At 34.1% G+C, this 72,089-nt stretch overlaps 3 protein-coding genes across 3 annotated transcripts; 2 read left to right on the forward strand and 1 right to left on the reverse strand.

The window, feature by feature from the left end:
• The first annotated feature begins 28,075 nt into the window (after positions 1 to 28,075).
• On the forward strand, positions 28,076 to 31,284 carry LOC139857119 (uncharacterized). The gene is made up of 3 exons (XM_071845844.1): positions 28,076 to 28,137; positions 28,442 to 28,495; positions 29,067 to 31,284. Exon 3 carries the CDS (start codon positions 29,371 to 29,373, stop codon positions 31,114 to 31,116), a length of 1,746 nt encoding a protein of 581 aa, XP_071701945.1. The 5' UTR covers positions 28,076 to 28,137; positions 28,442 to 28,495; positions 29,067 to 29,370; the 3' UTR covers positions 31,117 to 31,284.
• Positions 31,285 to 37,098: 5,814 nt separating this feature from the next.
• Positions 37,099 to 39,589, reverse strand: LOC139857230 (reticulon-like protein B2). Its single transcript, XM_071845966.1, has 5 exons — positions 39,280 to 39,589; positions 38,317 to 38,497; positions 37,833 to 37,974; positions 37,633 to 37,702; positions 37,099 to 37,550 (listed from the first exon to the last, which is right to left on the reverse strand). Exons 1-5 carry the CDS (start codon positions 39,476 to 39,478, stop codon positions 37,375 to 37,377), a joined length of 768 nt encoding a protein of 255 aa, XP_071702067.1. The 5' UTR covers positions 39,479 to 39,589; the 3' UTR covers positions 37,099 to 37,374.
• Positions 39,590 to 43,676: 4,087 nt separating this feature from the next.
• LOC139860477 (uncharacterized) lies at positions 43,677 to 44,393 on the forward strand. The gene is made up of 2 exons (XM_071849229.1): positions 43,677 to 43,958; positions 44,079 to 44,393. The coding sequence occupies exons 1-2, from the start codon at positions 43,677 to 43,679 to the stop codon at positions 44,391 to 44,393; spliced, it is 597 nt and encodes a 198-aa protein (XP_071705330.1).
• The last annotated feature ends 27,696 nt before the right edge of the window (positions 44,394 to 72,089 follow it).

Raw genomic sequence — 72,089 nt, forward strand, 5'->3', positions numbered from 1 at the left:
TTTGCTCTCTTGGCAATAATGGTCCCTCTAGTTCGGTTGCGGGTGCGTGAATTACCTAAACGATATATTTTAAAACGCGTATTAACGAGGGATGTCATAATCATATAACGGACTTTAAATAGTTAAACGGAAAAAAGCGAGATGTTACATGTTGTAAGGTGATCGTGATCATTCAGTTTACATATCACTTAATAATCTGTTTATGTACAACTCTTAATTCAGTAAGTAAAATTGTTGTTTATTGTTACTTAATTTGAAATTTGGTCTGTTTTCAGAAGACATGAAATCAGGCAGCCTTCAGAATAAGAGACAAATAAAATCAAAGACAAATTTCAAAAAACAGTAAACAACCCCTTAAAAAAAGTCTATATATATAACATCTGTGATTTTTGGATCATTTTAATTCTACTTTATATTATTTTTTTTTGGGCAAAAAACAAAGTTAGTACGTAATGACCATGCTAATGTTGAAAAACTAAATGAGATTTATGATAAAAATATTAAAGATTTTTTTATAGTAGTTTGATAAGTTAACAAATTATATAAAAATATACTCCGTAATAAATAACTTTCATTAATATATTTTTTCAATCTTTTATAATTCATAGGACCTTTCATCATTAATGAATGACCATTAATGGGTTTGCTCAAGTGACTGCTAGAACTTCTAATGAAACTATAAGTCTCGGGTTCAATTCTTGACAATGTCCTCTTAACCTAATTGGAGATTTATAGTAGAAGGTCTTTACCCAGTGTTGTAAAAGTCGGCTGAGTCGGCCGACGCATCGGCCGACGCGTCGTTTTTTAGGCATGACCGACGCGTCGTTGCTAAAAAGTCGGTCAAAGGTAAAAAGTCGGTCAAAGTCGGAAAAAGTCGGTCTAATTCGGAAAAAGTCGGTCAAAGTCAGTCAAAGTCGGTCAAAGTCGGTCAATTTTTTTTTTTTGTAATATTGTTAATAATTGTTAATTGTTCATGTTTATTGTAAATATAGTTTATATTTAAAGATTTGATCTATATAATATCATATATAAATATATATTTAATAAAACTATTTTAAAAAGTCAACGTTAGTCAACGCCCGTTGCGTCGCCGTTGCATCACCGTTGCGTCCGACGCGTCGTTTTTTAGGCATGACCGATGCGTCCCCGACTCGCGTCTTTTACAACCTTGTCTTTACCTGACATCAAGGTGACGTCGGAATTCCCGAAGTCGGAGTTTTAACTGGGAAAGTCAATGTGCTTGTCATAATAGGGTTCCCATTTACCAAAAAAGACCATTCATGAGAACACATTACAAATCCAACTCAGGAAAAAGCCTTGCAACTAGACAATAACCAACAAACTAACCTAAAACTCAAACAAGCAACGAAAAACTTGAGTGAGCCAAGAAATAAATAACAGCTAATAACCAACCAAATTTTAAGCACACACTAAAAACCAGAATGTCAACCCGAAAGCGCATGTGTGCGTGGAAAATGATCGGGTGGGTGGTTTCTATCCCCGTCCGTGATTCTGAACCTTGCCTTTCAAAACTAGAAACACATAAGCTGAACTTCAAGCTTTTGTACCGCCTTAGATCACTTTTCTTCTTCCATTTCCGGGCTTGGTCAACTTACATTTGACTTGTTTGAACGTTACTTTTTAGAAAAATATTACACGTGACACTTAAATATATTCTCTCCTCTCATAATTGATTTTTTAAATGTTTTATCAAGTGTCAATAATTATTGAAGTATAGGATAATAATACCCTCAATAATAATAATAATAATAATAATAATAATAATAATAATAATAATAATAATAATAATAATAATAATAATAATAATAATAATAATAATAAAAAATAATAATAATAATAATAATAATAATAATATTAATAATAATAATAATAATAATAATATTAATAATAATAATAACAATAATAATAACAATAATAATAATAATAGTAATAATAATTCTTACAGATTAGTATTTGATGTTCCAAAAAATACTACATCTCTTATAGAGTAGTATTGTTTTTAAAAAAGGGGATAATATATTCACTTACCATTTTTAATATATTCTTCGTCAATGTACATTATTTATTTGTAGGATATAACCATGTAAAATACATATTGTTGGTGGATGTTTTCAAAAATGATATTAGATACATCATTACACTTTAGAAAAACACTAGTAGAATATCTTAGTAATGCATTTTCGGGAGGGGCCTCTACCTCCAAGGGTTCGATTGGAAGGGTTGACATTTTGAATACTATTTCCCCCTCTGACGCAACCCCTGCTTTGGGTTCGGTTGGTTTTGAGGGCGTCAAAAAGAAGTTGGTTGTAAGACCCGTGTATTTATTGTAAATAGTGTATATATGTTAACAAAGTGACGGGGTACGTTTTATATTTAAAAAGGAGCAAGGAATCAGAATTTGCACAGGTGCGCGCCGCGCGGCCTGGGGGCGCGCCGCGCAAGTACGCGCAGACAGCTGCTTTTGTTTTATTTAATTATAAATGAGGGCATTTTGGTAAAAACACATTAAGGCCGGATTTAATGCTTGGGATCTGATATTGGAGTGTCATTTACTCCAAAATCCACCAACCTTATCCCTCCAATTCAGTTTTAGAGAGAGAGTGATTGTAGAGTGAGAAAGCTCACTTTGAAGGAGAAGAAGTTGTTCTCGGGTTTTATCGCAAGTTTTAAAGTTGTTCATCTCGTCATTTGCTACGTTTTGATAGTTGTGGTATGTCCTAACTTTAATTTCTTACTTTGATTTTATGTATGGGTTAGGGTTTATGTTGAAGATGAACACTAAGACCCATTTGTAGGTAAATTGGGTGTTCTTGAGTAAATTGGGTCATGTAAACTCAATAATGGGTTAGCTAGGGTTTTAAAAGTGATAATTGTTGTTAATGAACCCTAATTGGCTAATAAATGGTTAGAACACTTTAATGATGTGTAAATGGGTGTTATTTGGGTGTAGATGACCCAAATGGGTGTATTGACTTTTAATTAGGTCAAATGGGTCAAAATAGACCAAGGTTGGTTAAGGTTAGTGATTAGTGTTAAAACCTAGTGATTTAATATGTATGAAGGCCTTGAGTGCCAAGGGTTAGGGTTTTTGGTGAAGATGACCCAATTTAGGGTTAAGTGTCCAAATGGGTCGAGATGACCTAGGAATGGTGTGTAATGTGGGTTTGGATCAAATTGATTGATTTATCATATGCTTGTGATATAGGTACGTTACCTTGGAGTTCAAGCTTGGTCTAATAATCACCAAAGGCGTAAGGTGAGTGGAATAATTATGCGTTCATGTATATGGCGTATTTATTTGTAAATGTTATGGTATGAACCACGTGCCGGTAGTACCATAACATGTGTGTGATGTGGATTGTGAGTGTGAACCACGTGCCGGTAGCACTATGATGATAATGATGTGAACCACGTGTCGGTAGCATCGAGTGTGAACCACGTGCCGATAGCACTATAAAATGAGGCGTGAACCACGTGCCGGTAGCGTCGAAGTGTGAACCATGTGCCGGTAGCACTATAAACGAGTGAGACTCAAATGCGTATGGTGTGAACCACGTGCTGGTAGCACCATAGCGTTATGGTTAACCATATTGTGTTGTGATTGTATAGCATGTTATATATATATATATATATATATATATATATATATATATATATATATATATATATATATATATATATATATATATATATATATATATATATATATATATATTGTGATGAGTACATGCTAATGTGGTTTTGGGATGGTGTACGACTTGTTAGTATTTACGAGTATGTTGATATACTAATTGTGTTACAAGTTCGTATGAGGTATTTGGTATTGTGAATGCGGATAGATAGGTTATATATATGTATGTATAATTATTGCATTCACTAAGCTTTGCTTACCCTCTCGTTGTTTACCATTTTATAGGTTCCGGTGTGGATAAAGGTAAGGGCATTGCTTTGGTTTAGAGATCCCGTCGTTGACTAGGGATGCTTTTGGGACGCGTTGAGTTTTGGAGTTTGACCGATAGATAGGTAGTTTAATCCCAAACGCCATGCTCGTAGTGTAGTTTGGAACTTAAACTTTTGTGGTCGAAACTCTTGTAATTTGTATTAACTTGGTATTTTGGGTCGTGTGGGCCCCACTTATGAAACTTCATTTTTATGTTTGAAACGTACTAGTTTTACTTATATGAACGCGTGACTAAAAGCATTTTGGCTAAAAATGCCGGGAACCACTCGATCTTTTTCGCATTTAAAGACTTTTGGGACAGACCACTTCGGCGCGCCGCGCGGCCTTCCTGGCGCGCCGCGCCAGTTGCTGGACAGTTAATTTTTTTTATATTTTGTATTTTCATGTGGTTTGTTCGCGGGTTGGTTTGGGATGTTACAAGTGGTATCAGAGCATGGTCTAAGGGATTTAGGTGACTTGAGATAGGCGCCTAGACTTAGACTTTTTGTATGCGCATTTTGTGCGGGACTTGTAGGACTTTGGGTCGGACCGGGACTTGGTTAGTGCATAGGTTTATGTGAACTAATCATGCGTTATTTGTTTGTGTTGTGTAGCAATCATCAAGCGAGATGGACGTTGTACTAGCGAGTTAACGCGACGTGCTCGCGTAGTAATGACTAGCTACCATTACTACGGGTGCAAATCGTGTCAAACAAGCAATGTACGATGATTGTTGAGCAAGATGGGGTAGTGTGGGGCGTGTGTATATTTATGTGTTGTGTGTTTTTGTTTCGACGTTTAATCTCTTCCGTTTTATAGAATGAAGATGCGAAACGGACATGACACCGAACATGATAATGGGGTACAAGTGAGGACCCCGAGTTCACGGCCAAGGTTGAGGCCATATTTAAACGCTAAAAGGCGGAGTTTCTCGTAGATGTTAAGAAGATGTTTCTAGACACGATTGACGAACAAGTCGTCGATATGGTTAAGGAACAAATTAAGATTGTTCTTCAAGAAGAAAATGTGGGGAGACGAGACTTTTTCTTTAAGAACTTCAAGGATGCTCAACCTCCTACCTTTGAGGGCGAACGAGACCCACTCAAGAGTGCCCGATTCATCTCCGATATGGAGGGGGCTTTTCGTACTTGTGAGTGCCCTCCCGATAAAAAGACTAGGTATGGTTGTAGCATGTTAAGGGGTGATGCGAAATTGTGGTGGGATGCAAAGATCCAGCTTTATGGTGAAGAACAATGTATGGACTTCACTTGGGATGAATTTAAAGCGGAGTTCTTCGATGAGTACCGAACTTTGGCCGATCTTACAAGGCTTAAGGACGAGCTACGTACCTTGAGGCAAGGGTCGATGGACTTGAACACTCTCAAATCCGTGTTTTTGTCCAAGACTCAATTTTGCCCGGAGTATGTCGGGAATGACAAGATGTTGAAGGAAGATTTCTATCTAACTTTGAATGATAGTTATCAAGAAAAGATTAGTGTGAATGTGGTGAAGAGCTTCGATGAATTGTTTAATATGGCGAAGGGTTTTGAAGCACTTGTGTTGAGAAAGAGAAAGTTTGAAGGTTCAAGTCATTCGAATTTTTCAAACAAGAAGTCAAAGAAAGGCACCGAAAGCGTGAAAAGTGTAAAGAAGAGTATTCCGGGAATTTCGGGCCCACGTGTTTCAATTGTAAACAAAGGGGACACATGGCCCGTGAATGTACCAATGGCCCGAACAAATTTACTTGCTATAATTGTGGTAAGGAAGGACACAAGAAGACGGAGTGTCCCGACTTGAATAATGATAATGTTAAGCGGATCGAGAAGGCGGCGGGTACGGCTAGGGGTCGTAATTATTTGATGACCAATGAAGAGGCTAAATAATCCAATGAAGTCGTTTCAGGTACTTTCATGGTTAATTCTAATCCGGCTCGGATACTTTTTGATAGTGGTGCTAATTTGTCTTTCGTATCTCCAAGATTTGTGCCTAAGTTAAATAGACCGCTAGTAAAGTTGAGTCGTCCGGTAGAAGTTGAAATAGCGGATGGCAAGATGGCGCTAGTGGTTGATGTGTGTAAAAGTTGTAATGTTGTGTTTGGTGCCGAAAGTTTTGAAATTGATCTTATCCCGATTGCCTTGGGTGATTTTGATGTTGTCGTTGGTATGGATTGGCTCGATCGTTATAGAGCTGATATCGCATGCCACGATAAGTTTATTTGTGTGAAGACCCCAAGTGGGGGAGAGATGATTATTCATGGTGATAAGCGAAGGAGACAGGTGCCGATATGCACTTTTGCACGGGCATGTCGTCACATTGTTACCGGTGGTGTGGCTTTCCTTGCTCATGTTGCCGATACTCGTAATGAGCCACCACCTATTCGTGAAATTCCGGTGGTTAATGAGTTTGAAGATGTTTTTCCAGATGAGTTACCGGGTGTTCCGGCGGAAAGACAAGTTGAGTTTCGCATTGAGTTGGTTCCGGGGGCTACACCCATTGCTAAAACTCCTTATCGTTTAGCACCAACGGAAATGCAAGAGTTGTTGAATCAAATTCAAGAGTTGCTTGAGAAAGGTTTTATTCGACCGAGTGCTTCACCATGGGGCGCTCCAGTTTTATTTGTGAAGAAGAAAGATGGTAGTATGCGTATGTGCATCGATTACCATGAGTTGAATAAAGTGATGATCAAGAATCGTTATCCGTTACCTAGGATTGACGATTTGTTTGATCAACTTCAAGGTGCAACATATTTCTCTAAGATCGACCTACGGTCCGGCAATCATCAAATGCGGGTCCGTGAGGAAGACATTGAGAAAACGGTTTTACGAACGCGTTATGGGCATTTTGAGTTTGTGGTGATGCCTTTTGGACTTACGAATGCACCGGCGGCATTCATGGATCTTATGAACCGAGTATGCCAACCTATGTTGGACAAGTCGGTTATTGTGTTCATTGACGACATACTAGTCTACTCAAAAAGTATGCACGAACATGAACGTCACTTGCGTGAAGTTTTGAAGACGCTAAGAAAAGAGAAGTTGTATGCAAAGTTCTCTAAATGTGAATTTTGGATAAGGGAGGTTCAATTCCTTGGTCATATTGTGAACGGAAGCGGTATCCAAGTAGATCCGGGGAAGATCGAGACGGTGAAAAGTTGGGGACGACCGACTATGCCTACGGAAATCCAAAGTTTTCTCGGATTGGCCGGTTATTATCGTCGGTTTATCCAAGACTTTTCTAAGATTGCTTCTTCGTTAACGAAATTGACAAGAAAGAGTGCTAAGTTTAATTGGGAGAACGAGCAAGAAATTGCTTTTCAATTGTTGAAAGAGAAGTTGTGTCAAGCTCCGGTGTTAGTGTTGCCGGAAGGTGTTGAAGATATGGTGGTTTATTGTGATGCTTCCTTAAATGGGCTCGGGTGTGTTCTTATGCAAAGGGGTAAAGTCATCGCTTAGGCCTCTCGTCAATTAAAGGAACACGAAACGAGATACCCAACTCATGATCTCGAGATGGCGGCGGTCGTGCATGCATTGAAAATTTGGCGCCATTACTTGTATGGTGTCAAGTGTACGATATATTCGGATCATAAGAATTTGAAACATCTTTTCACTCAAAGAGATTTGAATTATCGTCAACGTAGATGGATGGATGGATGTGGTGAAAGACTATGATTGTGAGATACTTTATCATCTGGGTAAGGCTAATGTGGTTGCGGACGCGTTAAGTCGAAAGACTCAACATCCGGCGATACGTGTAGCATCGTTACGTTTGATTATTACAAATGATTTTCTTGAGAAGCTTGGTGAGATTCAAATCGAGGCTTATGTTCACAATAAACATGCGGAACGAATTGTGGGCCAATCGGAGTTCATTACCATGGGCCCGCGGGGTTTATTGTCTTTCCAAGGAAGGGTGTGGGTGCCTAAGATGGGTGATTATCGACGGGTGCTACTTGATGAAGCACATAAGTCAAGATATTCCATTCATCCGGGCGCGACGAAAATGTATCATGACTTGAAGAAAGATTATTGGTGGCCGGGCATGAAGCGCGATGTTGTAAAATATGTTGAACAATGTGTTACTTGTTTGCAAGTAAAGGCCGAGCACCAAAAGCCGTATGGTAAGTTGCAACCGTTAGAAATCCCGAAATGGAAATGGGAGCACATTACCATGGATTTCATAACAAAATTACCTAAGACGGCGAGAACTCAATATGATACGATTTGGGTGATTGTGGACCGGTTGACGAAAAGTGCTTTGTTTCTTCCCATTAAAGAAGTAATATCGTCGGAGGCCTTGGCTAAGTTGTTTATCAAGGAAGTGGTCTTGCGACATGGCGTTCCTATATCTATTATTTCGGATCGAGATACCCGTTTTACATCTCAGTTTTGGGAGAAGTTTCATGAAGATATGGGTACACAATTAAAGTTGAGCACGGCGTACCATCCTCAAACGGACGGTCAAACCGAACGTACGAACCAAACTTTGGAAGATATGCTACGGGCGTGCATTATTGACTTCGGTGGTAGTTGGGATGAGCACTTGCCTTTGGTGAAATTCTCGTACAATAATAGTTATCATACTAGTATTGGAATGCCACCATATGAGATGCTTTATGGGCGTAGGTGTCGAACTCCCGTTTGTTGGGGAGAAGTGGGTCAAAGGGAAATCGGGAGTACCGATTTGGTTTTGGAGACGAATAACAAGATCGATATTATTCGGGAACATTTGAAAAAGGCTCAATATAGACAAAAGTCGTATGCCGACAAACGTAGACGAACGATCGAATTTCAAGAAGGCGACATGGTAATGCTTAAGGTTTCGCCATGGAAGGGTATTATTCGATTTCGAAAACGAGGAAAGTTGGCTCCTCGGTTTATTGGGCCGTTCAAGGTTTTAGCTCGTGTTGGTAAAGTTGCATATCGATTGGAATTACCCGAAGAGCTTGCGGGGATCCATAACACGTTTCATGTTTCCCATCTTCGTAAGTGTCTTGCGGATGATTCTTCATGGATGCCATTAGACGAAATTGAGCTAAACAATAAGTTGGAGTATGTGGAAGAGCCGATTGCCATACTCGATGAGAAGGTCAAAAGGTTGAGGCATAAAGAGGTTAGGACCTATAAGGTTCAATGGCGACGGAATAAGGGTTCCGAGTTTACATGGGAACCCGAAGAGTTTGTGTTGGTTTATCTTCCCGCTTGTCATGCGGCTTGGATTGCGAGGACGCAATCTGAATAAGTGGGGGAGAGTTGTAAGACCCGTGTATTTATTGTAAATAGTGTATATATGTTAACAAAGTGACGGGGTACGTTTTATATTTAAAAGGAGCAAGGAATCAGAATTTGCCCAGGTGCGCGCCGCGCGGCCTGGGGGCGCGCCGCGCAAGTACGCGCAGACAGCTCCTTTTGTTTTATTTAATTATAAATGAGGGCATTTTGGTAAAAACACATTAAGGCCGGATTTAATGCTTGGGATCTGATATTGGAGTGTCATTTACTCCAAAATCCACCAACCTTATCCCTCCAATTCAATTTTAGAGAGAGAGTGATTGTAGAGTGAGAAAGCTCACTTTGAAGGACAAGAAGTTGCTCTCGGGTTTTATCGCAAGTTTTAAAGTTGTTCATCTCGTCATTTGCTACGTTTTGATAGTTGTGGTATGTCCTAACTTTAATTTCTTACTTTGATTTTGTGTATGGGTTAGGGTTTGTGTTGAAGATGAACACTAAGACCCATTTGTAGGTAAATTGGGTGTTCTTGAGTAAATTGGGTCATGTAGACTCAATAATGGGTTAGCTAGGGTTTTAAAAGTGATAATTGTTGTTAATGAACCCTAATTGGCTAATAAATGGTTAGAACACTTTAATGATGTGTAAATGGGTGTTATTTGGGTGTAGATGACCCAAATGGGTGTATTGACTTTTAATTGGGTCAAATGGGTCAAAATAGACCAAGGTTGGTTAAGGTTAGTGATTAGTGTTAAAACCTAGTGATTTAATGTGTATGAAGGCCTTGAGTGACAAGGGTTAGGGTTTTTGGTGAAGATGACCCAATTTAGGGTTAAGTGTCCAAATGGGTCGAGATGACCTAGGAATGGTGTGTAATGTGGGTTTGGATCAAATTGATTGATTTATCATATGCTTGTGAAATAGGTACGTTACCTTGGAGTTCAAGCTTGGTCTAATAATCACCAAAGGCGTAAGGTGAGTGGAATAATTATGCGTTCATGTATATGGCGTATTTATTTGTAAATGTTATGGTATGAACCACGTGCCGGTAGTGTAGTGACCCGAACTTTTCCATGTTTATATATATTAATTGAGACTGATATTTACATGATTAAATGTTTCCAACATGTTAAGCAATCAAACTTGTTAAGACTTGATTAATTGAAATATGTTTCATATAGACAATTGACCACCCAAGTTGACCGGTTATTCACGAACGTTAAAACTTGTAAAAATGACATGACGATATATATATGGATATACATATGGTTAACATGAGATTATGATAAGTAAGTATCTCCATAAGTATATTAACAATGAGTTATATACATATAAACAAGACTACTAACTTAAGGATTTCGAAACGAGACATATATGTAACGATTATCGTTGTAACGACATTTAAATGTATATATATCATATTAAGATATATTAATATATCATAATATCATGATAATATAATAATTTAACATCTCATTAGATATAATAAACAATGGGTTAACAACATTAATTGAGATTGTTAACTTAAAGGTTTCAAAACAACACTTACATGTAACGACTAACGATGACTTAACGACTCAGTTAAAATGTATATACATGTAGTGTATTTAGATGTATTAAAATACTTTTGGAAGACTTCAAGACATATATCAAAACACTCATACTTAACGAAAATGGTTACAGTTACTTTTCCATTCTTTTCTTTCATCAAGAATTCTAGTCGTATTCTTACCCGTATTATACACAGCTTCAAAACGTACTTACTATGAGTATATACCAATAGGAACTAGCATGGGATTCCACTCTTGATTATGTCATGTATGACTAATCAATTTTAAGTTCTACCATGAGCTAGTCAACTAACTAGAACTCCTTTTAACCCCACTCACCACTCACCAATTACCACTCATCATTCACTCCATTTCACTTCCAATTCTCTTTCTAATTCTCTCTCAACACACACACACTATTATGAACGTATTTTTCCAGTAGTTAATCATCATCTTCATCAAAAATCACTTCAAGAATCAAGCTATAATCATCATAGGAAGAACACTTCAAGAACACTTCAAAAATCCCTTCAAGTTTACTAATTTACTTCCAAGCTTTCTAATCCATTCCAAGTAATCATCTAAGATCAAGAAACCTTTGTTATATACGGTAGGTTATCTTTCTTATTCAAGGTAATATTCATATTCAAACTTTGATTCAATTTCTATAACTATAAACTATCTTAATTCGAGTAAAAATCTTACTTGAACTTGTTTTTGTGTCATGATCCTATTTCAAGAACTTTCAAGTCATCCAAGATCCTTTGAAGCTAGATCATTTCTTGTCACTTCCAGTAGTTTTACCTACTAAACTTGAGGTAGTAATGATGTTCATAACATCATTTGATTCATATATATAAAACTATCTTATTCGAAGGTTTAAACTCGTAATCACTAGAACATAGTTTAGTTAATTCTAAACTTGTTCGCAAACAAAAGTTAATCCTTCTAACTTGACTTTTAAAATTAACTACACACATGTTCTATATCTATATGATATGCTAACTTAATGATTTAAAACCTGGAAACACGAAAAACATCGTAAAACCAGATTTACGCCGTCGTAGTAACACCGCGGGCTGTTTTGGGTTAGTTAATTAAAAACTATGATAAACTTTGATTTAAAAGTTGTTATTCTGAGAAAATGATTTTTATTATGAACATGAAACTATATCCAAAAATTATGGTTAAACTCAAAGTGGAAGTATGTTTTCTAAAATGGTCATCTAGACGTCGTTCTTTCGACTGAAATGACTACCTTTACAAAAACGACTTGTAACTTATTTTTCCGACTATAAACCTATACTTTTTCTGTTTAGATTCATAAAATAGAGTTCAATATGAAATCATAGCAATTTGATTCACTCAAAACGGATTTAAAATGAAGAAGTTATGGGTAAAACAAGATTGGATAATTTTTCTCATTTTAGCTACGTGAAAATTGGTAACAAATCTATTCCAACCATAACTTAATCAACTTGTATTGTATATTATGTAATCTTGAGATACCATAGACACGTATACAATGTTTCGACCTATCATGTCGACACATCTATATATATTTCGGAACAACCATAGACACTCTATATGTGAATGTTGGAGTTAGCTATACAGGGTTGAGGTTGATTCCAAAATATATATAGTTTGAGTTGTGATCAATACTGAGATACGTATACACTGGGTCGTGGATTGATTCAAGATAATATTTATCGATTTATTTCTGTACATCTAACTGTGGACAACTAGTTGTAGGTTACTAACGAGGACAGCTGACTTAATAAACTTAAAACATCAAAATATATTAAAAGTGTTGTAAATATATTTTAAACATACTTTGATATATATGTATATATTGTTATAGGTTCGTGAATCAACCAGTGGCCAAGTCCTACTTCCCGACGAAGTAAAAATCTGTGAAAGTGAGTTATAGTCCCACTTTTAAAATCTAATATTTTTGGGATGAGAATACATGCAGGTTTTATAAATGATTTACAAAATAGACACAAGTACGTGAAACTACATTCTATGGTTGAATGATCGAAATCGAATATGCCCCTTTTTATTAAGTCTGGTAATCTAAGAATTAGGGAACAGACACCCTAATTGACGCGAATCCTAAAGATAGATCTATTGGGCCTAACAAACCCCATCCAAAGTACCGGATGCTTTAGTACTTCGAAATTTATATCATATCCGAAGGGTGTCCCAGAATGATGGGGATATTCTTATATATATGCATCTTGTTAATGTCGGTTACCAGGTGTTCACCATATGAATGATTTTTATCTCTATGTATGGGATGTGTATTGAAATATGAAATCTTGTGGTCTATTGTTACGATTTGATATATATAGGTTAAACCTATAACTCACCAACATTTTTGTTGACGTTTAAAGCATGTTTATTCTCAGGTGAATACTAAGAGCTTCCGCTGTTGCATACTAAAATAAGGACAAGATTTGGAGTCCATGTTTGTATGATATTGTGTAAAAACTGCATTCAAGAAACTAATTTCGATGTAACATATTTGTATTGTAAACCATTATGTAATGGTCGTGTGTAAACAGGATATTTTAGATTATCATTATTTGATAATCTACGTAAAGCTTTTTAAACCTTTATTTATGAAATAAAGGTTATGGTTTGTTTTAAAAATGAATGCAGTCTTTGAAAAACGTCTCATATAGAGGTCAAAACATCGCAACGAAATCAATTAATATGGAACGTTTTTAATCAATAAGAACGGGACATTTCAGTTGGTATCAGAGCGTTGGTCTTAGAGAACCAGAAAATTTGCATTAGTGTGTCTTATCGAGTTTGTTAGGATGCATTAGTGAGTCTGGACTTCGACCGTTTTTTCTTTAAAAATGATTGCTTAACATTTTTGTTGGAAACTATATATTTTTATCATATGAATATTATGTGATATATTAATCTCTTAACGTGTTTGATATTATGTGATAGATGTCTACCTCTAGAACAAGTCCCATTGACTCATCTAATAATAATGAAGAGTCAAATGTAAATTGGAATGATTCGTGGACTGATTCACAAGTTCCCGAAGAGGAACCGGAAGAAGAGTCGGAACCGGAAGAAGAATCAGAACCGGAAGAAGAATCAGAACCGGAAGAAGAAATAGAACCGGTGGGGAAAATAATAAAACGGTTAAGTAAAAGAGAATCCTCAACCAACCGACCAAGGTTAATTATGGTCAATGGTATTTCCGCCAAGGAAGCAAAATATTGGGAGGATTACCAATTCTCCGATGAATCGGATTCCGACGAGAATTCCGATGATGTTATAGAAATTACCCCAACTAAATTTAAAAAGGCAAAAGAAAATAATAAGGGAAAGGGCATAAAAATAGAGAAATCTAATTCCAACCCCGATGAACTTTATATGCATCGTCAACCCCCGAAGTCCTTAAGTTGTAACAATGACCCGGGAACCTCTAAACCACCAGGTTTTTCTAAACCAGTGTGGACTACGACGGCTCGTATTAGGGGAACATCATATATCCCTAGAAACTTGGCAAAACGAACCAAAATCGAACAAGAAGAAATGAGCGAGTTGGAATAAGATAGTTGTATTCGTGTGGTGTAATATATGTAATATAGTGTGCTTATGCTTTATGATATATGTAAAAATTGCTTGTATTAATAAGTATTTTTTTATGAATCTAACTCTTGTCTATTTTACAGTATAAAAACACAAAATGGATAGACAACCCAATATTTTAAGAGACCTACCCGGAGACATGATTGATGAAATCTTGTCTAGAGTCGGTCAGAATTCCTCGGCACAACTATTTAAGGCGAGATCAGTTTGTAAGACATTCGAAGAACGTTCCAAGAATGCCTTGGTTTATAAAAGGCTTTCGTTCGAAAGATGGGGGATATCACATTGGGAAATCCATAAGTTACGATGTGTTTACTTTGACGCATATATTGCGGGAAACCCAAATGCTATTTTACGCAACGGGTTAAGAAATTATTTTGACTCAGTATATCCGAATATAGGACTTCGTGATTTATAAAAAGCGGCTAACATGCAACATAAAGAGGCATGTTATGTTTACGGGTTAGTAATGTTCGCTTCTCACCAAAGTGAGAACAAGAACATCGGGCTACAACTATTAAACAAAACGTTCCCACAAGTGACGGAGTCGGTAATTGGGGTAAGAAATGAGGTTTTTAGGTTATTACGAGACTGTTGGTCATTACGTAACCCTCGTCCCTTTGACGACGTTACAACACGCTGTCTTATCAACGGCCATAACGGTTATGTTCCACAAGACCAAGGATGGGAAGTAGTCTTAGTAAAACCAAAATGCATGACTTGTTTCTGGACGTATGAATTACGTGTCTTTATTGCCTTTGCTGAACAACTTGTGTACTAGCTAGAATTATCTTCACAACTATCTTGTATCAAAGTTATTGTGTGCTATATTTCATGCTTTATGTAAAATAAGCGGTATTGTAAGTTTGTAAAATATTGTATAAAAGTTTGAACGCGAAATATTATTACAATCAGTTTTTCATATAGAATTGTAGTAGTTGAATTGTATATTAGCTACTAAATATGAACTTAACGGGTAGGTACTACCCGAATTTAAACTTATAAAACGCTAATATGAAGAAAAAGCTTTTATAAATAAGTTCATATTATGCTACGAAATACTATTAACTACTCTTAATATTCTGTATGATTAACTTGTTCCATTTGACTATTTTGAAGGAAATGTCACCGACTACTCGACACACTGTGAATATGAATGAAGAGGAATTCCGTACTTTTCTAGCTTCAAACATAGCCGCAGTACAGGCTGCGCTACATACCAACAATAACCTTGGATCTAGCAGTACAGGAAATCGTGTAGGATGCACCTACAAAGAATTCACTGCCTGCAAACCTTTGGAATTTGATGGAACCGAAGGACCGATCGGATTGAAACGGTGGACCGAGAAGGTCGAATCGGTGTTTGCCATAAGTAAGTGTACTGAAGAAGACAAAGTGATGTACGCTACGCATACCTTCACAGGTTCTGCGTTAACATGGTGGAATACCTATCTAGAGCAAGTGGGACAAGATGATGCGTATGCACTACCGTGGTCAGCATTCAAGCACTTGATGAACGAGAAGTACCGTCCCAGAACCGAGGTCAATAAGCTCAAGACAGAACTTAGAGGGTTACGAACTCAAGGATTTGATATTACCACGTACGAAAGACGATTCACAGAATTGTGCCTATTGTGTCCGGGAGCATTCAAAGATGAGGAAGAGAAGATCGACGCGTTTGTGAAAGGATTACCGGAAAGAATCCAAGAAGATATAAGTTCACACGAGCCCGCCTCCATACAACAGGCATGTAGAATGGCTCACAAACTAGTGAACCAGATTGAAGAAAGAATTAAAGAACAGACTGCTGAAGAGGCCAATGTGAAGCAAGTCAAAAGAAAGTGGGAGGAAAACGGTGATAAGAATCACCAATACAACAACAACAACAATTACAACAATAATCGCAACAATTATCCCAACAATCGTAACATCAATCGCAACTACAACAAACGGCCCAACAATAACAACAACAACAACAGCAACTACAACAATCATCCCAACAATAATAATAACCGCAACAACAACAACAATAATCAGAAGCAGCTATGCTAAAGGTGTGAAAAGTATCACTCGGGGTTCTGCACCAAATTTTGCAACAAGTGTAAAAGAAATGGTCATAGCGCGGCGAAGTGTGAGGTCTATGGACCAGGGGTTAATAGAACGAAAGGAACAAATGGTGTCGGAACGAGTAATGGCGGAGCAAGTAGTGTCGGAGCAAGTTATGCCAATGTAGTTTGTTATAAATGTGGAAAACCGGGCCACATTATTAGAAATTGCCCGAACCAGAAGAACACGAATGGACAAGGCCGCGGAAGAGTTTTCAATATTAATGCGGCAGAGGCACAGGAAGACCCGGAGCTTGTTACGGGTACGTTTCTTATTGACAATAAATCTGCTTACGTTTTATTTGATTCGGGTGCGGATAGAAGCTATATGAGTAGAGATTTTTGTGCTAAATTAAGTTGTCCATTGACGCCTTTGGATAGTAAATTTTTACTCGAATTAGCAAATGGTAAATTAATTTCAGCAGATAATATATGTCGGAATCGAGAAATTAAACTGGTTAGCGAAACATTTAAGATTGATTTGATACCAGTAGAGTTAGGGAGTTTTGATGTGATAATCAGTATAGACTGGTTGAAAGAAGTGAAAGCAGAGATCGTTTTTTACAAAAATGCAATTCGCATTATACGAGGAAAAGGAAAACCCTTAATGGTGTACGGAGAAAAGGGCAACACGAAGCTACATATTATTAGTAATTTGAAGGCACAAAAACTAATAAGAAAAGGTTGCTATGCTGTTCTAGCACACGTCGAGAAAGTACAAACTGAAGAAAAGAGCATCAATGATGTTCCCATTGCAAAAGAATTTCCCGATGTATTTCCGAAAGAATTACCGGGATTACCCCCACAGCGATCCATTGAATTTCAAATAGATCTTGTACCAGGAGCTGCACCAATAGCTCGTGCTCCTTACAGACTCGCACCCAGCGAGATGAAAGAACTGCAAAGCCAATTACAAGAACTTTTAGAGCGTAGTTTCATTCGACCAAGCACATCACCGTGGGGAGCTCCTGTTTTGTTTGTCAAGAAGAAAGATGGTACATTCAGGTTGTGTATCGACTACCGAGAGTTGAACAAACTTACCATCAAGAACCGCTACCCACTACCGAGAATCAACGACTTATTTGATCAACTACAAGGCTTGTCTATTTATTCAAAGATTGACTTACGTTCCGGGTATCATCAAATGCGAGTGAAAGAAGATGATATTCCAAAGACTGCTTTCAGAACACGTTACGGTCATTATGAGTTTATGGTCATGTCGTTTGGTTTAACTAATGCACCAGCTGTGTTCATGGACCTTATGAACCGAGTGTGTGGACCATACCTTGACAAGTTTGTCATTGTTTTCATTGATGACATACTTATTTACTCAAAGAATGACCAAGAACACGGTGAACATTTGAGAAAGGTGTTAGAAGTATTGAGGAAGGAAGAATTGTACGCTAAGTTTTCAAAGTGTGCATTTTGGTTGGAAGAAGTTCAATTCCTCGGTCACATAGTGAACAAAGAAGGTATTAAGGTGGATCCGGCAAAGATAGAAACTGTTGAAAAGTGGGAAACCCCGAAAACTCCGAAACACATACGCCAGTTTTTAGGACTAGCTGGTTACTACAGAAGGTTCATCCAAGACTTTTCCAGAATAGCAAAACCCTTGACTGCATTAACGCATAAAGGGAAGAAATTTGAATGGAATGATGAACAAGAGAAAGCGTTTCAGTTATTGAAGAAAAAGCTAACTACAGCACCTATATTGTCATTGCCTGAAGGGAATGATGATTTTGTGATTTATTGTGACGCATCAAAGCAAGGTCTCGGTTGTGTATTAATGCAACGAACGAAGGTGATTGCTTATGCGTCTAGACAATTGAAGATTCACGAACAAAATTATACGACGCATGATTTGGAATTAGGCGCGGTTGTTTTTGCATTAAATACTTGGAGGCACTACTTATATGGGGTCAAAAGTATTATATATACCGACCACAAAAGTCTTCAACACATATTTAATCAGAAACAACTGAATATGAGGCAGCGTAGGTGGATTGAATTATTGAATGATTACGACTTTGAGATTCGTTACCACCCGGGGAAGGCAAATGTGGTAGCCGATGCCTTGAGCAGGAAGGACAGAGAACCCATTCGAGTAAAATCTATGAATATAATGATTCATAATAACCTTACTACTCAAATAAAGGAGGCGCAACAAGGAGTTTTAAAACAGGGAAATTTAAAGGATGAAATACCCAAAGGATAGGAGAAACATCTTAATATTCGGGAAGACGGAACCCGGTATAGGGCTGAAAGGATTTGGGTACCAAAATTTGGAGATATGAGAGAAATGGTACTTAGAGAAGCTCATAAAACCAGATACTCAATACATCCTGGAACGGGGAAGATGTACAAGGATCTCAGGAAATATTTTTGGTGGCCGGGTATGAAAGCCGATGTTGCTAAATACGTAGGAGAATGTTTGACGTGTTCTAAGGTCAAAGCTGAGCATCAGAAACCATCAGGTCTACTTCAACAACCCGAAATCCCGGAATGGAAATGGGAAAACATTACCATGGATTTCATCACTAAATTGCCAAGGACTGCAAGTGGTTTTGATACTATTTGGGTAATAGTTGATCGTCTCACCAAATCAGCACATTTCCTGCCAATAAGAGAAGATGACAAGATGGAGAAGTTAGCACGACTGTATTTGAAGGAAGTCGTCTCCAGACATGGAATACCAATCTCTATTATCTCTGATAGGGATGGCAGATTTATTTCAAGATTCTGGCAGACATTACAGCAAGCATTAGGAACTCGTCTAGACATGAGTACTGCCTATCATCCACAAACTGATGGGCAGAGCGAAAGGACGATATAAATGCTTGAAGACATGCTACAAGCATGTGTTATTGATTTCGAAAATAGTTGGGATCGACATCTACCATTAGCAGAATTTTTCTACAACAACAGCTACCATTCAAGCATTGAGATGGCGCCGTTTGAAGCACTTTATGGTAGAAAGTGCAGGTCTCCGATTTTTTGGAGTGAAGTGGGGGATAGACAGATTACGGGTCCGGAGATTATACAAGAAATTACCGAGAAGATCATCCAAATTCAACAACGGTTGAAAACCGCCCAAAGTCGACAAAAGAGCTACGCTGACATTAAAAGAAAAGATATAGAATTTGAAATTGGAGAGATGGTCATGCTTAAAGTTGCACCTTGGAAAGGCGTTGTTCGATTTGGTAAACGAGGGAAATTAAATCCAAGGTATATTGGACCATTCAAGATTATTGATTGTGTCGGACCAGTAGCTTACCGACTTGAGTTACCTCAACAACTCGCGGCTGTACATAACACTTTCCACGTCTCGAATTTGAAGAAATATTTTGCTAAAGAAGATCTCACTATTTCGTTAGATGAAATCCAAATCAACGAAAAACTCCAATTCATCGAAGAACCCGTCGAAATAATGGATCGTGAGGTTAAAAGACTTAAGCAAAACAAGATACCAATTGTTAAAGTTTGATGAGATGCTAGTAGAGGATCCGAGTTCACCTGGGAGCGTGAAGATCAGATGAAGAAGAAATACCCGCATCTATTTCCAGAAGATTCGTCAACACCTTCAACAGCTTAAAATTTCGGGACGAAATTTATTTAACGGGTAGGTACTGTAGTGACCCGAACTTTTCCATGTTTATATATATTAATTGAGATTTATATTTACATGATTAAATGTTTCCAACATGTTAAGCAATCAAACTTGTTAAGACTTGATTAATTGAAATATGTTTCATATAGACAATTGACCACCCAAGTTGACTGGTTATTCACGAACGTTAAAACTTGTAAAAACGACATGACGATATATATATATGGATATACATATGGTTAACATGAGATTATGATAAGTAAGTATCTCCATAAGTATATTAACAATGAGTTATATACATATAAACAAGACTACTAACTTAAGGATTTCGAAACGAGACATATATGTAACGATTATCGTTGTAACGACATTTAAATGTATATATATCATATTAAGATATATTAATATATCATAATATCATGATAATATAATAATTTAACATCTCATTAGATATAATAAACAATGGGTTAACAACATTAATTGAGATCGTTAACTTAAAGGTTTCAAAACAACACTTACATGTAACGACTAACGATGACTTAACGACTCAGTTAAAATGTATATACATGTAGTGTATTTAGATGTATTAAAATACTTTTGGAAGACTTCAAGACATATATCAAAACACTCATACTTAACGAAAATGGTTACAATTACTTTTCCATTCTTTTCTTTCATCAAGAATTCTAGTCGTATTCTTACCCGTATTATACACAGCTTTAAAACGTACTTACTATGAGTATATACCAATAGGAACTAGCATGGGATTCCACTCTTGATTATGTCATGTATGACTAATCAATTTTAACTTCTACCATGAGCTAGTCAACTAACTAGAACTCCTTTTAACCCCACTCACCACTCACCAATTACCACTCATCATTCACTCCATTTCACTTCCAATTCTCTTTCTAATTCTCTATCAACACACACACACTATTATGAACGTATTTTTCCAGTAGTTAATCATCATCTTCATCAAAAATCACTTCAAGAATCAAGCTATAATCATCATAGGAAGAACACTTCAAGAACACTTCAAAAATCCCTTCAAGTTTACTAATTTACTTCCAAGCTTTCTAATCCATTCCAAGTAATCATCTAAGATCAAGAAACCTTTGTTATATACAGTAGGTTATCTTTCTTATTCAAGGTAATATTCATATTCAAACTTTGATTCAATTTCTATAACTATAAACTATCTTAATTCGAGTAAAAATCTTACTTGAACTTGTTTTTGTGTCATGATCCTACTTCAAGAATTTTCAAGTCATCCAAGATCCTTTGAAGCTAGATCATTTCTTGTCACTTCCAGTAGTTTTACCTACTAAACTTGAGGTAGTAATGATGTTCATAACATCATTCGATTCATATATATAAAACTATCTTATTCGAAGGTTTAAACTCGTAATCACTAGAACATAGTTTAGTTAATTCTAAACTTGTTCGCAAACAAAAGTTAATCCTTCTAACTTGACTTTTAAAATTAACTACACACATGTTCTATATCTATATGATATGCTAACTTAATGATTTAAAACCTGGAAACACGAAAAACACCGTAAAACCGGATTTACGCCGTCGTAGTAACACCGCGGGCTGTTTTGGGTTAGTTAATTAAAAACTATGATAAAATTTGATTTAAAAGTTGTTATTCTGAGAAAATGATTTTTATTATGAACATGAAACTATATCCAAAAATTATGGTTAAACTCAAAGTGGAAGTATGTTTTCTAAAATGGTCATCTAGACGTCGTTCTTTCGACTGAAATGACTACCTTTACAAAAATGAATTGTAACTTATTTTTCCGACTATAAACCTATACTTTTTCTGTTTAGATTCATAAAATAGAGTTCAATATGAAACCATAGCAATTTGATTCACTCAAAACGGATTTAAAATGAAGAAGTTATGGGTAAAACAAGATTGGATAATTTTTCTCATTTTAGCTACGTGAAAATTGGTAACAAATCTATTCCAACCATAACTTAATCAACTTGTATTGTATATTATGTAATCTTGAGATACCATAGACACGTATACAATGTTTCGACCTATCATGTCGACACATCTATATATATTTCGGAACAACCATAGACACTCTATATGTGAATGTTGGAGTTAGCTATACAGGGTTGAGGTTGATTCCAAAATATATATAGTTTGAGTTGTGATCAATACTGAGATACGTATACACTGGGTCGTGGATTGATTCAAGATAATATTTATCGATTTATTTCTGTACATCTAACTGTGGACAACTAGTTGTAGGTTACTAACGAGGACAGCTGACTTAATAAACTTAAAACATCAAAATATATTAAAAGTGTTGTAAATATATTTTAAACATACTTTGATATATATGTATATATTGTTATAGGTTCGTGAATTAACCAGTGGCCAAGTCCTACTTCCCGACGAAGTAAAAATCTGTGAAAGTGAGTTATAGTCCCACTTTTAAAATCTAATATTTTTGGGATGAGAATACATGCAGGTTTTATAAATGATTTACAAAATAGACACAAGTACGTGAAACTACATTCTATGGTTGAATGATCGAAATCGAATATGCCCCTTTTTATTAAGTCTGGTAATCTAAGAATTAGGGAACAGACACCCTAATTGACGCGAATCCTAAAGATAGATCTATTGGGCCTAACAAACCCCATCCAAAGTACCGGATGCTTTAGTACTTCGAAATTTATATCATATCCGAAGGGTGTCCCGGAATGATGGGGATATTCTTATATATATGCATCTTGTTAATGTCGGTTACCAGGTGTTCACCATATGAATGATTTTTATCTCTATGTATGGGATGTGTATTGAAATATGAAATCTTGTGGTCTATTGTTACGATTTGATATATATAGGTTAAACCTATAACTCACCAACATTTTTGTTGACGTTTAAAGCATGTTTATTCTCAGGTGAATACTAAGAGCTTCCGCAGTTGCATACTAAAATAAGGACAAGATTTGGAGTCCATGTTTGTATGATATTGTGTAAAAACTGCATTCAAGAAACTGATTTCGATGTAACATATTTGTATTGTAAACCATTATGTAATGGTCGTGTGTAAACAGGATATTTTAGATTATCATTATTTGATAATCTACGTAAAGCTTTTTAAACCTTTATTTATGAAATAAAGGTTATGGTTTGTTTTAAAAATGAATGTAGTCTTTGAAAAACGTCTCATATAGAGGTCAAAACCTCGCAACGAAATCAATTAATATGGAACGTTTTTAATCAATAAGAACGGGACATTTCAGGTAGTACCATAACATGTGTGTGATGTGGATTGTGAGTGTGAACCACGTGCCGGTAGCACTATGATGATAATGATGTGAACCACGTGCCGGTAGCATCGAGTGTGAACCACGTGCCGGTAGCACTATAAAATGAGGCCTGAACCACGTGCCGGTAGCGTCGAAGTGTAAACCATGTGCCGGTAGCACTATAAACGAGTGAGACTCAAATGCGTATGGTGTGAACCACGTGCCGGTAGCACCATAGCGTTATGGTTAACCATATTGTGTTGTAATTGTATAGCATGTTATATATATATATATATATATATATATATATATATATATATATATATATATATATATATATATATATATATATATATATATATATATATATATATATATATTGTGATGAGTACATGCTAATGTGGTTTTGGGATGGTGTACGACTTGTTAGTATTTACGAGTATGTTGATATACTAATTGTGTTACAAGTTCGTATGAGGTATTTGGTATTGTGAATGCGGATAGATAGGTTATATATATGTATGTATAATTATTGTATTCACTAAGCTTTGCTTACCTTCTCGTTGTTTACCATTTTATAGGTTCCGATGTGGATAAAGGTAAGGGCATTGCTTTGGTTTAGAGATCCCGTCGTTCACTAGGGATGCTTTTGGGACGCGTTGAGTTTTGGAGTTTGACCGATAGATGGGTAGTTTAATCCCAAACGCCATGCTCGTAGTGTAGTTTGGAACTTAAACTTTTGTGGTCGAAACTCTTGTAATTTGTATTAACTTGGTATTTTGGGTCGTGTGGGCCCCACTTGTGAAACTTCATTTTTATGTTTGAAACGTACTAGTTTTACTTATATGAACGCGTGACTAAAAGCGTTTTGGCTAAAAATGTCGGGAACCACTCGATCTTTTTCGCATTTAAAGACTTTTGGGACAGACCACTTCGGCGCGCCGCGCGGCCTTCCTGGCGCGCCGCGCCAGTTGCTGGACAGTTAAATTTTTTTTTTTATTTTGTATTTTCACGTGGTTTGTTCGCGGGTTGGTTTGGGATGTTACATTGGTTAGAAACAAACACAAGGCGAGAGTTGAGGAGGTTATGGTTCGAGATGAAGACGTTGCGAAAGAGGGTGAAGTGCTTATGAATGGTGTTGGGTATTTTGACAGGCTTGTGAAATGGGGCGTGATACCTCTCTCTTCGGCAATTTTAGTTGGTTTCGATTCGTCTAACGTTTTATCGTATATATATGAAAATCGATCGCGTAAAAAGGTTCGACGTGACACGACCAGTGCTAAGATGTATAATCCGAGGTCCTAGAATCGTTAGCCCTCACTTTGTTGTTTTCCTCTTTATAGTTGGCTTAGTCGTACTTGTGGTTAGTATTGTACTGGATTTTCTTGTTTGGTCCTGTTGTTTAGGTTGTCAATAATTTTGTTGGCTTTTTGGTTCGACTTTTTTCGTTTGTTATGTTTGAGAAGCTTGTGTATTCGGTGCGGTAGGCACGGGTGTAGATATCATTTAGGCTTTCGTTTTTTTTTTTTTTTTGTTTCGTGCCTTCCGTGTTCTACATTGTATTTTTATTCTGTTTGTTCATCTTTTGATGAATTAATCTTCGTTTTTATAGTATTCGTTATTTTGACCAAATAAAATATCTTAGTAATTCCTCTACGGCTCTACCCTTTATGGAAAGAATTAAAAAGGCATTCGTTATAGTGTGGCCTTCAAACCCCAACTACCCTATTTTGGTCGGAACATGTATATAGACTGGTTATTGAGCTAGGTACCTTCATAAATCACACTTTTTTTAGTTTGTACAAAACAAGTGAACAGCTGACGAACACCACGTAATACTTCATGATATGCATCTAATTTTAAAAATTGATAACATGGAGGTACAACCCACTAAAAAGTCAAGCAAGAAACGAGTAAATAAAACAGCTGAGGTGACAAATTACATATCTTTACAAAGAAAACGCCAAACAAAATTCAAAAAAGACAACAACGATCAAATTAAACACTCCCTGAACCATCTCTAGTCCTCTACGATTTGAGCACCAATCGATCAATCTTAAGAGAACTTTGAAAACGAAGGAGTTCATAAATGCGATAGAGCTCGAGCACTTACAAAATGATATCTTTTACTTCATGATATCGACATAGACGACACTTTTATATATTGCTACGTTTTTTTGTAAGATGCTTTATTATTATATACTCTGTAATTGATACATATACATATACTATAATACATATGTGACTTAACATAGTTTTTGAGCACATGAAAAAGTAATACAGTATTAATTAAAGGTGTATAATAGTAGTAACTAGTCCGGACCGGCCCGCGCGTCGCGGCATGGGCTTTCGGCCTGCGTATTCATATTTAATGTAACGTTGTGTATTTACAGAGGGGAACACGGCCCATGTGTTAAGCGCCATTTTAGATGTCGTTGTGTTAAGCGTTTTTTTAAAAGTATCCGTGTCGAACGTAGTTAGTTTTGTTTTGTTCAATAAAAATTTTCGAGTGTAACGGTACTGTCGGAAAAATTTAACTCCCGGCGAACAGAAAGATACGGGTTGTCGTTGTGTTTAGCGTTTTTTAAAAAGTGTCTGTTTCAAACGTGGTTAGTTTTTTTTTGTTCATAAAATTATTTCGAGTCTGACGCTGCCGTTGGGAAAATTTAACTCGTGGCGAGCGGGAAGATACCGGTTGTCGCTGTGTTTAGCGTTTTTTTAGAAGTGTCCGTTTCGCGTATAGTTAGTCCCGTTGGGTTCGTAAGATTTTTTCGAGTTGAACGGTAGTCTTTGAAAAATTTAACTCTCACCGAGCAAAAAGATATGGTCTGTTATAAATTCGGGTGGAATTAGTTTCTTTTATTTTAATAAAATTATATATTTAAACTTTTTACCCTTGAAAAAGTGTAAACTTGAGGAGCCGTTGTGTAAATATAGTCGAAGTTGAGGGACCGTTTGTAGTATGAACGCAAACTCAAAACGACAATCCGATATAACTGAAACGACGACATTTGCCACCACTTTTAGTATGTAAGTGTCCGATAAAACTGAAACGACGACATTTGCCACCACTTTTAGTATGCAAGTGTTAGTTAGGGGTGTTCATAGTTTTGGTTATGACCATTTAATTAAAGGTTTATAACAGTAGTAATTAGGGGTGTTCATAGTTTTGGTTATGACCATTTAAACCGAAAACCAAATCGAAACTAAGTCGAAAAAATTCAATCCGAATATTTATACATGTAGCAATTCTAATCGACTTTCTCTTATTATTGATTTTGTTTATTTTCTTGTTATAATATGTATTGTATTATGATATTTTATAAGCTTATATAAGCTTATTGTATCTTTTAAATTTGTATATATACGTTCAATTATACTCCATCCGTCTCATTTTAAGTGTCAACTGCTAACTTTTCAAAGTCTTTCTTTGTCAACTTTGATCGTAAATTATTTATTTGTGTTATATAATATTTAATGGAAATTATATGAATGAATTGGGTGTTAAATGTGTTTTCATTCCATATAATTTTTATCAAATATTATATAACATGAATAGAAATATTTACGGTTAAAGTTGACAAAGAAAGACTTTGAAAAGTCAACAGTGGACACTTAAGATGAGACGGAGGGAGTATATATTAGTTTAGAATGATATATTATAAAGTTAATACGATAATGTTTGTTCTTCTCGTAGGAAAAAAAGTAAAAAATTGATTTTCAAAGTTAAGTTCGGTTTTAACCGAAACCAAACCGAATTCAAATTCGATTTTCGATTTGGTTTCGGTTTCAGTTTTGATATTTGAATTTGGTTTCGATTTGGTTTTCGGTTTCAAAACCGAAAAAATCGAACTGATAATCTGAAAAACCGAAAACCGGACCGATAAACACCCTAATAGTAATATAATGTATGCAAGGCTAATGTTGTCATTTATTTGTTTCTTATGAATAATGTAAAGTTGTTATTGTTATTGCCTGCCATTAAAGAATGTGATTAAAAGTATAGAAAAGACAAATAAATATAATGGGAACTATAAGACTATTTTTATTGTGCATGTCTTCACAATTACACTGTGTCATATTAGTATCACTTCAGCACTTCATTCTTATCACTTACCCATTACACCACACTAGTATCGATGACATATGTTTTTACAACCACATTGACTCCACTTCTATTGTTTTACTCTATTTATTATACCTATTTTTATTTTAAATACAATAATTAAATAAAATAACATTTTACAAAATAAAAGTAACATTACAATTACATTAAATAAATAAAAAAAACTACGAGTAAATTTAAGTAAATAAAAAACAATACGATTACATAAAGTATGTAAAAAAATATTACGTAAATATACATTACGATTACATAAGTATATAAAAATATGATTACATAATTGAAACCTACTATTGTGTGAAGAGTTTCCTTTTAACACGTGTATGAATGACAAATGAAAATATTCGATATCAATATTGCCGATAAAAAAATATGAAAAAAAAAAATTGTGAACATAAAAACATGCTGTTAACCAACGCCCTTCATGTCTATTGTGCGCCACTCTTTCTTTAAAAAAAAAGAAATTTAATACTCCAAATAAAATATAAAATAAAATAATAATTTAATTTAATGATTATGATGATGATGTGTTAAATTTCCACACGCACTTTCTCTCTGTGTATATATAAACGTACAAATCTCATTTTTGCCCTGTATCGTTACCCCGCACCTCAAAAGCCCTAAAATCTCTCTCTCTCTCTCTGCCGAAATCAATCTGATTTCGAAGTAAATTATCTATTTCCGTGCGCTAATTTGCTTGTTTCTCGTTTTTTATGATTCAATTTTACGTTCTCATAGTTGTTAAATTGTTATCATGATCAATTGTTCCGTTAATTGAATTGATTTGGCTCAAAGGCCGTCGATTTGTTTGTTTTGTATGTTATATTGGGTTAATTATCGTGATTGGATTGATATCAATTATTTAAAATTGAATTTTTATGTTTTTTATTGTTTATTTCGTTAAAATTGAGTTTATATCATCAATCATCTGATTTTTTTTTTGTTATTTTTTGTTATTTTTTGTTGTTAGGTTAATTTCTGCAATTCGTTTCATCGGAGAAGAAGATCGAAAAGCGAATTTGCGGTAATTATGTTATTTTGAGCTTAAATTAATAATCTTTAAATTAATTTTGATGAAATATTATTTATTGTATACTATATATGTATAAGTTGCCTTTTGTGCTGTGTACAGGTCATGAATCATTTGCTTATACCATTAGTTACCTCTGCTATAGAATTTTTTTTTTTTTTTAATTTGATGGTTTTATTATATTAATTATCCAGTTTGAAAGATAGTGATGTGGTTTCGTAGAACAGGTCTTCATGGATTGCTTATATTATATCGATTTTTATTGATGATTTCGATTTCGTTTTCTTGCCCTGTTTGTCAATAAAGTTTGATTTTTTTCTACTTTCTGCTTCCATTCTCTGATCCAAAATTACTCTATCTAGGTGTTCTTTATATGTTTGCATAATTCTTTATATGTTTCCATCACAATTTAATTATTAATTATTAAAATAAAATTTTACAATATTTTGACCTTAAAACAGTATTCATCTAGGTTATATAGTGTTTGTATACTACAAAAGTTTTCTGATTTGTATTTTATTTGTAATTTCATTTGCTAAATCTGTTTATGACTTGAATGATGCAGGATGAACAGATTAAGAAGCTGCAGCAGAGCATTCTTGTGGAGCTTAAATCAGTTACAATAGTTGATTGATATCGTTCGGGATTAAAATATTATCAAATGGATCGACGTGATACTTCAGGTTTTGTCAGCGGGGGGTGCGACGTACATGTCGACTGACCCTAGTATTGTAGCTGAGAAATACCTAACCGTAGTTCTGTAGTTTAGGAGTACCTTAGTCTTGTTTGTAGATATCATTTATATTACCCGTTCTTTTGCTAATAAGGTTTGATTCAAATCAAAATAAGAGACTTGCGTATAACTTTCAATGGATTCCCGGTTTTATAATATGGGTTTTGCTGCAAATCATGTGCCGGATGCGTTTAGAAACCTGAGCAACACCGCTGACACCACTTTGCGATTGGATTTTCCTGGTTGTGTCGCCCCTTTGCAACCCACTACGAAAGGTATTAAAAGGAAATGGAGCTCGGTTAACGGGTCAACGGATCTGCAATCTGGGTTGCCATTGAACCTATGGCTAGGTCACTCTCCAAGCTCGTCGGATAGTAAGGCGAGTTCAGCCACTGGTTGCACCACCATGTCTTCTGCTAAAGAAACCGATGAAGAATCAACAATGGATCTAGATTTGGAATTTAGTCTTAATCTTGGTGGTGAAAAAACACCCGTCAAGAAAAAAGTTACCACCTTTAATAATAATAAACCATCAATGGTTGATCTTGAGTTAAGTCTTTTCTCTGTGCCAGCTGAGTCTGATGTCACCACTGCTCACCTGGGCCCACCAGTTGACCTTCATATGGACGATGGAAATTCGTCTCCCGTTTTTCAGAACTCACTGAACAAAATCAACCCGTCATCAAGTGTTATTACTATGCCACATCAGCCGCCACATCAGCAAAGAACTGGTAGTACAAAGATATGCCAATTTGAGGGATGTGGAAAGGGAGCTAGAGGGGCTTCTCGACTTTGCATTGCACATGGTGGTGGTCGTAGATGTCAAAAACTCGGCTGCCATAAAGGAGCCGAGGGTCGAACCGCTTTCTGTAAAGCTCATGGTGGAGGTCGAAGATGTGAGTTTTTGGGTTGCACCAAGAGTTCGGAAGGTCGAACCGATTACTGTATAGCGCACGGTGGTGGTCGTAGGTGCAGTTACGAAAGTTGCACCCGTGCAGCACGAGGGAAATCGGGGTTATGCATACGTCATGGTGGCGGTAAACGATGTCAGATGGAGAATTGTACCAAAAGTGCAGAAGGTCTCTCGGGTTTATGCATCTCTCATGGTGGTGGCCGGAGATGTCAGTTTATGGGATGCACGAAAGGTGCTCAAGGCAGCACCATGTTCTGCAAGGCGCATGGCGGCGGCAAAAGGTGCACGTTTGAAGGGTGTACGAAAGGTGCAGAAGGTAGTACCCCGTTTTGCAAAGGTCACGGTGGTGGTAAACGGTGTGCGTATGAAGGTGGTGGTGTTTGTCCGAAAAGTGTCCATGGTGGAACCCTGTTCTGTGTGGCGCATGGTGGTGGTAAACGATGTGTCGTCCCGGGTTGTACGCGAAGTGCGAGGGGACGTACCGATTGTTGTGTTCGACATGGTGGTGGTAAACGGTGTCAATTTGAAGGGTGCGGGAAAAGCGCGCAGGGTAGTACTGATTTCTGCAAGGCCCATGGTGGTGGAAAGAGATGCGCGTGGGGCCAGCCCGGTTCGGAGTTTGGTGTTAATGATGGTATATGTAATGCGTTCGCTAGGGGTAAGTCTGGGTTGTGTACGTCACACGGTGCTTTGGTTCAGGATAAACGGGTCCATGGTGGTGCTACTTTGGGGACCCTGGTTCATGAAACTGTTCCCACCCAACCTCAGAAAATGAAAGAATTGTTGTTCCCTGCGCGTGCTATTACCGGGTTTACTGAATCGGGTTTCAAACCTTTTGGGGTCCAGGGTCAGAATGGGGATATGGTGGGTGGGTCAAGGCGGTCAACTACTGCAGAAGGACGGGTTCATGGTGGGAGTCTGATTGCTCTGCTAGCGGCAGGAAGATCTGGTGGTGGTTCATCGAGTTAACGCAATGCCTCAGAAATGGATTTAAAAGGGTTCATATGATTATGAATCTTGTAGATTGTTATTTGTTTTGAAAGTTTGTTTAAGCAAAAGAACTATGAGATTAAAAGAACTATGAGATTGTTGTTATGTATTATGAATAAGTGAAAATTTGCTAAGCAGTTAGTTTTCTGAGTGTGGGTAATTTCCAATTTCCTTGTTATGATGTCATCATTGCACAAGGTTCTTTGTGAATGTGTTCTCTGTTATGTTCTTACAGTATTTTTTATATGAAAATCCTTTATTTAGCAAGTATTGTTATAGTATCAGTCACATTGAATGTAACACATACTCATTTTGTGGTGTACCGAAATTGTGCTCAACATAAATGAGCAATAATTCACATTCATTGTATCAAATAGTACTAGCAATCCTTTTTAAGTCTTCTACTTTGATTGTTTCCATTATTTTGTTTATACATTTTTGTGTATACAAGTACAAATATAACTTTAACCGTTTTTTAGTAACTTCTACTTTGATTTTTTTCAATTATATTGTGTATACATTTTTGTATAAGACATCTACGGAGCACAATATAACTGAACTCAAAGAAATTATTTTATCGATCATTAGTAAAACGTCCATCAATTTGCAAATAGCCTTTGCTATGATTCTTGGGCCGGTTCCTTGACCCGACTTGGTTTTACTTCCTACGTGATGTATGACGTCAACATATTATGGAGTAATTAATAAATTATGCGAGTTGATCCATACACATCATTATTTGATCTATGTACACTTAATTATCTATTTTACTCTTAATTATAATTACAATAATAAATAATAATATAAGTTCAACTCCCTAAATTAATCTAGAGACATAATTGTAAATTTATAAGACAAAAGTGTACATATAACAAAAAATGGTGCGTGATAATCAACTCTCATAACTTATACATTTATTTTTGTTAGTGAAAAATTATTGTTATTATTATTTGTATCTAATATGGATAATAATATGCGACCTTAACTCATTTTGTCAACTACAAATTCGAAATTAGCGACCTTTTTATTCCAATTGTTTAACCATAATTGTTAACCCTTAACTCATGACTCAAAATCTACAATTTTAACACGTCACTCGTCTCTCGGCTAGTGAGTGTCACTATTTTTTGACAATAAATATTTATATAATAATATTGTGCAACTTCTTTTCATTAAAATATCAAGGAACTTTATGAAGGCGTTGACCGGCAATCAACATTAAAACTTAATTTTAAAATACAATCATAGTCATATTTGTCGGGTAATTTTTTTTTTCTTACATCACACTTATATTTTATCTAATTTTTTTAACTCGTAAGAGTCACACAAGATTCATAGTATCAACTATCAAGAGTCTCGTCATTTAAAATTGAGATCCAAGACGCATATTTTTTGAATTTTTAACTCAACTCGTAAAAGAATAATTAATGTGTATTTAACTTTGTACACCTTATATTACACCTTAATTATCATTTTCTCCCGCACTTTACATTCGATGAATAATTTGACGGATGTTATGGCTTATTACTATCCATATCCAGTAAAAAAATAGTTGCAGTAAAACAAAATTGTATTAACACCTCTTAGTAAAGATAAATATATGCGACAAGTAACATGTACTGTTGATTATTTGGATAGCATCCTGTAATATAATTATAGACTTTGGACGGCTAGATTAAAAATTCAAAGTGACTTGGCTCCAACTACGTAGATATAACTATAACAAGGAAATTACGTACGCACTTCCCTGCGCTGGTTGTGACTGTATCGATATTCTAACAGAAGTTGACGTATAAAAAACATTGCGACCAAGTAAAAATATAGTAATTAATATAATCAAACATGTATCTTTTTACATCTAAAAGTCACCCAAAAACGATTCACCAACCTTTCGCATTTAGTATATAGGATAATTAAGGATTTCGCGTCTAAAAGTCACCCAAATATTATCATTTCATATTTTATATTTTTCAACTATTAATTGCTAGGCTACCCTCACATTTTTCGCGTATTTCAAATCCATTTAAAACTCGTCAAACTTTCTTTTAAAAAAAATTTCAAATAACCATTTATATATTGATTAACACTATTTAAATTTACTCAATTATATAGTAAATGTGTTTTAAGAACGGTTAAAATTTATAAAGCAAAGAAACTTTATAGGAAGAAGCTGGACGAGCCAAAACAAAGTTACAACGGATTAGATAAATAACCCTCAAACTCATACTAACTATACCACCACTTGCACTTGTGCCCGAGTGGCATCCCAATACTTTGTATCGGGCGGGGAGTAAGTGGTCGCAAGTTTAAACATTCTTCAAGGGTGTTTTTTTCCAGATCTATTGAGGATTCAAACTCAGTCCACATGGCCGTATGGTTCCTGTTGTTGTGGATCATGTGAAGAATACATAATTATGATTACAAATTAGAATAGAAATAGTCAAAACACAATCTTGCTAGATATTATCGATTTTTCACTATTAAGGTATAGAGCGAATATTGAGGTTCCTCAAATCAAAATTCAAAATGTTGTTAGCGGACTATTGGTATGATTAGTTAGGCCCATAAACTAATGTCTTGGCCCATCTATCTTCCCATATTAAGTCTATACATAATACTTGTAACCTATTAACTGGACCAAGCCCAATCAGTAACTTTAATTATGGACCTAACTAATCATAGTAATAGTCCGCTAAAACTAATAAGTTACATTTCGGTCCGACATGCCCCACCCAAGACAACGTTACTCTATCACTCATTTGATACTCATCATACATTCATACATAAACATTAGTATCAAGAGGCTAATGTTATGAATTTGCACCAAAAATGTGGGTCAGCTTGAAGAAGCATGTGTGTTTTGTAGTATTATATGAGTGGCACTGGCCCCTCTTTATTTAACGGTGATTATATACCCCTCTTTTATTGAACGGTGATTATATCGTTCCCTTTGTTGTTTTTGTCATCAAATTACATAAAAGTTTTAGCGACGTCAAGTTGGTGTACACTAAATCATGAATGGTCTTGTTTGATATGTTGTTGACGTACAAAATTTCATTTCTATAGTGGATGTTGGAAGTTGAAGACGTAAATGTTCTTTAACGAAATTATGTTATTGGACCGAATGAAAACAATTTTCAATATTTCATAACTTGCATAAAAAGGCAAATATCTCGCAAACATTAGTAGGGATGTCAATGGTCACCCGATCTATGGATATTCGTCCGATTCACCCGTTTCGTGATATATATGGATGCACCAAAATGGATATGAATACGGATATGGATGAACCTAAATGTAAATGAATATGGACATGGATGAAAAGTTTCATTCATGGATATATCCATTAACACCCGAGATACATATAGTAATACATATATATAGATTTATGCTTGCATATTTACTATTATAAATGTATTTATCGTTAGATTCTGCTTTCAACCTTATTATGAAATAACTATGATATTTTACAATAATATCTAATAAAATAAACATACAAATTACATATTTAACTTTTCGTAATTTATATTTGATAGTAAATTCAACAAATTGTGTTCTATGTTCAATAAATATTACATATTCTTGTGGATATATTATAACTATGTCATGTTATATTTGTTTTCATTATACTACGCTTCGGTTTTCATCGCATGTTAGGAAAAAGTATAACATTTATTTAATATCCATTGGATATCCATTAACCCGCTTGATCCATTGAATTTGGATGAGCAAAAAATAAACGAATATGGATATGCATACGGCATCACCCAATCCATATCCGATCCATTGGTCATCCCTAGACATTAGTAAGTTAACGGCAACAGAAAAAAAAATCTTTTTTATTATATATATATATATATATATATATATATATATATATATATATATATATATATATATACACACACACACTAGTGAAATGACCCGTGGAACCACATGTTTGGTTAAACAAAACAGTTTAATGATATGTTTTTAGAAATTAAGTGAATGTAAATGTTAAAGTCGTTTAGTTTAATGACTCGTAAAATCACGGATTCTGACTAAGAAACTTGTTTTTACAAACATATAGAGACATGTATTTTCGCATACACACGTAACGTAATTAATCCCATAAAGAGTATCCATATTTGAATATTAATATTATAATAATAATGATTATAATTATAATTATAATAATTAATAATAATAATAATAAAGTTTGCTTAAAAATTGAGTATTTATATTTTTAATAATAATTATAACTAATAACGATTGCCTTTTGATTTTTTTTTTAAAATTGTAAAGATTAAATTATATCTTAATCATAATAATTAAATTATAATTAATTGTAAAGATTAAATTTTAATTGTAAATTAAATTGATTTATGATGTAATCCAAGTGGGTTATTTTTTCTATTTTCATTTTGATTTTTTTCAACGAAGGAAAATGACTATTTATGATGTCATCATTATAGCATTTTAATATTAATTATATATATATATATATATATATATATATATATATATATATATATATATATATATATATATATATATATATATATATATATATATATATTACTTCAATAACAAAAACTTTTTTTTGACAAAAAAACATAAATTGAATAAATAAAAAGGCAGGCCATCAGAAATAATGGCTGAACCCATAAGACCAATCCCAACCATGACACCGTCATGGACATTTCCTCAGCGCCACATCAGCTTTTTCTCTCCTCCTTTCTCACCACTTCCTCCCATAACACTCCCATAACACACTATTGCCAACCATGACATACTTTCTCAAATTTTATTTATTATTTTATATTATTATTATGATTATTATTATGATTATGAATATTATTATTATTATTATAAATAATTATTAATTATAATTATTGTTATTATATTTAATATTTAATATTTTTAATTTAAAAATAAAATAGAAACGTGTGTATCTCTACACCACAAACACTCTGTACACCACAAACACTGTATACATTTTGGTGATAAACAAACACACTGTACTTTTTCTTCATCTTCAACATGTTCTTCATTCTAGAAATATTCAGATGCAAACACAAATATTCATATGCCAAATAACAAATTAAAACAATAAAAAGGAAAAAAGGACCCATATTCTTCAAGTTCTCCCGTCCTGAATTATGCTTGTGGAAGAAAAAAGTCAGGGCGCCGGACATGAGGGCGGTGGAGGGCGGCCGAGGGCGGTGAGAATGCCATTGGCGCCCTCGAAGGGAGGCAAGCAAGACATGGTGGAGGGCGGGCCGCTGGGAATGGTCTAATACACAACATGGCACCCACCTTTTTTCAAACATACAGGGGGCCCAAAATCAAAAAACATAATGAAGCGTACAGTGGGAAGCATATATGCGTACAACTAACCGAGAGTAACGATCTTAGTTAAAAAGTACACCAAATTCCATGGATAGAGTCCCATAAATAATATTGGTGAGAGTAGCACATCTTTGCTCCAATTGCCCAATGAAACGATTTCATCTTTTACTTTCATTACTACACTCTTTCAACACGTAAACTGATCGTTAAACAATGCATCATTTCTTGCGAGCCAAATACACCACAACGTAGCGGGCCCGACTAATCTCCAAAATTTCGAAGATTTTATCCCAATCCCCGAGTTCCAATCCGACGTGAAGGAAGCAATGGAGTCCGGGATAACCCATCTAATATTCCACCACCAGCAGAATAGGTGTGTCCAAATCGAATGTGCCCAATGGAGTAACAAGTGTGTAATAGATTCATCCATATTAAAACACCAATAACAAGCCACATTTTGTTCTTCACGAAGAATACATCTTTGAAAAAGAATTGTCTTTACCGGAAAAGAATTTTGTATAGCTAACACATAAAAAACGAGTATTTTAGAGGGGATCGGATTGTACCAAATAACGAAAACTATTAAATTTATAATGACTTCATCAATAAATGAAGGATTCTATAAACCGATAAAGCAAACCCAACGACCATTAAAATTAAGGCTCAAAAAGAAACATCATAAGTATTAAATTTCAAATAGTGCCACAAAAGGAAAAACCTGCAACACCATGTACTAAACATAACAGCGTCACCACAACCCTAAAAACAGGAACTATATTGGGAAGGGCCTAAATATCAATCTGTATTGTCAACCAACTATACCTAAATCGTGAAACAAATATGTGAATTAACAAACAGTAACAACCTTTCTTAGTGATATAAAACACACCTAAACAACTTGCAAGTTTAAAGCTTTTTCTTTTCTTTCAACTCTTTCATTGATCTTGGGATCTTACTCAACACTTTTGCATCGAAAACTGCGTATTGTTTCTTGATTTCAATCCATGCTTTCTCTGCAAGTGGATCGATCTTATCCTCGTACTTCTCATATATCACAGGCACCGAGAAGAGTAACACAACCACTGCATCAATATCCGATAGGTTAGTCATGCGTACGAAATAAATTATAATAAAATGTGATAAAAACTGGTGTTAGGAAATTACATATGTAGGCCAATGTCAAAAAATTGCAGCTGTTGCTGATAATCGACACAAACCACAAGCCAACAATAACCTGTTTGACAATAGTACATAGATCCATCAACACTTTAAACAATAAAATATACATGAAACAGAGGAACTCATTATAAATTATACAGAATTATGAAATCGACTATAAAAGATTGCTGCAAGAAGTGCCTTACAAATAAGAACTTTTTCAAGTCTTTGCCAGAAGCAATATCGTGAATAGCTGCTAAACCCCGATTGATTTCGATCCTCAAAGCAGACGCAATTTGTAAAACGGGCTTTTCTGGAATTGCAACTTCGGGAAATTTGGGTGGAGACCTGTATAGGGTTTAATTGGTCAAAGTTGGATTTAGTTGGTTAAAATTTGTCAGAATTGGTCGAAGTCAAAGTTGGTCAACATTTTAATATGAATATAAATAAAAATTCTGGAGTATTTGAACAACTGAACGATTTATGTTTATGTTTATTTAGACATACTTGTATGGTTTGCTTCTATATTTACACATACAAGTTAAAAATTTATCATTTAAATGTATAAAAGTCCAATCCAATTAATCCCCAATTTGGCTGATTAATCCAACAACTTGTATAATACACGTTTACAGCGATTAATCCCAATTAGCAACGTTTACAGCCTTGCATAATACAGGAAACACTCACTTGTGTACGAAAGTTGAGGCATTTGACCATAAGAACAGCATCGCAAGTACAAGGATCAAACTGTGACAGACCAAAGTCAGCAAATGGTATTCGAGAACTTCAAATAGAAACCAGATGATCGACACCCCGCCAACAATCCCGCCTGATACCTTCTTATCCTTCCATAGAAGTAGATCGGCCGCTGAACACATTATAACAAGTTAAATAAATAACAAATAATTACATAAACCTTAAAAAACTACAGCTTTTTCTCTATTATAATCCTCACTATGATTAAGTATCAATTAGTAATATTTTGCTTTCATTAAGGAAAGATAAGTGGAATCCTTTTAAGAATCATAAAGGTAACATCTTAACTGGAATAAGCCCCATCAATTATCAATTATCTATGTAATAATTAAAGTAAAAAGTCACTCCATTTGCTTTAGATTTCAACAAATCAAAATTAAACCTTGTTGCAAAAAAAAAAAAAAAAAATAAAAATGAAGATTCCAGATCTAGATACCGTGTGAGGTTTGGTATATATTCAAAAACAATTCATTAAATATTTTTCAAAGGACTATTTGCAACAAATTATCCTAACAATGATACCCGTATTATTTAATTCCTTTTCAAACATTCAACATAAACTATTCGCAACAAACGATCGTAAGCTAATTATAATTAGATTCATAAACTAGAGCCTATATATATTGTTATACAACAATTAAACTACAAGTTACTGTAAATCTATACATCGATCTCCAGTAGTAGATCAGTACGTCGAGTTACTCAATTATCACAAAACTAATTTCAACAATTATCAAGTTAGGGTTTAGGACTGACACACAAACATATACATATACATATACATATACATATACATATACATATACATATACATATACATATACATATACATATACATATACATATACACATATAGAAATCAAATTAGGTGATGTAAATAAGGAAATCGCATACGTTTACCACCGCCGAAAGCTTTATGAACTGGTTTTTCTCTACCAAAAAGGCGAAAAACCTTCGATTTCATTTCTGAAATTTTGTTATCATCATCTGAATCTGAAGATGATGATGATGATGATGATGATGAATCATCTTTGAACTTCTCCGTTATCTTCTCAGTCAATGATTCAGATTTGTGATCTTCGTGATCTGACATGCTTAAATTTCGGATCGAAAAACCCTAAGTTTTCTAATTTTACAAAAAGGCCTTAATTATTATGTGGGTTATGTGCTGTGGTGGAGTATTATGATTCAGTAACGCGAAGAATGTGTGTGTGAGTTGAAGTATAGGTGGGTCATAGAACATAGGAAGATTTATTACCGAACCTGATTCCGAAACCTAAGGTATGTGTACTTATACGAGCCTATTGGTTCGGTTTTTTTTTTTTTTTTTTTTTTTTTACGGCCAAAGGAAGAAATTCATTAACAAAGTGGTATTTCATCAAAACGATGAATAAAACCACAACAATTACAAGAGAAGAATCGTTCGATAAACTAACAAAAACCTATTACAAATGAATTTAAATTTGTACATATATAAAAAAAGAAAAAGAAAAAGAAAAAGAAAATATCACTCACACAATTTTTACACTAAAAATTTTCATTCAATGATGTAGCAAACTATATTTATCCCGAAAATTTAAGGGCTCTGAGCGAGGTGAAAAAAGGGCCCTTAGGCCGTATGAATAATATAAACTATTTAAAAAAAAGTTTTTTCGGGCTTGCTAAAATGCTAGTGAACTTTGATTTTTTTTATTTCTAGGGCCTTTGATCGTTGTTTTTAGGCCTATTGTGCTTTGACTTCGTTTTTCAGTTGCGTTTTCCTAGTTCCTCTACTTCTCAAATCTCCGAATATATCTGTATATATATGAAAAATTGGGCCCCAGAAAATCATGAGCCCTGAGCGGTCGACCACTTTGCACCCCTTACGGGCCTCTCTTGATCACAACTAGATGTAGAGGTAGAGATGGTGTTCTTGAAGCAAGAAATGATGATGGATGACGTTGTTGGTTGATTTTCAGGATGAAGATGGTAAGGGTTCTTGATGTTCTTGAAGGAAATGGGTTTGTGTGTGTTTTGTGTTTAAGTGAAATGAAATGAAAATGAGATTCAAAAAATCAAAAATGAGGTTAAAGGGGTGGTGATGGGGCGGTCGGCCATTTTAATGGGAGGGCTGGAACAGCCATGTTTTGCCTCGTAACTCGTGTCTTGGGTCAAATATTGTAAAAGTTAAAAAAAAAAGTTGTAACCCGGTTTAATACAGACGTTTGGGTTTTTGAATCATCAAAAACGGAGTTCGTGAGCAAGATATGCTTAAAATAGTGAAACATTAAATAAAATATCGGGTGCATACTAAAAGTATTAACTCGTGATTTAAACACACCGAGCGATTTAGGTTTTTAAAATACGCAAGATACACATAGGGAAATCGAATACTAAGACGTGTTAAGGTAGATATAGATCGAAAAGTTCGGTTTGTTTTATACAACTGTACGAATTATACAAGGAAGTACTTACATGTGAAATAAACATTGAAATGTTTCATTTATTCATATAGTTTAGGTAACACAAATGTGTCGAGAAAATGTTAAATTTTAATGTCGCGTTAATTTAAAAAGAAATTTGTGCGGAGTGTCACAAAATATGAACTCCGTTTGTTTTAGTTATCCAAAAAATCGTCCAATTTGGATTATGTTGACAGACGTGAAGACGTTCCCGAGTCAAAAGACGCATAAATCCTAGCTGCTTTCCTTGATTGATCACGCCCGGTTGGTCGAGGAAACCTATCTTTCCCAAACATATCGTCATGTTGGGTTTGTGAAAGATCAACTGGATTGGCTTCAGAAGTACCGAATTCTTCAAGGTTGTCCGGTTCCGCAAGGGCCGACGATCGAGGTGCATACCAAGCTGGATATTCTATTAAAACCATAAAACATTCTTTCCACTTGTACTCTCGTGCATGAACATTTTGGTACGATATAAGGGCTTCGTCGTAAGTATCTTCATCGTTTGTGCCACTACACGAGTTGCATTCAATTTCGAAATAAATACAGTAAAATTATTTGGAATACTTGTTGACATCTCTCCATATGGATGTCAACTGATCTTGATTACGTTGGCATCCACATCGGTTGTTGTTGATTTTCTCGGCTAAAGTGGCTATGAACGTTGAGAATTCCCAGCCTTAGGATCTTCCGACATATCAACCCAAGACTTGGCTAACCAAGCAATCTCTTTGTTTGACCACGGTGTTTGGAAACAACTTATCAAGGTTGCCTTTTATTTCTCTACAACACCAACACGGAATTAAATATATTAATATACATATAATACATATATATATATATATATTGCTAATATGCATGTACGGATATAAATACATACATATACATACGAATAAATTTATACCGTTATCCTTTGTTTGTAACTTCTCTTTTTAGAGGGCTAGGGTTGAACCGTTTCTTGTAAAATTTTCAGGAGTTGTCAATTTGTTGATCTGTTTGTTGTTGATTTTGTTGTTGTTACCATTGTTGAAATTGTTCCCGTGATCTTTGTTGTTGCATTTGATGTTCGTGTTGTTGGATATACATGAATTGTTGTAGTTCGTGTTGTTGCATATACATGAATTGTTTATAGAATGGGATAATTTAATTTGAATTTTGTGTTATTTTAAATATAAAATAGCAAAAAAAGTTTGTATCAATTTAAACCTAGTTTTTCTGACTAGTTATTAAAGAGTGATAGGTAATTTAGACTTCCTGCAACCCAAAGATTGTAAGGGTCAAAATACTTAATTAGAAAAGTATTTTACAAGTCAAGAAATGAACAAAGATTATCAAATCACAACCTTATATTTAACACAAGATACAACACATAATTATACGGTTAAATTTATGTGAGTATGGAAACATTTAGGGTGTGTTCGTTTACCTCTTAATTGAATGGTTCAACGCTTAATGTTGAATAATTCATCATTGAGCGCATTATGTTTCGTACTTATGAATGACATATGGTGTTGAATAGTTCAACATTCAATGTTGAACCATTCAGAGCTGACATTCTCTCTTTATCAGTAAACACCTAAATTTTATGTAATATTCGCTTTAAATTAAATCAAGAACGCTTATTAAACAACTATGTTGTAGTTTTTATTCATGTCAACGGTTTAATAAGGTAATTGTGTATCATTCACAATAATTGTTCAAAATGATTATCAAACAGGTTATTGTCATTCAAAAACAACTTCATTCAGAAGATTTGAATCTTCCACATTTTGATCATTCAACGCTTAATCATTCAAGTTTATCAATGTGCGCAATTCATCCGCTTACGGGTCTCGTCGCTCGGGGGACTTGTCACCTAGGATTTTACTCGCTAGTGGAGACCCAATATGGTTGTCGCTAGATAGATTTTCTATGTGAATACTAAAAAATAAAAAAAACAAAAAAAAAACTATCATATATTATAAATATATTCAAAGTGAAAATATCAAATCGCCACTGTTTATTTGTCCCAATTAGTAATTACAATCAAATTGAGGGGTAAAAATTGAATACCCATTTTGACTTTCAATGCCCCATTATTTTCAAGCAATAAATATTAATACATGTACCATTTAACAGTAAAAACTTTCATAGTCTGGTGGTCTTGCACGTTGCTAAGCTCTCGGGTGGTCACATGTTCGTGCCTAGGCAGCAGTTTTTTTCTTTTCTTTTTATCCCCACGTCGTGTGTTGTGATGGAAGGGTCCTGGCTTTGAATCACAGGTAGCTCCTCTCCCTTTCTCTATTTTCTTTCTTTTTTACTTTTTAAATTACTTCCCGATTTGTTAAAGTTGTCATAATATATCTCTTTTTCTATTTTCTTTCTCTTTACTCTTTTAACCATTACTCCTTCATTTTCTAAAGTTGTCATAATACACTCCTTAATGTTTTTTTATTTTTAAATCAGTCCTTCCACTTCCATGCTTTTACTTTTATATTCTTAATATAATATAATCTTTCTAACAATATATGGAAGGGCCAGAAGGCGGTAGAGATTAATAGATACAAGTTGTGGTACTCAGGCTCTAAGATAGCTCGAAATGGAGTAGGAATCTTTTTAGGTCCAACACATAAGGATCATGTTGTTGGTGTAGGTAGGTTTAGCGATAGGATTATGTCGGTTACGTTAATAATTAATGAGGAGACGTTCACGGTCATTAGCGCTTACGCACCACACGTAGGTTTAGAATAAGCGGAGAAGAAGAGTTTGGGGGAATTGTTAGATGAGGTTGTAAGGGGGTGTCAAGCTGACCATCGTCTGATTATAGGGGGCGATCTTAATGGGCATATAGGAACGGAGGCAGAGGGATACATGGGAGCCTACGGGGGCTTTGGGTATGGGGTTATAAATGAAGAAGGGCGATTAATTCTAGAGTTCGCCATTGCCCATGATCTGGTTGTAGCAAACTCTTTCTTCAAAAAGAAGAACACTCAGTTAGCCACCTACCATAGTGGGGGTTATAGTACCAAGATTGACTTTTTTCTTCTTCGCAAGGGTGACCTCAGGACCTGCAAGGACTGTAAGGTCCTCCCAACCTTGACTTGTTCCTCCCAGCATAGAATATTGGTCACGAATTTAGGTACCCAGGGACGGGTAAACAGGACGGCGAGAGTGGTACAACCTAGAAACCTTTGGAAGAACTTAAACGGAGAAAAGGCGAAGACTTTTAGAGCTAATGTTGTTGAAAGAGAATCATGGTGGCTTAGTGACTAGGTCCAAACTAAAGTCGCACTTAAACAGGCGAGGTTTCGGGAGCTCACCTCCTTTAGAGGGTGTACATTAGCAGACAAAAATAGTATAGAAAAGAGTTATAAAGAAGCCAAAAGAGCAGCAAAGATCGCCGTTACGCGTGCAAAAGATAAAGTATACGGAGACTTATATAAGAGACTAGACTCTAAAAAGGGAGCAAACAACATCTACAGGAGAGCCAAAGCTAGGGACCGTCGGAGAAGAGACCTGGATAACATCAAATATATCAAAGATGAAATTAGTCAAAGCATAGTGAAGGAAGACAAAATTAGGAAATGATGGAAAGAATATTTCTCATCCCTATTCGATGGGGGAAGGCCCGGGAATGGAGAACCTCATGATCATGATATGGCCCCGCACTATCAAAACAACTGTTTCTGCACAAGGATCAACCAGGAGGAATTTAGATCGGCCCTACGGAAGATGGGGAGAAATAAAGCACTAGGACCAGACCAAATCCCCATAGAGGCGTGGTGGTGCTTAGGCGATGATGGGGTTAGGTGGTTGACAAATCTTTTTAACACGACGTTTATAAGCACATAATGCCAATGGAGTGGAGACTGAGTGAGGTCATTCCCATTTACAAGAACAAAGGGGATGCGCAGACATGTAGTAACTATAGAGGTATAAAGTTACTTAGCCATACCATGAAACTATGGGAGAGAGTGATTGAGACTAGGCTTAGACGCGAGACAAACGTGTCAGAGAACCAATTTGGTTTCATGCCAGCACTCTCTTCGATGGAGGCCATTCACATTATTAGAAGTCTTATGGAGAAGTATAGAGAGAAATAAAAAAACCTACATATGTATTTCATGGACTTGGAAAAAGCTTAAGATAGTGTCCCACGTGCGTTGATTTTGAAGACCCTTAATGGTAGAGGTATCCCAAGTAGGTATATAAGAGCTATTACGGATATGTACCAGGGGCAAAAACTCGCGTTCGAACGACTGTAGGAAACAAGGATTATTTCCCTGTAGAAGTAGGTTTACATCAAGGATCTGCTCTTAGCCCTTTTCTCTTCACTTTGGTCTTATATGAGTTGTCTCAAAGGATACATGGGAGTATCTCCTGGTGCTTGATTTTTGCTGATGATATTGTATTAATATCGGAATCCCAAGATGAGCTAAATAGAAGGCTGGAGCAATGGAGGAATGCCCTTGAACAAAATGGACTTCGGATTAGTAGAAATATATCGGAATATCTTATATGTGACTTCGGGAGGATCGAAGAAGATCACAATGATACAGTGGATGTTCGTATTGGGGACTAAGTCCTACTTCCACATGATTCCTTTAGATACTTAGGATCGATGTTGCACAAATCGGGAAGGATAGATGATGATGTGACCCACCGTTTAAGGGTAGGATGGTTGAAGTGGAGAGCTGCGAAAGGGGTTTTGTGCGACAAGAAAATACCCCTTAAATTGAAAGGGAAATTCTTCAAGGTGGCGATTAGACCGGCCATGTTGTACGGATCGAAGTGTTGGCCAATGACGAAGGCCCAAGAGAGGAGGATAGAGGTAGCATAAATGAGGATGCTTAGGTGGACGTGTGGCAAGACCATGTTAGACAGATACCTAATAGTGTTTTTTCGGGAGAACTTAAAAGTTGGGAATATCGTCAACAAGGTAAGAGAAGGACAACTTAGATGGTTTGGCCATGTAAGGAGGCGGCCACCTACAGTACCCGTTAGGAGAGTGGAAGCCCTCACGGTTAGCGGAGTAAGGAGGTAGACCCACACGTAGGTGGGAGGATAGACTGAAGCTTGACATGAAGGAGTTTTTATTGACCGAGGACATGACTTCTGATAAGAATTTGTAGAAAAGTAGAATTAGAATAGATGACTAGGTTGTATATATTATTTATTTTTATTCTAATTTATTTAGTTATTTATTTATTTTATGTATTTATATTATATTTTCTGCCTACTTGCTTTTGTGTACTTCATACATGTTTGTATTATTATGCATCTAATATTTTCTTTTCGCGTGACTTTACGTATTGACAGTACATGTTTTATTGATATATATTATACTTATACTTATTGTAGCATATTCCAACATGTTGGGCCCATTATTATATACTTATTTACATGCTTTATTGCACTATACGGTTACATGTTGTATTACATTATATAGCAATTAAATTATACGTACTTACATGTTATATGTTTTTATGCTTACATAGTATACTTATTTGTCCATGCTTACATAGTATACGTATCTATGTTATACTGCATATTATACCTACATGCTTCATACCCACATGTTTACATATACTTATTGTACTTACATGGCTTGTTATATTTGCATATTTGACACTTACATATTTTACTTATATGATATATTACATTGCATTGTTACATGCTTTATTTATCTATACATATCATATTGGAGTATACATTATTCATGGTAAAGTTTCTATTTTATCTACTTTACTTGTATATATTTACTTCACATATCGTAATTCATGGTTCTTTCTGGTCGGAGGTCCTTTGGAAGCAGCCTCTTTGCACTACAGAATAGGGAGGGACGACTTCCTCTACCCGGGGACCGATATGTATCCGTGATTGGAGGAATGACTTCCCTTTTACTTTATGGTAGAGGAAAGACTGTCTACATCTAACCTCCTTCATACTTCACTTTAGTGGAATTAGGTATTGTTGTTGTTGTTGTTTCTTACAATATATATGTGACTTCTTTTATTTTTTATTGAATACTTTTTTTATTTTATTTTTAATATTTATTTAAAATCTGTGTTTACTTTTTTTCTCTCTTTTTCTTTACAAATTTATTCTACTCTCATACTTTGATATTAAATAATGAAAATGTTTAAATTATGTTGATTTTAATTATTGATTTTAATTTTAATTATTGATTTGAAACATATTTTCTCTGTGACTTTGTTAGGATTATTAACAATTAAGTATTTAATTTAAAACATAAGTTGTATACAATGAAAAGCTGACTAATTATGTTAAATATAAAAAATAGGTTTTTCGTTGTCGCAATGCACGGATGACCCCAAAACTTGTTAAGAATCAACTAACAATTATGCTAAATGTGATAAATTGTTTATCATTATTTTCATGTTCACTCTCTTTTTATTGGTAACTAGAATAATATTTGACCGCGCGTTGCGGCGGTTTTGTTTGATTGTGTTCGGGTATGCATTGTTTAATACCTTATCTGAAAATTGATTTGTGTATAGACATAGCTTACATATTATTGATTATATAACTGATTATGCATAACTACTGGGTATATAGGTACTGCTTATTTCATATGACAACTACTACTTACTACTTACTACTTACGACATACTTACTAATATATATATTTGGATATACATTACTTGATACGTAATATATCTAATGGTCTGCGCGTTGCGTTCGGTGGAACATTTTAACGTATTTTAAGAAACTAATGTTGATCGAGAAGTGAGTAAAAAAATTGCGAAAAATGGGAGAGAAGAAATCGAACTCGAATATTTTTTCGAACAAACTCAAGAGCTTACCACTTGTTCTAGCCATTCACTTGATATAATTAGTTGAGTTTGTTATATATATATATATATATATATATATATATATATATATATATATATGTATATATATATATATAATATAGTATAATATAAAACTCTCTGTTTCGAACATAATTAGTTGCATATTGTTCGTAAAATTATTTCGAGTTCAACGGTGATGATGGATAAACCTAACTCGTATCGAATAAAAATATAAATCCCGTCAAAAAATTCGGTGGTTTTATTTAATAATTATTATATTAATTTGAAAAGTTATATTTTAACCCTCGAAGTTTCTCAACATTTTTAACATTTACCCGTAAATAATTACATGTTGTACCCTTGAAGCATTTGACATTTTGCTCAAACTTCCCTTGGCCAAAACACACACTCTATCAAATGAAATGACCAAACTCTTGGTGACTATTAGTAGATACTAGACAAAATTTGACCGCGCGTTGGTGCGGTATTATTTAGATATACGTTGTTTGGTACCTAACATATCTAATGGTCTCCGCATTACTAACATATCTAATGGTCTCCGCATTACGGTGAAACATTTTAACGTCTTTTATAAAATTTAATATTGACCGAAAACTAAGGGAAAATTTTGGGGGAAAGAAGGGGGCAGAAGGACTGGAACACCCCGAATTTTTTTTTACAAACACATTAACTTACCACTTATAATTAATAAAAAACAAAATTTAAAGAAGGTCCATTTCGAATATAGTTAGTTGTTGTTCGTAAAATTATTTCGAGTTAAAAAAAAAAATTGGTGATAACGGATAAATTTAACTCGTGACGAAAAAAAAAGATAAATCTCGTTAAAAATTTGGGTGAGAGTTACTTAAAGTTTATTATATTAAAGATGGAAGTTCCATTTTGCCCCCCAATACCTTGAATGTTTACACTTTTAAACTGTAGAAGTTGTCAAATAATATCCCTCAAGTTTGAAACAATTGACCCTTTCCTTCCTTGTGAAAAACGACAACTCAAAGCCTCTCACAAATGAATCCCAAACGACCAAATTTTTGGTAGATATTAGTAGATATGGAAATAACTTTTCTTTTTCTCACTATATTTTATTGAAGATATTAAAAATAATATTTAAATTTGATAGTTGTGTGACCATATCATGTTGGCCCAACGTAATAATTTTTTAAAATGATGTTAAATGTGTTTATACATCCAAAAAAGGAGTAAGAAAATTTCTCAGTTTGATTCATCAAAGCAACAAGGAGTAAGAAATCATTGGATGATCATTATAGGCTTGGATCGTTATGATTAAAGTTGAGTTTGATACACAAGTTTATAGGAATTTATGTGAGCTTAGACTTATTTTTTCTACAAACTCCATCAAACTTGTTTGGTAGATAAAATTTTAAGAGTTTATAATAAAGATAAGTTATGATAAAATAAACTACTTGAAATAGTTTATAAAAATGAGCTAAAAACTTATGAATTGATAAATAAATATGTACCCTTTATATATAATTGTACATCTTGTGTTTATATATATACTAGGTTTTGAGTCCGTGCGTTGCACGACTACTCAAAATCCGTTTTAAATAAGTCACTTATTTTAATTTTATGACGCTTTATCTACATTTTCAAGCAATATTTGTGGTTGCGTTTAAGGGAGACATATCGACCAAATAGCTTAAGTGTGGTTAATTTGAGCCCGTACTCTATTTTTAATAAGTCATAGTTGTTAAAAAATGACACATTTCTAGTATGTTAGTATGTTTCGTTGGCAAAACGGGACTATAAAATACATATATGTTTCATATTGCGTGTAGTTGCAACAACAAAAAATTGCTCGAGTTCTATCAGATTTAAGAAATCGGTTGAATCTAATTATGTAATGGCGTAATACGTTACCATTCCCTCAAAATTAGTATTAAAAATTGTTTGGTAGTCTTTCTTATGATTTTATATTAACAAATGTGTGTATAAATATACTATAATAATAGGACATGTGTGTATGAACAAATGTCTATAGTTTTTCTGATGATCGTAGTAGTACATAGGAGTAAGGATGAAATAGGAATTAAATTGTGTAAAATTGGGTTTACTGAATTTTTTATAAATTAAAATATATGGTAGTTTTAGTATTTAAATTGGGTATATATGATATTATGTGATTTACTTGGGTAAATATGTGATTTTAAAGGTTAATAAGGATATATATGTGTAACGACCCGTCAAAATCGCTATTGACGCGGCACGTTAATCATTGATTCCACAGTGAGGTTTTGACCTCTATATGATACGTTTTGATAAAATATTGCATTCATTAAAATAAGTGACTTTCTAAACATAGAAAGTTATAAACATGTGGGCGAGTGCTTAGGTATAAGCAAAACCCCGAAATACATAAGTCTTTAATTTACAGGTTGACATCACAGTCCAGTTATTTATTACACAACGCAGTTTTATTTTGAATGCAATAAACTTTGTACAAAGCATGAGAGACTCCATGCAGGCAACAAGCACATCACAGCGGAAGCATTCTAAGGACCTGAGAATAAAACATGCTAAAAAGTCAACACGAATGTTGGTGAGTTATAGGTTTAATTGCTCGAGTCATAAACATATATAAAGATAGACTACAAGATTTCATCAAAAGTTTATCAATAGATTCTACGTAACAGAGCACCCTGGTAACTAAACTTAACGCTATAGTGATAATTACCCCATTCGTTTTAATACACGCAAACCAACGTGTCTTAAACTCAAATAACATACGTCCGTTAAAAGGCTAGCGCTCTAGCTCGGACGGGGATGTCAAGCCCTATGGATCCATATACAATTATTCGCGCCCACCAGTCCATATCCTATGTACTGGCAGCTACTAGTTACCAAAGCTAAGGGATTTTCGGTTTAACTCGGTGTAGAATTTTGTATGTACTTGTGTCTTATTGCGTTTAAAATAAATTGCATGTATTCTCAGCCCAAAAATATTTAAAGTATTTAAAAAGGGAGACTATAACTCACAGTTCAATATTGCGATTCAATATTGTAGGCAAATTGCGTAGACGTAATGATGGTAGACGACTGTATGGTTGGTCTTGGATTCAAGAACAATACCCCGAACAATACCCAATATTTCCTTATTTTAAAACGGTTTGAAACCCGAATTAAAAATACCCTCGAATATACTTTATTATTATTAAACTTAAAATTAAAATTATAATTATAAATATAAAATTTACGTACTTAAATTATTATAAAAATTCGTCGAGCAAAACTGACCTTTTATAGTACTTTTCGATTTACTGTAGCTCATGCGATCGCATGAGTTTTTAGTGTTTTTGCCATGCGATCGCATGGCCGCCTTTTCTGTTTTTGTTTGCTAGTTCGTCGACATCAAATAGTATTTTACTATAGCAAATAGTGTTTTACTGTAGCAAATAGTGTTTACTGTAGCAAATAGTGTGCATTGTAGCAAAATACTGTTTCACTGTAGCAAATAGTGTTTTACTGTAGCAAAGTCATTTTTACTGTAGCAATTAAAGTTTTACTGTAGGAAAGTCGTTTTTACTTGTACATCTTATAATATATATATATACATACATATATGTATATTTACATAATATTAAATCATAAAGAGAATTGGTTTAAATTAGTCGAAATTTTTCGGTTCATCACAGTACCTCCCCGTTAAAGAAAATTTCGTCCCGAAATTTTGAGTAGTACCTGTTTCATGAGCGATATCAGTGAACAAATGTGGATACTTTTGCTTCATTTGATCCTCACGTTCCCAAGTAAACTCGGGTCCTCGTCTAGCGTTCCAACGAACTCTAACTATCGGTATTTTGCTTTGTTTTAATTGTTTGACCTCACGGTCCATGATTTCAACAGGTTCTTCGACAAAATGGAGTTTATCATTGATTCGTATTTCGTCAAGAGGAATTATGACATCCTCTTCAGCTAAACATTTCTTCAAATTTGACACGTGAAATGTGTCGTGAACACTACTAAGTTCTTGTGGTAGCCTTAATCGATAAGCAACTGCTCCAATTCTTTTGGTGATTTCAAAGGGTCCTACGTACCTAGGACTTAGCTTTCCTCGTTTACCGAATCGTACAACGCCTTTCCAGGGTGACACTTTCAACATGACTTTGTCGCCCACTTGAAATTCTAGCGGTTTTCTTCTTACATCAGCATAACTCTTTTGGCGACTCATGGCCGTTTTCAATCGCTGTTGTATTTGAATGATCTTTTCGGTGGTTTCGTGAATAATTTCTGGTCCAGTAAGTTGTCTTTCTCCTACTTCACTCCAACAGATAGGAGATCTGCACTTTCTACCGTAAAGTGCTTCAAATGGCGCTGCATTGATGCTCGTATGATAGCTGTTATTGTATGAAAATTCTGCCAACGGTAAGTGTCGATCCCAACTGGTTTCGAAGTCAATCACGCATGCCCGTAACATGTCTTCCAATGTTTGTATTGTTCTTTCACTTTGACCATCTGTCTGTGGGTGATAAGCGGTGCTCATATCTAATCGAGTTCCCAATGCTTTTTGTAATGACTGCCAGAAACGTGATGTGAATCGGGTGTCGCGATCAGATATGATAGAGATGGGTACACCATGCCTGGAAACTACTTCCTTCAAATATAGGCGTGCTAATTTCTCCATACTGTCTGTCTCCTTTATTGGTAGGAAGTGAGCTGATTTAGTTAGACGATCAACTATCACCCAAATAGTATCATGACTACTTGCAGTCCTTGGCAATTTCGTAATGAAATCCATGGTTATTCTTTCCCATTTCCACTGCGGAATTTCTGGTTGTTGCAGTAATCCTGACGGCTTTTGGTGCTCAGCTTTAACCTTTGCACACGTCAAACATTTGCTTACATAAGTAGCAATTTCTGTCTTCATATTAGGCCACCAATAGAACTTCTTGAGATCGTGGTACATTTTCCCATTTCCTGGGTGAATTGAGTACCTCGTTTTGTGTGCTTCATCTAGTACTAGTTGCCTTAGGTTACCATGTCTTGGTACCCATATCCTACCAGCAAAATACAGGGTTTCATCGGCTTTTACTTCAAGTTGTTTTTCTAACCCTTTGCTCATTTCACCTTTTTCGTTTTCTTCTTTTAAAGCTTCTAACTGTGCTGCTTGAATTTGCTTTGTGATATCAGTACGAATTGTAATATTCAAAGCTCGGACCCTAAGAGGTTTTACTCTTTCTTTTCGACTTAGGGCATCAGCTACAACATTAGCTTTTCCGGGGTGGTAACGGATTTCACAATCGTAATCGTTTAACAACTCTACCCAGCGACGTTGCCTCATATTGAGTTGTTTTTGATCAAAAATATGCTGAAGACTCTTATGGTCGGTGTACACTGTACACTTGGTGCCATATAGATAGTGTCTCCATATTTTGAGTGCAAAAACTACTGCTCCATGTTCTAAATCGTGCGTCGTATAATTCTTTTCATGAATTTTTAGTTGTCGTGAGGCATATGCGATGACTTTTGTGCGTTGCATTAATACACATCCTAAACCTTGGCGTGAAGCATCACAATAGATCACGAAATCATCATTTCCTTCCGGTAATGACAAAATGGGTGCAGACGTTAACTTCTTCTTTAATAACTGGAATGAGGATTCCTGTTCCGTGGACCAATCATACTTCTTTCCCTTTTGAGTCAATGCAGTTAAGGGTTTGGCGATTCTAGAGAAATCTTGAATGAATCTTCGGTAGTAACCAGCAAGACCTAAGAATTGGCGAATTTGTATTGGAGTCTTCGGGGTTTCCCATTTACTAATGGCTTCGATCTTGGCGGGGTCAACTTTAATTCCATGTTTACTGACAACATGACCCAAAAATTGTACTTCTTGTAACCAGAAATCACACTTCGAAAATTTTGCGTACAATTCTTCTTTCTTGAGTATCTCCAGTACCAGTCTTAAGTGTTGCTCATGTTCTTCCTTGTTCTTCGAGTAAATCAATATGTCGTCGATAAAAACAATGACAAATTTGTCTAAATACGGTCTACAGATGCGATTCATTAGATCCATGAATACTGCTGGAGCATTAGTTAATCCAAAAGGCATGACTAGAAACTCATAGTGACCGTAACGGGTTCTGAACGCGGTTTTAGGAACATCTTCTTCCTTCACTCTCAGCTGATGATATCCGGAGCGTAGATCAATCTTAGAATAAACACTTGATCCTTGCAATTGATCAAACAAATCATCAATCCTAGGTAATGGGTACCGATTCTTGATCGTTAATTTGTTTAATTCTCGGTAATCTATGCACATTCTCATAGATCCATCCTTCTTCTTGACGAACAGAATAGGAGCACCCCAAGGTGAAAAACTAGGACGAATAAATCCACGGTCCGATAATTCTTGCAACTGGTCTTGTAATTCTTGCATTTCTGAAGGTGCAAGTCTATATGGGGATCGGGCTACAGGTGCGGCTCCTGGTATGAGATCAATCTGGAATTCTACACATCTGTGTGGAGGTAGCCCCGGTAATTCTTCTGGAAATACTTCGGGATATTCTCTTACAACCGGCATATCATTAATGCTTCTTTCTTCAGTATCGATCTTCTTTATGTGTGCCAGAATAGCATAACAACCTTTTCTTATAAGTTTCTGGGCCTTCATACAGCTGATAAAGTTCAGCTTTGAGTTGCTCTTCTCCCCATAAATCATTAATGACATTTCATCCTTACGAGGGATGCGAATTGCTTTCTCAGCGCAAACAACTTCCGCTTTTGTTTTGGACATCCAGTCCATGCCAACAATTACGTCAAAACTTCCCAATTCTACGGGTATCAAATCGATTTTGAAGGTTTCACCAGCGAGATTCATTTCGCAACCATGGCAAATTTTATCGGCTTTTATCAGTTTACCATTAGCTAATTCTATAGTATATTTATCGTCTAGAGGTAATGATGCACATTTTAGTTTAGAACTAAAGTCTTTACACATATAACTTCTATCAGCACCCGTATCAAACATAATAGAAGCTAGTTGATTATTAATGGTAAACGTACTCGTGACAAGATTAGGATCCTCACGTGCTTCACTGGTACTAACATTAAATGCCCTCCCACGTGCGGGTTCTTTGTTCTTCTCCTTATCAGGGCATTGATTTATAAAGTGACCAGACTTCCCGCATCCAAAACATTTCTTGACATCGGTCAGTTTTGTCTTTACTTCAGAAACGGTGGCATAACAATCTTTCGACACATGTCCTTTCTTGTTGCACATATCACAGACCACTTGACAATAACCTGCATGATGTGTGTAACATCTTTTGCAGAACGGATGGGGTCCCTTATAGTTTGGACTTGCAGTTGCCCCATCTTGTTTACCTTTAAAAGTTTCTTGTTTCTTCAGATGAGTACTTTTGCCCTTATAGTCTTCCCATTTCCTCTTTCCTTCAGTTGTCTTGACTTCGGTAATTGGTACCTTAATCGAACTCTCTGTGATCTGGTCCATGAGTTGGTGTGCCATTGTCATGGCTTCCTGCATCGTATTTGGTTTGGACGATGTAACATTTCCTTTGATATTGATCGATAAACCGTCAATATACATTTCTATCTTTCGTTTCTCGTTTGGCACCAATTCGGGACACAACAAGGCTAGTTCCATGAAACGCTTTTCATAGTTATTGAGATTCGCGCCGATAACCCTCAGATTACGTAACTCAGATTCCATTTTTCTGATCTCGTTTCGAGGACAGTACTCCTCTATTAGCATCTTTTTCAGTTCTTCCCAAGAGATATCATATGCCGTATCTATTCCTTCTGCTTTAGCATAATTGTTCCACCAAGTAAGTGCACCGTCTTGCAACGTACACGAAGCATACTTTGACTTGTCTCCGTTCGCACAATTACTGATTTTGAAAACGGACTCCATCTTTTCAAACCATCGGGTTAGACCGACTGGTCCCTCAGTTCCACTAAACGTCTGTGGTTTGCATCCTTGAAAAGTTTTGTATGAGCATCCGTTTCGTGAATTTGTGTTTACGGCTGCTGCTTTGGCTGCTGCTTCGGCTGCTGCTTTTGCTGCTTCGGTTGCAACAATTCTTTCATTCACACGTTTCTCGACTAGTTGCTCAAACTCAGCATCCGACATTTGAGACATGTTTCTTCAATAAACACAACAGATATAATTTAATCATATAGAATATTATAGGTAAAATGAGTTGTCAATAGTTAATCGTAGCATATTAATCCGAATTATCAAAACTGTATTGTCCAATGGTACCCGAGGACGATGATGATGAAGACGTTGAAGAAACTCAATTCGAAATACAACGCGAACTCGAAATCCAAACTGACCCCAAAGGCAAAAAAAAAGTCAAGTGTCCTAAACAACCATGGACGGAAGAAGAAGGTAGAATTTTAGCCGAGTGTTGGGCTCACATCCTGAAAATCCGGTCACCGGAAACTCACAAACAAATGCTTCATTTCTGGGGGAAATACAAAGGCAGTCAAACTCGCAAGTTTTGCATCCCATGAAGAGCGGATCAAATAAGCGGGAAGTGGAGTAAGATGTCGCGTGATGTCAATTTCGAAATCTACTCTAAACTACAACAACACTGGCAAAGCGGATATAGAGCGAAAGATCTTATGAATCAAGCTCGCAAGCAATTCAAGGCACAAACAAAGAGGAATTTAATGTACGAGGAATCGTGGGGTGTATGCGCGAAGTTTTTATCGTTTGAAGGTCTTATGTCCCACAAAAGAAAACAAATTCAACCTGATGACGTGTTCCATGACAGAAAAGACATCCCATAAACTAAATCCGAAACCATCCCGAACCCAAGTCAGCTTGAGAGTTTATTCAGGGACGATGTACTCCGCCGTCCACCGAGTCGAGCCAAGAGCCAAAGGGGTTCATATTCGTCGAATATCGCTTCTCGTATGTCGTTAGAGGAAGCTTACGAGTAGATAGCTTGGTCTGCGTAAGCTGCCGCTCTAGTTACCAAACAAACAATGGAAAAGCTAGCGGAGGAAAGTGAGATGAGTACGATGTTTATAGATTTAAAGCTTCTTTCAAAACCGGTATCACGTGACTTCCCCCTCCCCCCCCCCACAACGAGTACCAAATAGTTATGAGAGCTCGGAGAAAATAGAAAAAATGTGAAGCAATTTGAGGAGTCGAACTAAGACGTTTAGTTGTAGAATTTATTTTCTAGTATTTTAAAGTATGTCATATTTAAGGTACATCGTATTTTGAATAAAAGAAGTTAATAAATATACTGTATTTAAAAATATGAGGAAATATGTTATGCTTGGGTATAATTTAGTCATGTGTAATTACTGGTGAGAAAGTACTAATGCGGTGCTTATTTGATAGTAACAAGATTGAGGGGTGCGCGGTACGCGGCTTGAATTATTGATTGATATTCTATAAAGATAACGATTGTCAAAGTATTATATAGTTCAAAATTTACCATTATAGTATAACGACCCGTCCTAATCCACCTGGACGAAGTCTTCAACAGATGGTCCCATTGCGAGGTTCTGACCTCTATATGCTATGAAGGACTCCATGTAATATCTTTAAAATGAGCAATTGCGCAGCGGAAGATTTCTTTCAGACCTGAGAATAAACATGTTTTAAAAGTGTCAACCAAAAAGTTGGTGAGTTCATAGGTTTATCATAAACAATAAAATTCATAATTTTGATAGACCACAAGATTTAAATACTGCATGATACAAATGGGCCCGAATCCTATACCCACCTGTAATGTACATGCGATTTCTTTTAAATACAGTACACATATCTCGTGTACGAAACCATTTTTCAACAATCCTTTATAACCGTACACATATCTCGTGTACAAAATATCATACACATAACCTGTGTATAAAATCATTCTCTCGATATATAACATTCACATTGCTTTGCTTGCTTGGCTTGGTAACCGACCTTAACATTTAATGCGTATCATAAATATCCCCAAAATAAACATAACTTTCAGTCTGTAATAATATATAAACCTCGAAGTACTAAACACCACGCCCACTAGCTCTTCCGTCTAGTGAACATTCTGGGTGGGGTTGTTAAACCCGGTAGCTACCTTTTGGGATTCGCGTGAATTAGGGGCCATACATGTTTCCTAATTCTTAGGTTACCAAGCTATAATAATCAGGGGAAAATATTCACATCAATTAGTGGCAATTATAAAGTTCAACTAATTCAATAATAACCTACAGAACTTCTGTCTGTATAATAATTCATTCGAGAAATATTTTGCTTGTGTCTATCTCGTCAAACATTTATAAAAGCATCTCATGTATTCTCAGTCCAAAAATATAGATTGCAAAGGCATTTAATAAAGCAGTTGTAAAACAGTTATAAAACAATGCATGTATTCTCAGTCCCAAAAATGTAAAGAGTAAAAGGGAATCAAATGAACTCACGATACGATATTTTGTAGTAAAAATATGCATACGACGGAACTGAACAATGCAGGGTTGGCCTCGGATTCACGAACCTATATCAGTTATATAAATATTAACACATATAATTGTAATCGAACAAATTTACATATTATTATTAATTGTTATTTTAGTAATTTATATGTTTTATTAATAACTTAATTAGCTATTTTTATTCTATATACTTTATATACATAATTAGTATTTATTATAAAATATTAATATAGTTATGTTATATGTATTAAATATGGTTTTATATAACTAATAGTTATTTGATTTGATAAAATAATATTGATAATAACAAATAAAAAGTTGTTTCATCCTATAATAATAATAATAATAGTTATAAAAATAAAAATGATACTTTTATAAAAAATGACATTTTTAATAATAATGATTACTAATAATAATAACTATAAAAATAATGATTTTACTACTAATAATAATAATACTAATATTTATATTAATATTAATAATTATACTTATATTAATAATTTAATAATAATAATAATAATAATAATAATAATAATAATAATAATAATAATAATAATAATAATAATAATAATAATAATAATAATAATAATAATAATAATAATAATAATAGTAATAATAATAATAATAATAATAATGGTAATAGTAATACTACCTCAAAGAAGTAGCCCCTAAAAAATGCCCAAGTCCAGATTTGAACCCGCGACGTCTCGCTAACCTGATAACATCCTTAACCATTACGCTATGTGTTTCAATTCTGATATAACTCCCAACTTAAATTGTTTTTAACTTTTACTTCTGCATCCTTCTTCTTCTTTTCTAAAAAAAATGCCCAAGCCCAGGCTCGAACCCGAGACCTCTCGCTTCACTAACACACTCCCAAACCATCCCTCTGTCAGTTGCTTTTCTGCTATAGCTTGTTCCCTCAATCATTTTAACATTATATCCGCCTGTTTTCTTCTTCATACCCATCATCATCATTCTAATTATCATCATAATCATAACCATTTACTTCCATCATCATCATATTTATGTACGTCCTTCGTTCATAAAAAAAATATCTAAAACGTTCGCTGCTTCAAAACAGTTAGGTAATAACCCGACCCAAAACTCATCGGCCCAATTATGCAAGAAAAGATTTTTTTTGGCCCAATTAACTTCAGTCCAAAAGGGTTTTAGTTAAAAAAAAAATATCACGATGCAGTTTTGTGATAGGAGGTCGAATAGAAAACCAAACAGATAGCAGTCATAGCAGTTGAAATTGAAACAGAAGGGACAGCGGTTTCATCATCATCATAAACTCTTATCATCGACCACCATAATCATCATCCTAATTAAAACCTAATCATCATCACGATCTTATATCACCGACATCATCAACGATCGTAACATCTTCATTATATTAGCATCATCTCTACGATATCATCATGTCGCTATCATCATCTATCATTCATTCATCTTACTTACAGGAAAACCACAGTCCAAGTTATCTAAGTTTACGGCCCAATTGAAAAATGAATCGTGGCCCAACAATATAAACAAATACACGGCCCAAAAATATATAAGGAGGCAAACCCAGTTCGTTTATAGATTAAAAGAAATGTTGGTGTTTGGTTTGGTACAAGTAAACTTAGAACGACAGGTAGAAACAAAATTTACATAGTCACCTATCATCATTCTTGAATAATGGTATCATCAATATCACGATCACCTTCAGCTTCTTCATGATCATAATCATTATTCAATTCGAAACAGAAAGTAACGAAGGGATGTTTGTATCATCATCCCATATCATCAATATTAAACTTTAAAATTATCAAGTGGTGAGGTAGGGTTCTTTGTTTTGTAAATATCGGCCAAAGAAAAAGAATAAACACGCCAAAGTAGTTCAAATCATTACTCATCGTCAACCTTCTTTATACGTCACCTTTCCATTAAATAATCACTTAATTAAATCAAGTGGGTTATATAATTAGAAGGTGGTCGGTCATTAAAAAAAATTAATCAGTCATAGAATAGCAGGTTCGAAGGATAAAGAAATGAGCAGTAGCAAAAGACTAGCGAAATAATATCATGACAATGGTGCTTGGTTTGCATTTGGGTTTGACAGGAAAAGGGACCAACGTAGCAGTTGCAACAAAAACAACGAAGTATGTTTGGTGTTTGGTTGTGGTTGTTGCTTGATTAGAAACATAACCGTGTAGTAGTAGTAGTTGGTGTTTTTCCATGGTGATGTAGTGATTGGGGTTGGTTTGTGTTAGTAATCTAGTTTAAGTGGGTTTGGTATAAGGTGATGATGAATGATAGTAGTTAACAAACGAGTGGCGGTTTTGGTTATTGTGATTCGAGAGGTGGTTGTTTAGTGGTTGAAGAAGACAAAGTGGTGGATTTAGTGGCGGTTTAGGGTGTTGGGTGGAAGATGGTGAGGTGTTGTGAACGAGTAATAAACAAAGAAGAAGTGGTGGCTCAAGCTGTTGGCCGGTGGTGCTAGGGTGGCGGACTAGATGGTGGCCCGTTGGTGATCAAACGAACAAATGAGGGAGGTGGGTGAGTGATTTCCATCTTCTCTCTCGATACATATATATACTTTAAAATCATATGTAAAATAATAATTATAATTATAATATTAATAATAATATAATAAATATAATTTCAAATAAAGTTAACATGTGAGAAAAGAGAACAACAATATTCGATCATGAATTGTGAGACTTGTGATACTTGAACAAAGACAGATAATAGAAAACAAATTAAGCACTCATGTAATATAAATAATTACACCGCGAATCTCAATCTCAATCTCAAATATAGTAATAATAATAATATAATAATAATTATAATATAATTTAAAATATAAACGTTTGAATTCATATAATAATTCTACCGATAGTTTTAACGGACTATTATTTCGTACTCCGTGGTTACTCAGTGGCGGACTAAAAGTTTTCAGAAAAATCCCATATTTTTTAATTAAATTCCTTTATTTATTTCAGTCATTATGGTATAAAATTCGATCATTAATTTACTAAATAAAAATTACATCAATTGTCCCGCTCGATTTTGGGTAAAATATAAAAAGTGTTAAAATTTAATAACTAGATCCTGAATACCTTTTTAGTAAGCCTAAAATTTATAGAACACTTATTTGGATCACCGTTTATTTTAAAATCATATAAGTTCGAATTAAACTTCTCTAAATAATAATTGAAATGTCCAACGAGTATTACAATTATTAAATAATTATATTTGATATACTCTCTCTCTATATATATATATATATATATATATATATATATATATATATATATATATATATGTATATAGATTTATTTTAATAACAATTTAATTATATCGTATAATAATTTTTTTTTATTTTCAGTTCTAACGATTAAATCGTATATTATTATTTTAAGTTATTATATATGTATATATATATATATACATATATTTATATTTATATGTATACACATTTATTTACAATTAATGGTTCGTGAATCGTCGAAGATAGTTGAAGGGTAATTGCATATATGAAACAGTTCAAAAATTTTGAGACTTAACCTAACAGACTTTTCTTATCGTGTCAGAATTATTAAATCGTATCGAGAGTTTGGTTTAAAATTAGTCGAAATTTTTCGGGTCATTACAGTACCTACCCGTTAAAGAAAGTTCGTCCCGAAATTTGATCGAGGTCGTCATGGCTAACAATAAGAATGTTTTCATGATGAATATAAGTTGATAAATTAGAGTTTTATCACTGTTGAATAGTATGGACAAACAATTCGATTACTCGAAGCGTATGAGAGAAGCTATCACAAAAGAGTGAAATGAGAAATAAAGATTCGTCTTAATTTTTGACGTAGTCACGATTGAATTCTGGAATTCAAAGAATTTAAAGAAATCTTCTAATCAGAAAGAAAATGTAATCGCACGATTTATTAGCAAACTGTTAGAATTTACGGAAGAACATAAATATCAAGTAAATATTTCCGTGATATGCTTAGAGATTAAGTAGAATGAAAGAGTCGTGTAACATGGCACATGATGACGGTATTGTCTGTGAATCATCACATTCCATTAAAAATTCGGCATGACTTACTGTAATATAACCACGTTGGCCGGGCGTCATTATATTATACTAACTCATGCTTCAACTCCCAACACTTCCCCAGGAATCATTCATAATTTAAACTTAAATTTCATAGAAGGATAGAAACTAAAATAGTTTCTTTTATGATGTTACATAGATAGCACTAGGAGATAGATAATTTCAGACAAAGATATTTATAAAGATACCTTCAGAAATATCAAGGATATTTATAATGAAAGATACGATGATATCTTAGAGTTTCTAAGCTTGAAAGATGATGAAGAAAATTTTCCGCAAGAATTTAGATTAAATAAGGAGCAAGGTATTCGCTAAAGATTTTATCAGATACTGAATCATATGGATTCTGTAAGTACATATTTTTGTGATTTATCTACAGCCTCCTTCATAGTCTGCTCAATCCGTTTTTCAGTTCCAAAATTGGGCCTTTTCAACACACCATTCTTTATTATTAAGCTTCTGGTCATTAAGACCATCTATAGCTTTTGTTGCTTCATCAGTGCTCTCATATCTGAATCATTGGTTATCAATCCGAGGTGTTTTCAAGAATTTGAAGGGTTTGAACGAAGGTTGTAATCGTCAAGATATATATGTTTGTTTAAGATGAAATCAAGCGGCAACCTTGAAGAAATGTTTAATTGTAGAAGATGTAACTTATTAACGATATTTTAAATCAAAATGTGTTATAATTAATATTTTCTACTCTTTTAATAATTTTTAATTGTCCAAGGTTAGTAGTCCAATGTTAGTAGTCCAATAGTTTAAAATATAATCTAGTTAATCAAGGTTATGTTATATTGTCTCGGGATTAACAAAAACTAGTATATTATGACAGTATTTAGATGACGATATTTAAAGTTCGTAAAATAAATAACAGTATTTAAATGACGGTAAATATAATTGCGAGTATTAAAATTGCGATAATTAAAATGACAATAAATAAAATTTAATAAGGAAATAGTCATAACGGATATAGGAACAGTTAGCTAGGATTTGGTTAGTATAGATTTATAATTTTTACGTAGTTAATTAATTGGTTACTAATCAATTTTATTCTGTCCATTATTTTCTTCATTATGCCAATTGTCAAATCTTGATTTGGATTCTGATTTGTCAATATCAGAATATGTACTTGAATGAAAATGATTGTTCTTCGGTGAACGGATACATATATTTGCGGATGCAAATAGGATAGTTAATAATTGTTGAATCAGAATTGAAGAATGTACAGTATAACTTATTAATGTGAAATCTAAATATTTCTCGGGTATTACCTACCCATTAAAATATTTTCACCATTAACAGTTTGTACAAAAGAATTTTTAATTACAATCTTTTTGAAAATATACCTACATATATATTTTCTTCAGATGTAATCATGGATTTAATGAGTTAATATGATATTAATCCCATTTGATTTTCGATTAGGACTAGGATAAGTAATCTCTAAAACTTTTAGAAACCACATATTCTTCGCAGAATATTTCTTCAATGAAGTTATGAATTAATACTTCATCGTTCATTGTTGTTGGTACTCCTTGGTATCTATGGTGCGTACGATGTTGATGTTCGTGGGACATATTGTGAAGTTGAGGCTTGAGATGCGGATGTTGTTGTTGGTGGTACTGGTATTGCTGGTGCTGACGCTGATGGTATTGTTGATGCCTGTGATGCCTGCAAGTTGTGCATCGTACTTTCCAAAGCTACTACTTGAGCGCGAAGCTCATTGACTTCTTCTATTACTCCGGGATGATTGGCGGTTTGAACAAGGGAATGAATAAGGTTTTAAATTTGAGATAGTACATAATCATGGCGAGATATTTGGGAAAATGAGGGTGAAAATGGTGTTTCAGACTGGTTCGCCGTTAAGTGCTTCAGGTTCTTCGCCAAGAGGTGAATTCAGTGGATGAAAGGGATCGCCTTCTTTTTGTCTCCCTTGATCAAGTCGACTACGAAGCCATCCCCAATTCATCCAGAATTGATTATGGCTAATTGGTTGATCCATTCCGGTTACACTGCTTTCGGAGCTCGAGTGGAAATCCATATCGGAATAGCTGTCGTAATCCGAGGAACTTGAACTAGTTTCGAGTTCCATCTTGTACGGTTATATAAAGGGTTTTTGATATGAAATGATTTTTGGATATCGGATCATATTCTAATTACATAGAATATCTATATATAGTACAGAAGATCCCGTAGATTATGGAGGGAATTAAGGAAACGTGTCAGACAAGGTCTAATGTGATGGGATATGAATTTTTATGTATGCCATATATGCAATAATTGCAATAAAACGTGTCGAAACTGAAAATGATAGATAGATATTTTTCGACAAAGAATGATATGCAAACATTTGACATGCAAGCAAGGACTAAGTCCAGACTCATTAATGCGTCTTAACAACTACTAGGTCGAAGTCCAGACTCACTAGTGCATCCTAACATCTACCAGTTAGACACACTAATGCAAGACCTGGTTCCTAAGACCACCTCTCTGATACCACCTATAACGACCCGTCCTAATCCACCTGGACGAAGTCTTCAACAGATGGTCCCATTGCGAGGTTCTGACCTCTATATGCCATGAACGACTCCATGTAATATCTTAAAAATGAGCAATTGCATAGCGGAAGATTTCTTTCAGACCTGAGAATAAACATGTTTTAAAAGTGTCAACCAAAAGGTTGGTGAGTTCATAGGTTTATCATAAACAATAAAATTCATAATTTTGATAGACCACAAGATTTAAATGCTGCATGATACAAATGGGCCCGAATCCTATACCCACCTGTAATGTACATGCGATTTTTTTTAAATACAGTACACATATCTCGTGTACGAAACCATTTTTCAACAATCCTTTATAACTGTACACATATCTCGTGTACAAAATATCATACACATAACCTGTGTATAAAATCATTCTCTCGATATATAACATTCACATTGCTTTGCTTGCTTGGCTTGGTAACCGACCTTAACATTTAATGCGTATCATAAATATCCCTAAAATAAACAGAACATTCAGTCTGTAATAATATATAAACCTCGAAGTACTAAACACCACGCTCACTAGCTCTTCCGTCTAGTGAACATTCTGGGTGGGGGTGTTAAACCCGGTAGCTACCTTTACGATTCGCGTGAATTAGGGGTCATACCCGTTTCCTAATTCTTAGGTTACCAAGCTATAATAATCAGGGGGAAATATTCACATCAATTAGTGGCAATTATAACGTCCAACTAATTCAATAATAACCTACAGAACTTCTGTCTGTATAATAATTCATTCGAGGAATGTTTTGCTTGTGTCTATCTCGTCAAACATTTATAAAAGCATCTCATGTATTCTCAGTCCAAAAATATAGATTGCAAAGGTATTTAATAAAGCAGTTGTAAAACAGTTATAAAACAACGCATGTATTCTCAGTCCCAAAAATGTAAAGAGTAAAAGGGAATCAAATGAACTCACGATACGATATTTTGTAGTAAAAATATGCATACGACGGAACTGAACAATGCAGGGTTGGCCTCGGATTCACGAACCTATATCAGTTATATATATATATATATATATATATATATATATATATATATATATATATATATATATATATATATATATATTAACACATATAATTGTAATCGAACAAATTTACATATTATTATTAATTGTTATTTTAGTAATTTATATGTTTTATTAATAACTTAATTAACTATTTTTAATAACTTAATTAACTATTTTTATTCTATATACTTTATATACATAATTAGTATTTATTATAAAAATATAATATAGTTATGTTATATGTATTAAATATGGTTTTATATAACTAATAGTTATTTGATTTAATAAAATAATATTGATAATAACAAATAAAAAGTTGTTTCATCCTATAATAATAATAATAATAATAATAATAATAATAATAATAATAATAATAATAATAATAATAATAATAGTTATAATAATAATAATGATACTTTTATAAAAAAATGACATTTTTAATAATAATGATTACTAATAATAATAACTATAAAAATAATGATTTTACTACTAATAATAATAATACTAATATTTATATTAATATTAATAATTATACTTATATTAATAATTTAATAATAATAATAATAATAATAATAATAATAATAATAATAATAATAATAATAATAATAATAATAATAATAATAATAATAATAATAATAATAATAATAATAATAATAATAATGGTAATAGTAATACTACCTCAAAGAAGTAGCCCCTAAAAAATGCCTAAGTCCAGGTTTGAACCCGCGACGTCCCGATAACATCCTTAACCATTACGCAATGTGTTTCAATTCTGATATAACTCCCAACTAAAATTGTTTTTAACTTTTACTTCTGCATCCTTCTTCTTCTTTTCTAAAAAAATGCCCGAGCCCAGGCTCGAACCCGAGACCTCTCGCTTCACTAACACACTCCTAAACCATCCCTCTGTCAGTTGCTTTTCTGCTATAGCTTGTTCCGTAAATCATTTTAACATTATATCCGCCTGTTTTCTTCTTCATACCCATCATCATCATTCTAATTATCATCATAATCATAACCATTTACTTCCATCACCATCATATTTATGTACGTCCTTCGTTCATAAAAAAAATATCTAAAACGTTCGCTGCTTCAAAATAGTTTGGTAATAACCCGGCCCAAAACTCATCGGCCCAATTATGCAAGAAAAGATTTTTTTTTTTTTGCCCAATTAACTTCAGTCCAAAAGGGTTTTAGTTAAAAAAAAAATATCACGATGCAGGTTTGTGATAGGAGGTCGAATAGAAAATCAAACAGATAGCAGTCGTAGTAGTTGAAATTGAAACAGAATGGACAACGGTTTCATCATCATCATAAACTCTTATCATCGACCACCATAATCATCATCTGAATTAAAACCTAATCATCATCACAATCTTATATCACCGACATCATCAACGATCGTAACATCTTCGTTATATTAGCATCATCTTTACGATATCATCATGTCTCTAGCATCATCTATCATTCATTCATCTTACTTACAGGAAAACCACAGTCCAAGTTATCTAAGTTTACGGCCCAATTGAAAAATGAATCGTGGCCCAACAATATAAACAAATATACGGCCCAAAAATATATAAGGAGGCAAACCCAGTTCATTTATAGATTAAAAGAAACGTTGGTGTTTGGTTTGGTACAAGTAAACTTGGAACGGCAGGTAGAAACAAAATTTATGTAGTCACCTATCATCATTCTTGAATAATGGTATCATCAATATCACGATCAACTTCAGCTTCTTCATGATCATAATCATTATTCAATTTGAAACAGAAACTAATGAAGGGATATTTGTATCATCATCCCATATCATCAACATTAAACTTTAAAATTATCAAGTGGTGAGGTGGGGTTCTTTGTTTTGTAAATGTCGGCAAAAGAAAAAGAATAAACACGCCAAAGTAGTTTAAATCATTACTCATCATCAACCTTCTTTATACGTCACCTTTCCATTAAGTAATCACTTAATTAAATCAAGTGGGTTATATAATTAGAAGGTGGTCGGTCATAAAAAAAATTAAGCAGTCATAGAATAGCAGGTTCGAAGGATAAAGAAATGAGCAGTAGCAAAAGACTAGCGAAATAATATCATGACAATGGTGCTTGGTTTGCATTTGGGTTTGACAGGAAAAGGGACCAACGTAGCAGTTGTAACAAAAACAACGAAGTATGTTTGGTGTTTGGTTGTGGTTGTTGCTTGATTAGAAACAGAACCGTGTAGTAGTAGTAGGTGTTTTTCCATGGTGATGTAGTGATTGGGGTTGGTTTGTGTTAGTAATCTAGTTTAAGTGGGTTTGGTATAAGGTGATGATGAATGATAGTAGTTAACAAACGAGTGGAGGTTTTGGTTATTGTGATTCGAGAGGTGGTTGTTTAGTGGTTGAAGAAGACAAAGTGGTGGATTTAGTGGCGGTTTAGGGTGTTGGGTGGAAGAGGGTGAGGTGTTGTGAATGAGTAATAAACAAAGAAGAAGTGGTGGCTCAAGGTGTTGGCCGGTGGTGCTAGGGTGGCGGACTAGATGGTGGCCGGTTGGTGATCAAACGAACAAATGAGGGAGGTGGGTGAGTGATTTCCATCTTCTCTCTCGATACATATATATACTTTAAAATCATATGTAAAATAATAATTATAATTATAATATTAATAATAATATAATAAATATAATATCAAATAAAGTTAACATGTGAGAAAAGAGAATAACAATATTCGATCATGAATTGTGAGACTTGTGATACTTGAACAAAGACAGATAACAGAAAACAAATTAAGCACTCATGTAATATAAATAATTACACCGCGAATCTCAATCTCAATCTCAAATATAGTAATAATAATAATATAATAATAATTATAATATAATTTAAAATATAAACGTGTGAATTCTTATAATAATTCTACCGACAGTTTTAACTGACTATTATTTCGTACTCCGTGGTTACTTAGTGGCAGACTAAAAGTTTTCAGAAAAATCCCATATTTTTAAATTAAATTCCTTTATTTATTTCAGTCATTATGGTATAAAATTCGATCATTAATTTACTAAATAAAAATTACATCAATTGTCCCGCTCGATTTTGGGTAAAATATAAAAAGTGTTAAAATTTAATAACTAGATCCTAAATACATTTTTAGTAAGCCTAAAATTTATAGAACTCATTTTCGGATCACAGTTTATTTTAAAATCGTATAAGTTCGAATTAAACTTCTCTAAATAATAATCGAAATGTCCAACGAGCATTACAATTATTAAATAATTATATTTGATATACTATATATATATATATATATATATATATATATATATAGATTTATTTTAATAACAATTTAATTATATCGTATAATAATTTTTTTTATTATTTTCAGTTCTAACGATTAAATCGTATATTATTATTTTAAGTTATTATATACATATACATATATTTATATTTATATTTATATGTATACACAATTATTTACAATTAATGGTTCGTGAATCGTCGGAGATAGTTGAAGCGTAATTGCATATAGGAAACAATTCAAAAAAATTGAGACTCAACCTAACAGACTTTTCTTATCGTGTCATAATTATTAAATCGTATCGAGAGTTTGGTTTAAAATTAGTCAAAATTTTCCGGGTCATTACATATAAGTATTCTTATAAAGTTAACACACATCTGAAACTATTAAACAGTTGTAAATTTACTATAATTTACATCATAAACTATCCAACTACTTCAAGGTTAGAAATACATAATGTTTAAGTATTAAAAGACATACACATTAGCTTCACAAAGCTTTATCGCTTTATGTAGTTCTTGCAAATGGCCCCACTTAGGTTGGTGAAGAACACCTGCATTATTATTAATATTCAAATTAAATACTAAGAGTAAAACTCAAATCCAAATGACCTATGCTCAAAGAATAAATTTCTAAACGATCCATGAATAAAGATCAATTTTTTTTTACCGTATTCATCAAGTACATCACAGATTTGAGGTAGATAACTGTCACACCCCCCAAAATGGACCAGGGATAATTGTGACCAATCATATCATAACACATTTGTATAAACGAGAACGACTCTATATGAGACTTTTTAAATAAAACCTTGTTAATAAAACAACGGAAGCAGTAATACATGTTTACATTATTATTAAAACGTAAAATAAATGTTTATGAACTAAAATATAATATGCGATGTAGACTCCATGCAAGCATCAAATCTATCATCACAAAGTTGCAAACAGCTAGCTCAATCATCACCTGAGACAAAACATGCTTAAAGTGTCAACCAAAAAGGTTGAGTGAAATTCACAGGTTTATAAATAATATCCAAAGTTTTAGACCACAAGATTTAGTTTAAAGTTGATTGATATAGAAATATCAATCTAAAAGTGTTGCTGCATTTTGTAATATCGCTACTAAACAAGTTTACCCTATGACACCTTGTACTGTCAGTGTCGTGGAATCATTATTATGTAACCAAAGACCAACGGTCGAATGGTTAGAGACGTTACTCTCAATAGGCCTACTCACAATAATTAAGTTTGCATTTAAACGTAGCAATTGATGATATTACGGTAGGGATTTAGCATGAATCAAAGCATGACAGCATAGTTAACAATTTAGTACTTGTGTCTAAGCGTAAAACAGTTATAAAGCAAGCATGTGTCTCACCCCAAAAGTTATAAAACAGTTATGAAACAGTAAAAAGTGGGGCTATGAAGTTCACCTTAGTAGCACAAAAGAGTATTCCACGAAAGAATTGAACGGAAGGACGTGACCGAGATCTCAACCTAGAGATAGAACGTATGATCAAACATTGCCTAACAGACAATAGTATATAGTACTATATTGATAGTAATGGTTCACTAAATAATTTCCATTCTTGAAAGGTTACTATTTATGGAAAGTTTCCACTTATAGTAATTTTCCAATTTTAGAAAGTTCAGGTTAATCTTTAGCAAGACGTTGTACAACTTTACTCAAACTTCGTTGCTATAAAATAAGTCAGGAATGACCAGATGTAACCGGGGCCCCAGGACTCTTGACCAGAATCTAAGTCATGGCATTCGAGATCCACAAGCTTACCCATAAATGGCAACCTAGACATCATTCACTTACGACCGTGAGTAGCGATGAAGTTCACATGAATTATACATTATCTTTGATTAACCTTCACTTTAGGTGTATACACACAACGAATTATTAATGTACTTAATAATTATATATGTGATAATATAACCTAAGTATTATTTAATATTTAGTTATTATACCTTAGTATGTCTTATATATATTAAATATAATTACCTTTAAATAAATACCTAAATTACTTCAAAAATAATAGTGTTTTATTAATCGAACATTATTCAAAAATGTCTAAATAATAAATTAAATATCTAAAAATTACATACATAATTTTTATAGTCTTAGTTAATCATATAGATTAGTAGAAAAATTTAAGAAAATGTTTTTATTATATTTTTGTATTTATTTTTGTTTTTACCCTTAATGTATTCACAAAACAATTTTAATTCTACATAATTACTAAATAAACCCAAATAATTATTTTTATAATTTTTATAAGTTTCTATCAGTCTAATAACCTGTAGAAAAATATATAAAAAAATATTTTTTATTATTTTATATTTATTCTTAATTTACCTTCGAATTACATAATAATAGAGTTTAATTATATAATAAATACCAATTCGACCCAAGTAATTATTTTTATAATTTTTTCAGATCTATATAAGTTTTAAAAACTCAGAAAAAATTATATATATTTTATTTTTGGTTAAAAGTATTTATTACGAATTTTACATTGTTTTTACGTTTAAACACTACATAATTCATATTTAATTATAAATAATATTCCATAAATTATCAAAATTATTTTTATGCATCATAACACTTATAATACTAATTATAACATATAAACATAATTGATTTCGAATTTTACAAAGAATATACAATAAATATAAATATAAATGACAATATTAAAAAAAATTAATAAAAATAGAAAGTACCTCAAATTTTCTTCAAGGTTTTGAGAGAATAACTTAAGTTTTTGTGTTTGGCAAGAAAAAATGAATGAGGAGCCATGTATTTATAGGTAAAAAATGGTTGGTGAAAAGAAAAAAAAATAATAAAATAAAGGTGCTAATTTTGACAAAATAATAAAAACATGTTAAAAATGTTTTTAATATGTTTTTGTTTTTGAAAATATTTAGTCAAAATTCATGGGCTCATTATTTAATTTATAAAAAAAAAATCTTATTTTTTTTTTATTTTTATTTTTTTATAAGCTAAAAATATATATAATGATTAAAATAACTTATCACTTAATTAATAATTATGTTACATATAGTTTTAAATATAATACGC

Source organism: Rutidosis leptorrhynchoides, chromosome 7 (assembly GCF_046630445.1).
Source record: "Rutidosis leptorrhynchoides isolate AG116_Rl617_1_P2 chromosome 7, CSIRO_AGI_Rlap_v1, whole genome shotgun sequence".
Taxonomy (NCBI): domain Eukaryota; kingdom Viridiplantae; phylum Streptophyta; class Magnoliopsida; order Asterales; family Asteraceae; genus Rutidosis; species Rutidosis leptorrhynchoides.

What these genes read in the sequence shown, in the direction of transcription:
- LOC139857119 (XM_071845844.1), top strand. Translation starts at nt 29,371, where the DNA reads ATGGATTCCCGGTTTTATAATATGGGTTTTGCTGCAAATCATGTGCCG.
- LOC139857230 (XM_071845966.1), bottom strand. Translation starts at nt 39,478, where the DNA reads ATGTCAGATCACGAAGATCACAAATCTGAATCATTGACTGAGAAGATA. An exon ending in AGCTTTCGGCGGTGGTAAAC is followed by an intron (nt 38,498 to 39,279) that starts GTATGCGATTTC and finishes TAATGTGTTCAG; the next exon opens with CGGCCGATCTACTTCTATGG. An exon ending in TTTGACATTGGCCTACATAT is followed by an intron (nt 37,551 to 37,632) that starts GTAATTTCCTAA and finishes ATATTGATGCAG; the next exon opens with TGGTTGTGTTACTCTTCTCG.
- LOC139860477 (XM_071849229.1), top strand. Translation starts at nt 43,677, where the DNA reads ATGGGAGCCTACGGGGGCTTTGGGTATGGGGTTATAAATGAAGAAGGG. An exon ending in ATTTAGGTACCCAGGGACGG is followed by an intron (nt 43,959 to 44,078) that starts GTAAACAGGACG and finishes CTTAGTGACTAG; the next exon opens with GTCCAAACTAAAGTCGCACT.